This window comes from Tachypleus tridentatus, chromosome 8 (assembly GCF_004210375.1).
Source record: "Tachypleus tridentatus isolate NWPU-2018 chromosome 8, ASM421037v1, whole genome shotgun sequence".
NCBI lineage: Eukaryota > Metazoa > Arthropoda > Merostomata > Xiphosura > Limulidae > Tachypleus > Tachypleus tridentatus.
Genome location: NC_134832.1, coordinates 33,851,362 through 33,902,118, shown reverse-complemented (window position 1 = coordinate 33,902,118; position 50,757 = coordinate 33,851,362). Strand labels below are relative to the sequence as shown.

The window sequence follows — 50,757 nt, the reverse complement described above, 5'->3', positions numbered from 1 at the left end:
AACAGGTATTATACACTGTGGATGACTGTGAAAATCGTATCTTAAAAGCAAAGTGGAATCCAATTAAGAGATAGGATTTGCTTCTCCGATAAATTACACATGAAAACTGGATAGTAACTACTCATCGGAAACTTTATTATAGTTTTTTTATACTTCATATATTACGTAAGAAAATGTTTATTAATCTGTGTTTAGTTTTCATCTGTAGGTTCTTTGCAGTTTATATATGGTGAATACGTTGCTAAAACTGGATAGGAAACCTTATGTAATAGCAATGATAGCCAGAATTCAGCATAACATAGACTATACGATATCCTGGAAATTACATTGTTTGGTTGTAAACCATTATTGAGAGTATGGTTTAAAAGTAGTTTGCAGATATCAATAGAGGATTAGGGTGGTAAATTATACAATATCCAAGTTCGTGTTTGCTTAGGACACATAGGTAGATCAGGACTTAATGATTGTGCTAGTCAGGAAAAGTGACTGAAGTGATCTCTATCATGTTCTTTAAGCCAGTTTCGGACATTACAACTACGAGAGAACGTTTTTCCATTAGGATGGAAATGTATCACTATGGAAAGATCATGATAAATAAACGCTTAAATACACCATGGATAATATTTACATTTCTAAAAGAATCAAGTTATACAAGGGTTTCCATTATAGAGCAACACAACCAGAATGAAGTGCCTATTATAATTATTTCTTTTTTATGTTATTGTTAGTACAGGAAAAAAGAGAAGACACACGATTTACTAATTTACATTAAACCATTGTAGTCATGGTTACCCACAGTTTACCTTTTAAACCCACTAAAACATACTTTCTTGTCTGCATAACATGTTCTTGGCTGCCATAAAAGGCCCGGCATGTCCAGGTGGTTAAGGTACTCGACTCGTAATTTGAGGGTCGCGGGTTCGAATCCTCGTCACACCAAACATGCTTGCTCTTTCAGCCGTGAGGGCATTATAATGTTATGATCAATCCCACTATTCGTTGATAAAAGTGTAGCCTAAGAGTTGGTGGTGGGTGGTGATGACTAGCTGCCTTCCCTCTAGTCTTACGCTGCTAAATTAGAGATGGTTGGCGTAGATAACCCTCGTGCAGCTATGCGCGAAGTTAAGAACATACAAACAAACAAAGCTGCCATAAAACACGTTTATAACGTTACACGCGTGATACAACTGGAGACTGCCCAACCATGACCACTACTGAAGGATTCGATCAACAGGGACAACACAACCTCCAGCCCTGTCCAATGGGTCTTTCCTTTCTTTACTAGCCGTTGGTAGTGACATGTTTTTTAGCGATAGTATTAATGTTCAGTTAACATTATTAACAGATTATGTAAATAGTTAATAAAAAATTACTTTTGATAACGTAAATTCTACCAGATAACCTATTGTCTTGCAGGCTAACTATATTGTAACCATGTCCACAGGCATAAGAATATGAGACAACTGCTTCAGATCCCACTAAATGTATATAAGTTTCGTGCATACCTTCCCACTTTGGTTCAGTGGTAAGTTTAAATGTTTCTCTCACTAAAATTTGAAGTTTAACTGCTTTACAGGACGCAATATAAATGGTCCAGCATAACGTTTTTCACTAAAAACTAACAGGAGCATGTTTCATGCAATGCCAAAAAAAGACTTTTTATCATTGATAACAATTAATGATAATGTAATTGTTTTTTCGATCCAGGTTCTATACTTATTGAGTAAACTTTCTATTTGCTTTTTGAAGTTATATTCCAAAACAGATGCAGAAAACGAACAAAGCTTTTATACTCTGTACTTATGCAAATGAATAATATATTTACAAAAGTAATAGCACATCATCTATCATTATAATGATGAGATAGAATTTTAAAACCAAACTTAAAACAACTGAGAAATAAATTAATGAAATTTTCCAACAATATTATGTGGCTGTGGAAAATTTCTGTTTATTTTATGTAATGTATAAAGATACATAGTGGGCTATCTACGCTATACTGCAGGTATCCAACCCTTTTTTCTAGAGTTATAGGCCCTTACATTTACCGTTTAGTCCCGATGGGGGACAACTATAGAGACACGACTATTTGAAAGAGGGAAGTAGAGCTTGATTTTTTACAATGTTACTGATTTTTAATACTCCTGTAATTAATAAGTCGTATAACCACCGTTATCTAATGGACGGTGAAAATTTTAAAGCATGTAAGCGCTAATTGTACATGACCAAGTTAAAATGTTGTGTTGTATTTTATTTATGGAAAAGAACACCATTTCCAGGTTTTCGAAAAAAAAAGTTAACTTGAACAGTGTATTTGTATTTGAACGTGTTTTTATAATGAAATGTTAAAATTTAGAAACAGTGTATGAGAATGTATTGTATACCACAATTAAATTAAAAAAAAATTAAAGATGGAGTTGAAAAGGTGGGTCAGACAACGAGAAAACTCACCTCTGAATATCTTCTATTATTCTGTTATGGATCAAAATCACATTTAAGTATAATCTAAAGTTAAAAACACATCATTATCCATACACCATTTAAAGATTTTCATTACTTTTATTTGTCTCCTTAGGGCGTTAAAATCTTTTTTGAGTTGTACAAACCGTCCAGTGGCAAAGCTACTTCTATGTTACTTCCCTTAAAAATGCAGTCTTTATAGAGGTTTTTTCCAATAAAGTGAATAGTCTCTCTCTACTTCAGCCATGTTTCTGTTCATCTTACCCTGAGAAAAACGTTTTGGAAATATCTCTAACGGGGTAAATGTTCCCTTTACCAAATAATAACTGTACAAATCTTTTCATTACTGTAACATCGCCTCTGAAGAGGACACACGAATGCGTTGAAGCTAATTTCTCTATTGTCAAGACTCCTGACAGTTTGTTACATTTGTCGTTTTTACTTCCTTTTGTTCTCTAGAAGCTCCATTTCCCTATACAATATTTGCTAAGCCTGTGCAAAGCTACATATTTTTCCAAAACATTTCTCTTTACTAACACGTCCGTAGTCGTAAAAGATGTTTAGTTTTGTCCTGATCATCTCATCTTGCCAGGCAGATATTTTTGTGTATTAATAATTTCTTTAACTTTTGAAAAATATCGAAAGACCTTCAGAACCTTTCACTTTCTCTTTCATGACATCCCCTGCCAGTACAGCGGTAAGTCAAGTCTACAGATTTACAACGCTAAACTCGGGGGTTCGATTCCATTCGGTGGACTCAGCAGAAAGCCCAATGTGGCATTGCTACTTTGAGGTATTATTATGTCTTTTCAGGGGTAGGTAATCGTTATATAACAATAGTGAGCTTCAGTTGCGCGAATGACGAAGCATTTACTAATCGTGCAATCACTTTCAGTAGGTTTACGTTTATTAATGTATGAATTTCAAAGATAGATGGTAATCACTTTAACTTTTTGATTTTAATGTTAATATTAAAGTTACATAAAAATGTAAAAGAAACATATTTTTATTCAAATGATATTTTGTAAAATATATTAAGTATTATTTAATAAATTATACTTTATGATCGGTCTATTTCTTATTTTCATATTGTAACAGCGTGTTTTATTTTTCAAACGGTAAGATTTGACAGTAATCCGGAGTTCGATTATTTTCACCACAGAAGGAAAAGAGCAGAACTGCAAAGCGAAAGAGCGTAGTGTGTGTACGGTTGTAATTCGTCCAATGCGAAACATAAGTTCGAATGTATTTCTTTTAGTTTGCAGTTTTGACTTTTTTAAACTCAGGTACGTGATATTGTTAAGCTTTAAAGCAAAACTATCGCATTTTATTATACTTCTGTTAGTGTAGTAATAGTTCCAGATTTTAGTTTTAGTTACTTATTTACTGAATTTGACATGTATAAGTTATAACTGTTGTATAGCTTTAGGCTTAGCTGGTAACTATATCCCCATCTGGTCGACCGCATATGTAATTTGGCCTTAGTAATAATAATACTATAATATGAAAGTAACATTTTGCATCATCAGTGCAAGTAGTTTCACAGTTAAATATTGTTAAAATTTAAGTTAAACTAATAGTGATATTGATGATTTTCTAAGATTTGAGTTAAAGGTTGAGTTTAAATATTTGCCTTTTTTATATCATTTTTGGGTGTTGGATATGCAACGACAATATTGAATATCAAATTTCAAGTTGGAGAAGAACCAGTTAATCCATTGTTCATATGTTAATTGTTGAAATTGCTAATTTAAAGGCAGTGCACAGGCACTTGCAATTTAATATTTGAATTACAATATTAAATAGTAGAAGTATATTTCTAATTATTAATAGGTAGTTTCTCATTAAATTTACTCTCAGCACTAGTGATTAACTTGAAGAAAAAATTCACATTATTTCTTATATATAGACTATTTTAATATAATTTGAGCAATTATTCTGTTGGTCTAAGTATTGATTGCAATTGTTACAAAATGAGAATGTAACAGACTAAAATAGATTTAAAAACAGAAAAGCTATTTAACTTGATTACAACTTTAATTTAAACTTCCAGTTAACTATTGTTTTGAGATGGATGTTCTATTTATTGAGCTAACAGTAACAGGGTTTCTAGCCATGAACGTATGTCCATCCCCATCTATGTTAGAGCTTTCCTTACACCAATTCCTTGTTTCCAAGGTATGTGGGGGTGCTGGCTAAGGTTTTCTTGGCTGTTGTTATATGATTATCCAGCCATATTGGTGGAGACTGATATATGGTGTTAGTGCAGATAAGGTAGTCTTAACTACTGAAACAAAATTAAACATAGATGTGATTATTTGCTGGTTACATTTATAAAAAAAAAAAAATCACAAATGGCCATTTTGTTCAGAAAATTAATAAAAATTCATAAAGTTTGAAAATTACTTTTGCATTAGTGCTTCTAGAAATATTAAACAAAATAAACAACACATACATACATTAACTTTTATACTGTAACAGTAATTTTCATTAGTTGATAGTAGAAACTTATATTTAAACATCATTATTTACTTCCCCTAAACAAAGTTAGCCTAAAACTATATTATGACTGGTCCATCTGTTGTTCTGCACTTTAGCTTGGAAAAACTTAAAGCTAGCTCATGACATTAAATTACTTATCAAGCTTTTTCTTAAATTCATTTACATTTATTGCCTCTTCAACATCTAAAGGCTGCATATTCCAAAGGCCAACCACCATATTAGACAAATAAAACTGTCTTAATTGAATATGACTATTAAAAGTTGTATTTATCCTTTAGTTCTACTTTTCTCACTGTTAAATATGACAAAAGATGATGCATCAACTCCATAAATTCCATCAATTATATCCCCCATCTCTACCCCAAACTGTTCTTTCTTCAAGATAAAACAATTTGAGAGATTTAAGTTTCTCCTCTTATGACAACTCCTTTATTCTATGCACCTTTCTTGTAACCCTTCTCTGAACATTTTCCAAAAGTTTGATGTCCTTAAGGTAAGGAGTCCAAGACTGAATGCAATATTCGAAATGTGGCCTTAGCAATGACCTGTACAATGGAATTCAGCCTAACAACTTTGCCACTTTGTTGAACAAAAATCTGCTTTTGGCTTCGAAACACAGTCTGATTACACTTGTAAGCAATGGAGATCAAGACAGGAAAAAAAAATACAAGATACTGATGTAGTATGTTTTGTAATAGTAATAGTAAAGAATATTAATAATACATTTAAATAATAATTTAAGCAATGAAAAAAAGCATCAGAATTATATTCATTGCCTTCTAGCTCTATTTACTGTCATAAGTCTACATGTGGAGAGCTTTTCACAGAGAAGTGATAGTTTTGCTTTATTGCATATCAGGCCATTCCTTTTCTCATCCACAACATAAGAAACAGCATTTAACAACCACTTGTTGTTAGTTCTACTGTAGGTTGGGGACAAAAGAAGACTTGTACAGCTTCAGCCAAAGTGGTAAAATAGCTTTTGTTTCTCTCCAAGTCCTCTAGTTTTTGTGGACTACTTAAAAGAATGGGCTTGCTCAGGTAACTGTGTTTTGAAGCACAGCACTGCAATTCCTTCCATCAGTTTCTACCCTAGTTGAACTTTCTTCTGATATTTTGTCATATATTGAACATGGGGTATTTATTGTTGGAAATTATATTAGTTCTGTCATTTGATTTATTTGAGACAAGTTCGTCAGCTGCTTCGTGTTCTGCATCACTGCATGTTGTACTCGTTTGTTTTAGACACGTCAATGACATTTGTGTGTAGCAAGTTTCTCTTTGTCAGTGTTGATAAAGTACTTATCCATGTATTTTGGATCCAGAAGGTTTGAAATGCAGTAGAAGAGTTCTGACTCAGTTTCACTAGATTTTCAAGGCCTGCAACATTGATTCTTTTTACTTCTCTTCCAAAAGACTTTGCAGTATGTAGTAATTATTGTGTTTCACCTTGTCTGTATGTGATGCTCTGTTCTCATGGAAGACATTCTGATCTCAGCTTGTATCCAGTGCAGGTGAGACAAGATCAGTGAAGAGAACCTGAAGGTTCCAACAGCTTTTTTTCTCCAATATCCAGTATGTTGAACACTATGTATGAAGGTTGAAACATTGTTCGCTCTTCTACATAAAAATTTTCTCAACCCATACCAGCCATTTTTACAAATATATTTCTGTCTACAAGTGGGTTTTCTTGTCGTCACAAATTATTGTGTTGAACACTATACTGTGATGACACTTTTTTTTAACTACACTGTACTGAAGTAAGCTTGGCAAACTTGAGGCAAGATTTATCTTTGTAATAATTCATGTATTATACCTGGTAATCAAGTGAATGTAAATACTTTAAATTTTCCATTTTGCAAATTCTTTGTCAAAGACTAATGAAATAGTCTCTGCCTTAAGAAAACTGCAAGACTCGTTATTTTGTAGTACTGCCTTCTGAAACTTGTAATTCAAGTCTATCCATTATGTTTAAACTGTCTAAAGTCAGTATTGTCATTGCATCAGAATTCCAGATATCAGTTGTGAAGTTTAGTGCTGAGACATGATCATTTTTAAACATCTTGGCTCGGCATGACCAGGCAGTTAAGGCACTTGACTTGTAATCCGAGGGTCACAGGTTTGAATCCCTCTCACACCAAACATTCTTGACCTTTCAGCTGTGAGGTCATTATAATGTTACAGTCAATCCCACTATTCATTAGTTAAAGAGTAGCCCAAGAGTTGGTAGAGGGTAGGGACAGCTAGCACAGATAGCCCTCATGTAGCTTTGCACGAAATTAAAAAAACAAACAAAACAAACTTAAACATCTTTATGCCTCATAAAATAAACCTTATACTAGGCAGTGTGTTACAAGACTCCAGACATTCTCTGAAATGCTTAATCAACCAGAGCTATAAATTCCATTAAAGTTTTGGTAATTTCTTTTGCCCTTGCATCTCCACAATCTAATTTTTTTTAATATTTTAGTGCTTGAAGCAACAATAAGTGATTTAGTTCGAGTTCTTTGTCCTTTGGTCCTGTCTCTTTCTTTCCTTTAATCATATTTAGGAAATAATTGTATTCAGCATATGAGGATCAATTAAGTTGGTTGTGATATCAGTAATTAACTAATCAAAATTAGCATTTCAAATTAGTAATGTTTCTTATTATTCCAGCTATTCTGTTATTGAAGTTGTGATTAAATTGATTAATGTCACGAAAATAATAAACTAATTGAAATGTTGTCTGTTGGGAAGCATACAGCTACATGTTGGGTTTTTTGTGCTTTGCTCACTTTAGATATCAAAACTTGGTTTATAGCTGTATAATTTTCTTTTCAACTATCTTGTTAAATTAATTAGTTGAATATATTTGATTAAAGAGCTTGATTAATTGATTAGCAATTTTCATTAATTGTACACTTATCTGAAGATATAACGTTATGGTGAAGTATTCATATTATATTAAATAGAAAATTTATACTTTATCTGCTTGTTGAATACTATGCTTGCTTAATACATTATTAGTTTTTAAGCCATATTAGAATTTGTTAAATAGTATTGTGTGTGTGTATATATTTATATCAGTGGTTCTTAAACTTTTCCTTTTTTTTTTTTTACTGCTGACACGATAACTCACCTGATTTTCACAACTCTATAGCTACCACATACAATATATATTTGTTGTTTTTTATGTTTTTAATTATTGATTTGGTAAAACACTTGCAACCATCCTAGCAAGTTGCTGTGACACAGTTTGGAAACTTCTGATATATACAGATAATATTATGCATGAGTATTGTTTAAGTTTTGTATTTTACAGCTTTTTATTTGGTGTAAGTGTTTACTGGAGGGTATCTATGGTAACAGCAGCCAGAGTAATTTTAGTTCCAATTGCATTTATTAAGCTAAAGTAACTCAAATTATTTATAGTTTGTAGGTTGAAGAAGAAATTGAGAAGCTATCCTAAAAAGAGTAGAAATGATAGAAAAAGAGAATTGTAAACTGTGAGAAATGGCAGCAGTATTTAAAAAGGAACTCAAGCTTTCATATGCTTTAAATACAGTAGGTAGTAATGACTTACAGGAAGTTAGAATCAGTGCTGTTAGGGCAGAAATAGTGAATTTAATTGTAATGAGCGAGTTATTATGAGTAACAGATTGCAGCCTTTAACTTTTGCTGATGAACTATGGAAGAGAATGAAACCAAGTACAAGAAATTAGGATCATGATGAGTAACTTAAGTGATGTTATAATTAAAGATGTTACTTTGGCTAGAATGTTTGGAAACAGGATTATAAGTTATTTCATAGGAAAGTTTTTTTAAAAAGAAGGGGATGAATGGCTTTAGGTATAAGATACCAGCTACATTCTTTTGAAGTTGAGTATATTAAAGATAATAGCAAGGAAATGAAATATATTTGGGTTTCTGTTAGTAGATATAGGGGGGTGCAAAGTTTTTAGTTGGAACTTGTTACAGGCTACCAGATGAAACTGATGAAATTAAGGAGAAACATTTTGGTAAGATTAATATTTTGTCTGCTGAGGAGCTCATAATTATGAGGAAATTTAATTTGGATATATAGATGGGAAAGTGATAGTCAAAACATGAAGTAGGTAGGCTTTTAGGAATCATTCAGGATGGTTTTAAATAGGTTAGGAAAACTATCAAGATAATATTTTAGATTAATAAACTTCTAAAAAAAATGGTTGAGAGAATGGAGATTGTGAAACCAACATTTAAATGATCACTAGTTGTACAAGGAAACATTTTCAGCCAAACATTTTTGAAGAGTGGTTGGCTTTTGGAATGCATTGCCTTTAGGTGTGGTGACTGCAGTAATTGTAAGGGAGTTTAAGGGAAGGTTAAATATATAAATAAGGGCAGGCTCTGATGAGTTAGTTTAGTTTAGTGGATAGGACAGCTAGATGGAACAAAATTTTGTTATCAGGTTTGGAAGGACTGGTTGGTTCATTAATTATTGTTAAGATTGGTAGTGTCTGTCACTTAGTGGAATGTGCTGTTAATGTCTTTCAATCTGAGGAATCTCTAAAGTTGCTGATATTTTGTCAGTACTGGGTAGTGTTGCCTTTTGTGGATCATTGCTTCATAAGATTGTTTACCTTTTCATCTATAGGGTGATATGGATTTGCTGTGTTATTTATGGTTAGAGAGAGGTTTTATAAATCCTTTGAAAGTGTACTTTAGAAATGTGTTCACACACACACACAGTATACATCTGTGGTATCACATTCAGCTACTTATTCAGGTTTTAATTCTCCTTTCAAACAACTCTTGAATTTTTTAAATATTTAAATGATTTTCTGTCTTCTTTCTCTTTTTGTAGTGCATTATAAACCTGAAGAACTGCTTAAAAGTGTAAAAGATTTTTTCAGATGTTTAGCAATATAATATATAGAATTTATTTGGGCTAAAAGCTAAAATGAATGAAACATAGACTCCAAGGACATAATGGAATACTGTAGAGGATGTGCTTCAAGCATTTTTTGGGCTGTTGGTAAGGGTGAATTACATGCTAGTTTGTCATGTCAAAATACAAAATCTGTAGTTTCAATGAAATTAGGAACTCAAATTACTAATATTGACAAGTTAGAATATGAAATGAGAACTTCCCATCTTTTAATTTTTTGAGACACTGTCTATGATTTATGAATACCAATCAAAAGCTCAGAATGCCCTCTGCATGGTTCTCCAAGTTTTTGCAAGTTATTTGCATGGGAAATCCTTTCTTTTCACTCTGGATTTGAAGAAGATAAACTGACACTTTTAGACCCAAATACAGCTTAGTTACAAAGTCTGAAAAATTATGGTGGAATTCTATGGTACTGATGAAGTAATTTATGATTTTTTGATTACCTTAAATGTATATATATATTAAACAAAAAAAAATTTTGATTTGCATCTCCATGTATGACATTTGATAAGGCTGAGCAGCCTATAGCAAACAAGTACAAAGTTTGTAGCTGGAGGAGATATTGTTTGGTATACTTTTATGTTCTATATTTCAAGAAACGTTTAAGCCTTTATATGTAAATTGTAATAATGTGTATACATTTATTGTTTATTGTAAATGAAATATGACTTTTACAAAATACTAGTCCACTAAACCACGACCAGGACAGGTCATTTTGTAAAGGCCAGTTTTATATTGTTGGACGTACTCAGCATCATTGCAACTACTTTAATGTTAACTAGGTATGATTGCAAGGTCAGTATAATAAAAAATAAATATATATAAATATATAATATTATGATATGTAGTCTATTTTGTAAAAATGTAAACATTTTTTTTGTTATAATTTGTAGTAATTCTAGAATAATAAAAAAAAAAAAGCATAATTTATATTTTGCCTAATGTTTTGTGATGGTTAGGAGGTTGGTCAAATCGACAGACCCCATATAGTGAGAGTAGAGAAAATAATAGACAAAATATAAAGCTTTACTAAAAACAAACATTTGAAATGTATTTAGAAGGTTGTATATTACACAGATGAGATTTTTAGGACAGAGAATAGTTAATTACCTTACACTTGGACTAGTAATGAAACACTATTTTAGTAAACAAATCTGTAGTAAAAAATTCTAGTAATAAATCTGATTTTTATGTACAAATGACTTTTAATCATTACTAAAAGTATACTAAGTTTTTTGAAGCATTGCTAGTATAAATGCTAAACTTGTACAACTGTGTATACAAACTTGTGTATTTTTATAATGACTCTCATTAAAGGGTTAATGAAATTGTCTTTGTTATTGGATTGTTTTGTAAAATGTGAAGATTATCCATGATGATTCTATTAATCTGTGCTCAGCTAATGGAATGGTAAGGTATTACAGTTTAAATATTATTTGAAAGTTTAGATAAGATGGATGCAGTTTTTCTCATCACACTATCAATTACATAAGTAAGATAACATTCAAAGAAATAAATTACTTATTCATGAATCTTACCAAATAAATTATTGATATCACTGCAAATATGATTGAAACAAAGGAAATGTGAATAGGGGATAGAGAACTTGGGTGATATTAATTGTAGAGTAGATATGAATATGAATCAGTAGGTATGTAACAGATGGATGTCTGTAGTTAAGTGCTAACTTTAAGTAGTAATTTCAACATCAAGGAAAGATAATCAGTTGAGAAAGAAGCATGACAGGTGAAGTTCAAATACACAAAAATTGAAGGAGGACAGTTTTGACTTTATACAGTGCAGATTGTGTGAGGTAGTTCCCATAATGTCATTACATCCATGATAGAGCCGAAAACTAGAATAGTTTCAACATAATTAACAAGAAAGATAATTTTTATTATCTCCCGAGGTATGTTTTTTGTTTAGTTACTGTAAATAAAGATATGCTCAGGATTAATGTCATCAGGTCATGTCTAATTTAATGTTTTAATATTTTATGTGCATGTGTAACCCTACAATGCATTGATTGACACTAGTTTTATACAGACAGGTGAAACAGTGAATTTGTACGTGGACTAACTAATTACACATACAACTAATACTTGGCAAGCAGTAACTAATAATTTGAAAATGTAAGTTTTGAAACAACATTAAATAAAAATGGTTAAATTACTAAAACTGTGCTTTACGAGCACTGGCCCACTTGTGTTTATTCTAGAATCTGTGAGAACGTACTGATTATTTCTCATGCAGGTGAACAGGAAGTTGAAACTGCATTGAATTAATGATGACAATGGTTGATTGTACCACTTAATACAGATCATATGAAAATTTACAGGGTTAAGAATCAATATTGCAGTCTACTTTTTTATATAGTACTCAAGTGAAGAATTTTGTCGTGGATTCCGAGCTATTCCAGATTGATTAGCATGCCTAGTAAAAGCTAGATAAATATTTCTTACATAAATTTTGTTTGTTTTTTCTGATTATATGTAGTCTCTGGTGATACTAAAAGAACATAAAGGACAAACAGGTAAAAACAACTCATAATATAGTCTTGTGTGAATGTTTAATAAAGTTCGTTGTTGAATTTTTTTTTTGAGATATTTAACAAATTCCATGAAATTAGGTTGGCAGCTTAGTTATGGTAAAGCTACATGTATAAAAAATTTTATCAAATATTCAGAAGTAGCTAAAGAAAAGAATGTTTATACGAAATTTATATGTTTATTTTGTGTAGTGAAATAGAGAATTTGTACTTATAAGGGAAGTGGTAGCCATTATGAAAATTATGTTTATATCTGTATTCTGAATTTTAGACAGTCTTAGAGGTTGTCTAATCGTTGGGTAGTAATAATCAATACGAGGATTTATCAGATAGTATGTATTAATTCACTGATCGTTATAATTCAATGCAAATATAATGTTACAAGCATGTTTTTAGGTTTTTTTCCTAAATGTTTCAAAGGGGAATTGGGAAACAAACAAAACATGACAGCATGTCCTGTCTGTCCTTGTTATTAAGAGTTTTATACACATTCAGTAAGCTGTATTTGTAATGCTACAAATACTCCACCTTGTGTGAAGTTACTGACTGAGAAATTCAAGGATTGTTGTGTATTAAGTGTTTTCTTTTGTTTAATTCCTGCAATTTTTACTGGAAGAAGCTGTGAAAAAAGTAATTACTAATGCTATTATGGAGTTTATTAACATATTGTGATAAGTGTATGGGTGTGTATATAAACATATTACATTAATATGTCTAAAGATATCTTTCATTTCCTTTTTTATCTAAAAGTTTGTTTTGGTTTATATACACAAGAATTTTTCTAATTCACTATTGTGATATGGTACACACTTTTTATTTATTTTGTATATTCAAATACCATTCCATGAACCTTACAAGTTATTGTCAGGAAATGTTATTTAAACTTAAATTAAAGTTGATGACATGGTACTCAAAGTACAATAGTACATACTTTAATACAGTTCTACAAATATAATACTATTATATTAACATGTGTAATTAATATAATACATACTCAAATTGAGTGGTTTTTAATTGAAAATGTATTAGTTTGACTTTTTTTTAACATTAGTATTTGTTTTAACATCCATTAAATTTCTTAGAATTGTATTAAATAAACTTGGTAGGTAATAACAATTTTTGTATTTCAGATAATTTATAATCTAATATTTTTGTCTTATAATTTTATCATGATCTGTTCTGACTTTAAAAGACAATAAAAAAATAGTGCTTTGTTATGATAATGTATTGATATAATTTAAATATATTCAATGTATTCAGTTGTTTTTTTTCATTAGCAACCATATTTTATTGGTGAAATAATGTTTATTATATTTTGTAACTAAAATGTCTTAATATCTGTAAGTGTACTTGTATGTGTATATCGTAAATAATTGCAGGTTCATATAAAAATGTATAAACCAACAGGCATACAGGAGGACAAGTATTAACTCCTTAAATTTGAGTTTGGATGCTTGAAGAATCCAGCCAAAAACCCCAATTTACCCATCATTACCCAATAACATTCATCTCTCTCTGTCTGAAAACTCACCCAAACCATATTATTATTATTATTATTATTATTATTATTATTCACCTTTTATAAATAGATTGGAAATTTACTGAAGTATAATACTTATTAGGATATGAGAATAATTTGTCAGAACACACAAAATATTATAGATTTAAAAAGCTGATAAATTAGACATGCATATTGTTTTTCCTGGGTATGGAAGTACTGCTTCATAAATACTAACAACAGAGTGAAAATTCCAATCACAGTATAGACTTTCTGTGATTATGATGATGGTAATAATCTTATTTTAACAATATTTCTGACTTCTTTTGACCTTTGTAGTTGTAAAATGATTGGAGGAGGGATTTTACTTAATTTCTAAGGATAATTGTCTTGTGAAGTCACTGTCCACGTCTTACCTTCTTTATAGAAAACAAACTTGAGATTTTGATGAACATGTTGGATACAATTATTAAGATATTTGAACATTATTTTTATGATTCCATTCCCATTGCATTAAGAATTTTAGAGCAGAAATTGTCCAAAATACCTATAAGCTTCTGTAGTAACTAGGTTTTGGAAATGTATATATAAATTAATTCAGATTGTTTGATTATACATATGCATGTTTTAAAAGACTGCACTAACTAATCTGATTACATCTGCATAAATATTTGTGTACATTATATGTATGCTTGTATCACATGCTTCACATTCACTATAACTGTCTCGTCATTATTGGAAAACTAGATATGAAATGTATTGGTTAGGACATACATGGAAATTCTATAAATTGTTTGTCATGTTAAAAACTTTACAGGGGGTTTTGAATATGAAAAAATAAACCCAGACAATTATGCCTTGCATTGCTAAATGGACAATTCATGTAGGTTTGTGTAGATGTATAAATTGTATTATTTTGGGCATGCATGTAATTGGATTGTTGACATGTTTCTCATCCAGCTGTCAGGACTTTCATAATTTATTACTTCCATGCATGCAAGAAATGCTTCAGTCAACTTAAGTAAAAATATCCAAGTACATGATTGTTTTAAAAGATGTGTGGTGATGTTTAAAACAGCATTCTGGTTACCACTTTCTTCAGAGATACAAAAAAAGGTACAATTTGTATAGTGGAATTTATTTTTGAAAGGTTATCTGGTAGAAGACACATCAGAATATCTTTTGAATACTACTATAATACTGGAATTATTTTACATGTGCATGTGTAATTCTAGCCTTTTTTTCTATGGTACTGTATCTTGTCTTGGGTTAAATAGTACCAGTGCTTGTTGTAGTTTCAACTAATTTATTCTGTTAAACTAGTTAACATTTTTAAAATTATTTTTGGTTGGTATACTAATTGTATTTAATTAGTGTCACTCTTGACCATCACAGTCGAGATGTTCTATGTTATTGATTTATAATACAAGTCACTGGGAAATGGCTATTTTCCAAAATTTTCATTGTTACATGACAGATGTGTTACTATTTTGTACATTGAATAATACAAATATGTATTTTATTTATATATAGAATTCTATAGAATGAGGGATCATTTCTAAATCTTTGAAAGTAAATTATTCATTTTGAGTTTGTAAACTCATTTGATATCAGAAATGCAAACGTGTGCATCACTGATGTAAAAAAGCTGACATATTTTTAGTGCACACATTTCAGTTCATGAACTGATCTCTTCTTTAATTGAAATGTCCCCTGGTGGGATAGCAACAGGCTTACAGATTTCCATTGCTAAAATCAAGGTTTTGTTTCCCCTCAATGGACACAGTAGATAGACCCATGTGGCTTTGTTATAAAATAACACACACATACTTTATTGCACACAATCTTCAGTTACATATTAATGTTTTCATTGTTTAGTTTATAGATGTTTTATTTCACTAGAGGAATGTTTGACTACATTTTCTGTTTAAGTCCAGTGATAGATGATTATTTGGGTGTTGTCCAGGACTGTTTAGAACCAACCAAGTTGCTTAGTTATAATAATTTGTGAAGCTATTTGCTGATAAGAAGGAAAGGCCTTCACTGTTATATGAATTGAGCTGTGCCTGACCAGCATAACCACATAACGTGTACATAATTCATTCCAGTCAAGTTTTTTTTGTATATTGAGAAAATTCACCAAAATATGTATGTACACAAAAGCAGAGATATACAGAATTCACAGGTGTGTTCATAGTTTGACCATTTCCTGGCCCTAAGTTAAAAAATATGAAAGTATGTAGGTAAATTAATGTAGGTCATTGTTAGAAGTTTTCTTGTTAAGAACTCTACTAATTAATTAACAAAACAGCATTTGGCATTAAGTAAGATTAATAAAGTTTTTAAACCAGTGAATTAAACACTTTCAGAATGTGAAACCATTGGATCATCTCAACATTTAATAGCAGCAGAAGATCAAGTGGCACAATACACTTATGATTCTGCTCAGTTATCTAACTGGACAACCACAGTTTACGACCAGTCTTCATCTTGGACATTGCAGCAAATCCCCAATTATTACAAGATTGAGGTGGTAGGTCTGAATTACTTTAACTTTTAAAATGTTTACAGTAAGCATTCACTATTTACACATACACAATATATATCTGTTGTTGTTGTAATGTAAAAACCTTTTTTGTTAACCTTGGTCAAATGCTACTGCTACTGTACTGTGTATTTTTATGTATTTTAAGTTGAATAAACTAATTTTTTAAGGTAACTTTCAAAACTTTTAATTGTCTGGTGACATTTTAAATATATTTGTAAGGTAATTTAAATAAACTACAATTATTGAGTATTTGGCTTTATACTGTTTGTAGCAATAAAGAACTCTTAATCATATGTATGAAAAGTTTGTTTATTCTGTCCATTTGGAAATGCCAGTATTAATTTATCAGATAGTGAATTAAAAAAGTTACTTTTATGTCTTTAGTTATTGTATTACATGTATATAAAAATGTATACAGTTATGTCATTGCTAATATTCAGATTTAGTAAAGTACTTTTCACCATTCTGTTCATTCAATTCAGGGTTGTCTATTGATTAATGGATTATCACTGCTTGCAAAGGAAAGTTTACCAAGCAGCAGATTGAGTGAGAATAAAGATCAGTCATGTATTACTACTTATAAGTGATCAATAAACATGTTTACTATGATGGTATGCCAAGTGAGTTTTGATGAGTGTGTTTAAAATAATTTTCTTCAATTGGTGCTGTATTTATCAAATGTCGAAAATGTGTTATTTAAAAACAAACAAAAAAGATATATAAATAAATATGGTTTACAAGTACATGTATGTTATTATCTATGATTTTGTGATTTCAGAAAGATGCAGTTTATCTGTAATACCTAAATTTGAGGAAATCTGTGTAGTATAAACATTTAAGGGAGTCGTACTTATATTACTTGTGATTGTAAAAAACATGTAACCTGATGGTAAACAGTTTAAGATCATTTGACATCATTTCATGAGATATGATACTCTGGCTTTTGTTTCTTCAGAATTAAATTAAGTTACAAACAATCCAAATATTTAAGGTTTTTCAATTTGGAATTTGAAACAAACAAAATATAAGATAATGACAGAGTACAGTCACAGAAAAAAACAAAAAAACCCACTGTAAAAGCAGTTATTTTGAAGATAGATAATTGCATCTTGTGACATTTAATACAATGGATGCAGAACATTTTTGCTTTTTAACTTTCTTCTTTATCTTATTTGCCGAGAAGAAAATTTTGCTAATTGCATGTATGCTTAATTTCATTTTATTTTTCACTTCAGATTTTTGTTGTAGGTAGTTGTCTGTGTAGTTGTAATTTAGGACATCTTTTCTGTGTTGATATCTGTTTTAGTTTCTGAACTTTTTAAATATGTTAAAGTTTGTGAATATCTTTGTTTGTTTAAAATTTGGAAAATACTTTCTTGATTAACCTAGTGTACATTAGTTGGGAGGTCAAGATATACATGCCATGAGTAATTACAAAGAGTCATCCAGTGTGATATTGTGTATTTAAGTCAGTGGTACCCACTGTTTGCTTTACCGTACTTCACTGATTTAATGACAGTTCATTTTAGGAGAGAATAAATAACTGAGAACACATATAGGGATACTGAAAAATGTAAGTATACATTTCATGGGCTCTAGGGATTGCACAGTAATCAGAGTGTACATTCACACTTATCAGAGCCCGAGTCAGATTGATGTTGTCATTTCAAAGCCATACCTTGAGTATAAATTTGAATTTTTTTATATTTTTGTGTACAATACTTGTAATAAAAGCTTGCCATATGTTGTGCAGATTTACATAAATTTAGAAGTATATTCAGCATTGCTTCTCCAATTGGCTAACATCGTGCACATTTGTGAATTTTATTCAGAATGAGCAAGGAATTTATCAAGTAGGATGTGTGTGTGTGTGTGTGTGTGTGTGTGTAAAAGACAATCAGTCTAATTTTGAAAAGTAAGAGAGATTAAGATAAATTTAAGGTGTGGTAACTAGTATATTATAAATGGTAATATTTGTAATCCTTTGAATATTATTTAAGACTTACACATTTTACTACATGAGTTGACCAAAGCCCTGTTTACTGTATAGCTGCTTACTGATATGTTGTTACAGAGCTTGGAGATATGCTGTATGTAATTTAATTTTTGAAAATACCTTTACTACATTTTTAAAAAATAGTAATTAAATTAGGAATGTCATTTCTTTATTAACTGGTAGGTTTCATTAAAAATTTAGCATCAAATTTTGTTTGAGAAAATTAAATGTTTCATTTTTAATTAAAATAAATCTGAGGCCAACAATTCATTCAAAATAACATAGCTGTATTTTTTAATTGTAGTTAATTCATTTAGTGAAGAGTAAAACTTTTCAATGAAGCAAATAGAGTTAATTTCCCTGTGTTGTGTATTGAACAGAATAAGGTAAGGTATAGATGAGTTATCCCTCTGTTACCACTGTTTTGGTGACTGGCAGTTTTTGGTCATGCATGTCACATAGAATATTTTTATGAAATACATGTATTGTACATCAAATATGCATTACAGTGTTATTGATTTTCAATCTTCAACTGCAAAGCAAAGTGTATACCTGTTTCATTTTAGAGTTCAGTCTGCACTACAGTATAGATCTGAGGTAAATGTTGAATTATGGAGTGTTAATTTCTTTTCTGAAGTAATACATACAGCTTGAGTGTTGATTGCAAATTGTCATAAACTCTATTTACAGCTGGGAATGCCTGACACAAAAAGGTTTTTACATCAGTTCTTAAAAGCATTACTTTGTAATAATTTACTGTGTTACAAAATGGTTTATTTGTCATGAAAAAAAACTTTGTTTGTTCAGTGTTTGAATGTTTTGAAGAGATTTTACTTTAATTAAAAAATGCCTATGTATTGTGCCATGATCTTAGTATTTTGTTTTTGACAAGTTAGTGTTCCCATACATGTAATATCTAACTTATGAAATTTTACCTGTAATTTTTATGACAATTGAAACCTTTAGTTGCTAATCATTTGTAAGTTTAGATTATATAGACTATATATCATGAAAACCTGTTTAAAATAATGTTTCTATCAGGCCACAAAATAAGTGATCAAAATTGAGAAATAAAGACAATCATTTGTGTGTGTGGTTAACAGTTAACTCATTCTTTAGATTTTCATTCCATCAAAGTATGTGAAAAATTCTGTTTGACTAAAACATTTCATTCAGAAGTAAAAGATTTCTGTAACATCTGATTGATCCAGCTATTTGTAAAATTTTAGCTTCTTATGAATGGTATGTAATCCAATTGTACACATACCAGAAAGAAGAAATAAACAAATGTATGTGTTGGATAAATAATGATTAAAATTAATTTCTCCAAAATATTCATATTCAGAATGCTATATTATATAAATATTTCAAAATGTGTAATTGTATTTTATAATAAGATAGTTAAAATTATCTCTACCAGTGACAAGGATCAAATTCACAGGTGCTTGAATACTGGAAATTAATTATCCAATCTTGAACAGCTATTATTTGAAGTATGTTATGTGTTAACTTAAGCTTAAAAGGTTTTAAAAAACCATTATTTCTTTGGGTTCCAGCAAATGCAATGTTTTTTTTTATGAAGTATGTATGTGTGTGGGAGACAAGTGATCTATGACTTAGATGTACTTGCAGTCTTTATTATTATGATTTAGCCATTTGGATGTTCTAAAATCTGCTTTAGAAATTTTAATTCTAAATATAATGGTTTGAGAAACATTAAATTGCCTAGTTTTGAGAAGTTACATTAATTTGTGGTTGACACTGTTTATTAGTTAATTTCTCAGTGTGGGATGGAGGAATTTTTTTAGTTTTATTTAGATTTTTCCAAACTTTTTTTTAAAACCAGGTCATGTAATATATACTATCGACTCATCTAAGGATGAACAACATGTTTTGTGTGTTTTTAAAAGTAAATAGTTTGTTTTTTGTGCTATTACTTATGATAGTTAAAATTACTATTTTTACTTGGAAATTACCTGTAAGACTGGTTCATTTTGAACTTACAAGACCACTCCTGTTTTAAAGCAGATATAGACTGTCAGTAATAATAATTTTAGTTGTATATTGTAATTTATTTTGTTTACATATTATATATATAATGTACTGTTAAGTAGATTATTTGTTTTATGGTTTTATATATGTATTTTAACAATTATATGATTTTGTATATTTATAGGTTATAGATGGTCAACAAAATTACCTGTCAGATAAAATTATTCAGAAGTTAAAAATCTCTCTTACAAAAACAGCTTGGCTTACCCAGTGACAGTGTTGGTATTGGAGAAGTCCAGGTAAATATAAATTTTTTCCAAATGATAATTGATGAGTAAACAATATATTTACTTTAAAGATAAGTATTAAGGTTATTGTGAAGCAAGTTTTTCAGACTTTGTGATTTTATTAATTATATCAGGTTATATAAAGTTAAATTCTGTTATTTTTTCTTGTACTTGTAGCATTATTACTTTAATAAACCAATAAATTTTGAAATTATTTTTTGTTTCATGTTAGCATTAGAATGCAGTAGAATTAACTGAAACATGTGAAGCTGAAATACAAAACAATCACATTGTAAGATATAATTGTTAATTGAATTTGTGATATGATTATTTTCTACCTCTGTATATGTGCTAGCAACTGTCATTTTACAATAGATTAAGATTGGATATCTTAGAGAAAATGACTGAATGTAATTGGTGTAGAATACCTATAATTAAACATTAGGTTATTATATTTCTCAGTGGTTTGTGTTTATAATGATAAAGTTGTCAGGAATAATAGCTTGAGTGCAGATATATTTTGTCACAGTCAATCTTTGATCATTAGACAATATCAGTTTTGTATATTAGCCATATTGCATGTGAAATACAAGTGTAGACAAATTGTGTAGTAATAAGATTTAATGATGAGTGACATTTCTTGTGGTAAGGTGAGATTGGTTTTACTGTTGTGCTCACTGGATGGTTTCCCAAGCATGCTTACTAGTCAGTGTTAATTAGTTCATGCTTATGTAAGTTTTACTCACAACGTTGTGTTCAATCCATTTAGTTAGTTTGCTTGTGGCATCAGCAAGCATGTAGATACAGATGTTTATTTGTGGCAGAAATTTGGTAAGTACATGAAGATTTGGTTTGCAAATTTTGAATGATATATATTTGAGATGCTTTTGTTAAGTAGTTGATTGCTTTGTTTTCTAGATGAATAATTCTTGATTTATTGTTTAGTGTATACACCAATGTAAAATGTAACTCATTTGTCAGTTTGTACAACATGCTTGTGTAAATGTAGGAGAAACTTTTCCTGAAGACGGTAGGTGTGAAATGTTTGCCTCATAAGCTTGTGTGTTAGAGCTCATGCTTCTCAAATAGCTGGTATGATTCTCAATATCAACTAATTTATGCTGTGAAGAGATAGATGTTTTTTAAAATAAATTGGCAACAAATATAACTTATTAAAGACTTAGATAGTGTTTTAAGTTCAGAATTTAAAAACTGATGTATGTATGTCAGGCAGTAACTGGTTGTATAGTGTTGATAAGATTCAAAAATCTTTCTCTTCTATAAAGGCCTTTAGAGACAGTGTATGTGTATAGGATTATATGTTTGAAAAACATTCTGCTGTTTAGAAAGTAGATTTATAGTGTCAAAATGCTGTCTGCATGCCCTTTTCTACTTTTTATAATGGTGATATTTAGACATTAAATTCTTTAAACTTATGATGTAAAAATCTGCTAGTAATTTCTTAAGTATTTGATAAACTGCTAGATTAATTATAAGCTGTATAAATTTATTTAGTTATATGAAGGGTATGCTACATATAAATAAAACTATTAAATTACATGGAAATTACATTCATTTTATCTACAGGAAGGACGAATAGAAGCCTATGTATTATTTTCTGTAGTAGACACAATCATCTTTAACCAGTTAGTACATAACAGTGCATTTTTTGTTCTTCCTGCAACACAGATATTAAAGATGGTTTCCTTAGAGCAACTCCAGGCAGATATGGCCCCTGTGAAAGTAATGGAATTGAAAGCTAAAGAACCTCAAAAGGTGGGCATTCTAATAGTTTGATGTTAAGACTAATAGAGCTAAATGGAGAATAATGCATTTAAAGAAACTTCTAGAAAGAATGGAAAACTTGTTTTCATGCACATAAAATGGTTAATGTTAATTTGGCCTGATAAAATTAGTTAACATTACAACCAAATGTTTTTCACTCTACTTATTTTAAGCTTGTTTAAGAATCTTTCATGCAAAATTAAGTAAATGGATATCTGCTCATAGCCACTAATGTTTGAGCTTATAGAATAAAAGAAAATGACATAGTCAAAAATAACACTCAATTTCCCCTATTCAGCAGCCAAAGAGTTGGTGATGGATGGTGGTTGCTAGCTGCCTTTCCCTCTAATCTATCACTTTGAAGTTAAAGTTTAGCACAGATATTCCTGTAGCTGCTTTGTATGCAAATTCAACAAATTAAACCAAATAATATTATGAATTATCTGTCTGCTAAGAATATAGCTTATAAAACCTATTAGGGTTGATTTTTTTTTCTATCATTAAATTAAGGTACTATAGTTAAGTGTGTGACACAATACAATATGAACAAACCTACTCAAGCTTCTGCTGTGTTGTAATATTAAATGTAGCTAAGTTTGATACATTAATACACTTGGCCAAGGTTGTCACACAAAAAAAATTTTGCTAAGTTTTTGGCACATTACAATATCAACAAATTTAACACATTTCACTATTAACAAATGTAGCTAAGCTTGACACATTAAAGAATTAATAAATATAAATAAGTTTGTGAATAATTTTTACTACCCCATCATTATAAAAAAAAAAAAAAAGCAAATACTTTTCTAATAGTTTTCAAAATACAAGTTGGATAACTAGTACTTAAATCTAATCCTGATGTAACAAATGTAAATTAGCATCATGGAGTGGGTTCTGCATTTTATATTATCAGTAAGGTCACTGTTGACCTTACTTGCACTTGGAAATAACCTCTGCTCTGCTTGTAACTTGCAATAATAGTAAAAGCTTAAAATGTACAGTACTTAAGATAAATTTAAAATCTAATTTGATTTTATGTAAAGATAAATATCTATGTGTGTAATGACAGTTTAAACAGCATATATCTTTAGAAGGTTGTTCATGTTGCATACCTTAATAGTTAGTTCTCAAGTTCAGCTGCCTGAATACAATCTAACATGCTGTATGTTGCCATGGTTATCTTTGTAATATGAGAGTTCAGTATTTTACAAAATAACCTGTCATTGTATACTAATATGATGACAAATTTACATATATTATAGTTACCTAAGAAATGTGACGTACTATTGTACAGTGTGAGTGGCTTGTTTGTCTTGTCTTATTACTCAATCAATGAAGAATATTCATGAAGCCTTTTTGTATATAAAAACAAGGAACCTACATGAAATTTATTTCATGATAAGTGCATATGTATATATTGGTGTATGTTTCCCACTTAGTCACCTTTGTTTCAGTGAAATACAAAGGTAAGAGTTTACTGTATAGTTATCAACATATAAAAAAACTTTTTATAACTATTCTTGAATATTTATCTGTTTATATTTTGTTTTTTTTTGGCAATACTTTAATGACGTGTGAAAAGAGTGTATATATTCAACTATATTTCTGAAACTAATAGTAACTTTGGTAATTCATAATTTTTTTAAATTATTATTTCTTCAATCTGTGTATGTTTAAAAAGGGTAGTGTTAGCAGAAGAAGAAAGTGTTTTTTTTTATAACATTTGTTTACATATTTTTGAACTTCTAAGATGGCACGATTTATAAAACTTGTTTCGTAGTAAAGTCTGTCAGAATTAATGTATGTAATGATCATACATGATTTATCTTGTGTGTGATGATAGTTGAAATTGGATAAATTATTACAATCTGTAAAAATAGGTTTTAAAGAAAGTGTTAAGGAAAGTTTAATAAATAAGCATAAATATAAATTCTGTTTTTTTTAACAGTATTAAAGCACATGAATGTTCTTTAGATAAATAAACTTGAAATTTGCTCCTTGTCAGCCTTCTGTAGCAGTCATTTACCAAAATCACCAAGTACAAAACTCAACCCATACAAAAATATTAGTGTACTTTTTATAGATTTCATATTTTATTATATGCTTCTAATAATAATAAAAAGTACCTTGGAAATCATAGCAGATGTGTAAATTTTGTCTAAATTACATGATTGCATATTTTGTAATTGGTCAAGATAATCATTAGTTATACATCTATTATGTGAGGATATTGTTTCTATGAAAGGTACATCTTAACCTCATTTTTCAGTGTTTTTTTTTTTTTAATCTGTTTGTGAACTAGTGTTGGATGTTCTATCAGCAACACAAGTTAGATTAATTTTGTCATATGACAAATTTTGTGTTAATCTGCTGTATTTTATTGTTATCAAAAAGCAGTTGAACATAAGTTCTACTTGCAATGGTATAAATGCTCATTATGAATTATGTTACAAGGAAAAAGACATCAGAAAAGTTTAAAGCAAACCACTAATATATTACTGTCATGATTATATATATATTTCAAAATTGATTTATGTCGGTTATCTTTGTGATATGGGTTTTGCATGTGGCCTTATAGGAACATGCACATCTAGATTTAATGTTTTATTTTTATAATTAATAATGCATTTGTCTTAATACAGATATGGACAAATCATGACTTTAGTTATTTTTGTAGTCTCAAGGTTGCTGAAGTTAATTGTATCTTGAAGCTGATAATGTAATTTTTTTTAAATAAAGAAATTTTAGTTCGAGGGTTTGAGTTTTCATGTGTATAAATAAATATATATTATTATTAATTATGATCAATATAAAAGTTTTCAAATAAAGTTTTCTGTGAGGTATTCTGCACATTGTTTGTTGTTAGGTATTATTATTTTTTAAAAACAATAGAAAAAATTAGACTGATCAGTGGTTCCTGTATGATTGATAATAGGAGTTATGTGTCCATTTCTATAGTCTCTTGTGTACAGCTGTGCATGTATTACCAGTAGTTTATTTCCTGTAGGAAATGAATGCCTGTGAAAAAGAACTGTTTGTGTATATTTAGATGGGAGTTAACAATAGAATGAAGCTTTTTGATATCAAAGTTATTATTCCATAATTAAACCAGTTTCTTAGGAGATTATTTAACAGTTTCTTTCTATTTATACACTGCTAACATTAAAATAGTAAAACATACTAATTCTTTGTGATAGAATTTTGATCCAATGTCTTATTTTTACATAATTATGTTTGAATAGTATTGTCCATTGATTTTCCTAGTTGCAGTTCTTGTGTGTGTTTGTTATTTACTTGATATATATAAGTATTGTTGTTTGCTTTACACTAATATCCACTGATATACATAAATTCTTAATGATTAAACTTGCAAAAAAAGAAAACAAATTTTCTAAAATGAGAATCTTGTGTAGGAAATGTTATGTAAACCTTAAGTTAAACTTGTACAATTTAAATAAATCTTTGGCTGTTGCACCTACATTTAGCTTTGTTTGTAAGATTCTACCTTGTGCAAAAGTTTCTAAAGAAAATTAAACTTGCTGCATATTTTTACATTTTTTACTTCTAAATAGTCCACAACAGTTATCTTAGTTTCAGCTTCTAATGAAAAAACAAATTAGAAAAAACAAGAGGAATTAGATATCATCCTCTTAATTTTGGATGGTATTTTAAAACCTCAAACAAGGCCAAAGGGAAGATGAATTGCACTTAAGAGACAGGGAAAATTACAATAAAAACTAAACTGTGTGAAAAGTAAAAAGCACTTTAGTAAAAGCATTAACTAGAAGTAAAATAGAAATCAAATACAGTTTGTATTGGTTTAACCTCACAAACTACACATGTGGAGAAGGAAAAAAACACTAAACATTAAGAGTAGATATGGATGCTGTATTCTACAATGTTCCACTTATAAATCCACCATTCATATTCTGTAGCCAGTTGTTGAAAGGAAGAGTTTTTCCTAATGAAACAGAAGTATAAACATAATGCTTACTGTGGTTGAATTGTTGTGGGTGATACAGTAGTTTTCAGTGTTGAACTTCCAAGAGTGCCAAAACCAAATCTGACAATTCAAAAAGATCTGTTATCTATTGGAAGAATAGAAAGTAACATTGTTCCAAATTTTTGAAAACATTTTGACATAAATAGTATACCCAGCCTATATCTATTTGGTGAACAATTGAAATTTGCACCCAATTTTTATGAATTAACTTGGCATCTTTTAAAGAAGTAAGTGTCTAGTTATTTAGAAATTTGAATGATGATAGCATGTGTGTGGCAATATATTCATGGTTTGGATAATTATTCTCAAAACCACTGGACTGCTAACTGAAATCTCTAATATAAGGTTTGAACTATGGGTAAAAAAATGTTCCTTATTGATAATTCATTCAGTACATGTAAAAGTATGAAAGTCAACTAAGAATTAAGAGTTCTTCAGAGAGATTTTATTCGTTAATACAGCGTAATTGAAGATGAGTTATCAAGATTGTAACAGGCTGTTCTCATATGTTAATTTTTCAATTTTGATATTCTGTTTTTGTTAATTATTCTTACATTTTTCTCTGAAGATTACCATTTTTTTCATTCAATTTATAGATGTGTGTTTGACAAACTGAGGTATTATCACCATTTCAACAAGTAGTTTGATAAATATGTTTTCTGTATAGCTTGCATTTGCTGTTGAAAGACTCCAAGATGATCAGATGTGGAATTTCTTTCAAAGACACATGCCATCATGGCAGTTGCCCATCATAATTTCCTGCAGCATGTTTGCTCTCTTTGCCATAATTTTTCTTTTGGTTTGTATAGCATTTTATCATATTGAATTATTTTTTTCGTGTAGCTTGATGCATATATTAAGTTTTGATGTTTATCCATGTTAATTAGGCATTGTTTCACCTACTGGGTTATATTTTGATAGAACAAATCATCTATGTATTTCAGAAATGCTGTTGCTACGTTATCTTTGATCAATTTAATGAATGTAAAAAATATCAGTGAATGCTCACAATGCCAAATTATATGTGAAGTTAAAAATTGAGTTTTTCCAGTGAGATATAAATAAAATATAATTAATATCTTTAAAATTAATCCAAAATGGTTTCTGGAAAGAAAAATAAATTTAAGATAGGAAATAAATAAGAGGACAGGGAAAAAAATTGTCCTTTTGCCTTCTGCAGAGAAAGGTGAATATGTACAAAAAGGGAGTGCTAAATGAGTATGGGTAATGTAGAAGTCACTCAGAAGTATGAATTTCTTGCAAAGTAACATGCCATAGATGAAAGTATAGAAAGATGTACTTTTGAAATTGGATACTTTATGACAAATTTTTTTGTTGGGTATGTTTAAATCAATGTAAAAATTGAAAAAGAGAGGAAGCTTAGACAGTTCCAGTTAGAACTGTTAAAATGAGTTCTAATACCTTTGTGTTAAAAAGTTAGAGTACGTTCATCTTCACCTGTATAAAAGATTCTTAATTAAGGAAAATATAGATCAGGATGATTATAACTTTTGGCAGTATATTAGTAGTTTTGAGTAGTGTATTTTCTGCTTTTATAGGGTTAAATATTTATAGATGTATAAATGGATTTACAAACAAGTTATTTGAATGGAAACCATAGGCAACAAAGTATTTTATTTACTGCTTAATGTAAGGTAAAAGAAAAGAAAAAAATTACTAATTTTTCAATATATTTGATTTGGTTTCAGGATTGTGGCATTGAAATAACTGCTAATTTATTTTGAGAATCTTAGAGATATGTAATCTAAAATTTAAAACTGTTAAAAGAATTACATATATTTGTCCACAGGTAATGTTATTAACTATTTGTGGTCTTTACTGGAACAAAATATTAAAACAAAATGAACTTTACTTTTTCAATTTAATCTTGTTAAAAACTGTCTAAAAAATACAAAACAGGATGTTGAGTTTAGCTATATTAATGGATGTGATTTTTTTTCCTTTGTTACTGAAGTTTTTTTAACATTTTAAGTTAGTCCATTAATAAAATTATCATAACAGAACATTTTTTAAAAAATCTGAACATCCTGTAAACATAGCCATAAGATAGGTGGATACGGATCTTTCTTTAATGTTATTTTCCCAAATTTTTTGCTAGCTATCTTTCTTTTATCGACGAGATACAAAGAAGAGACTTGATATAGAAGAAGCAAGACAAGTAGTCTATCAGCCAATATTGAAGCCAAGTGTAAGTGAGGCAGATACAATTCAGCCAGAAAGTAGGGATAGCTATTTAACTGAAACTGAATCAGAATGCACACCAAGTCCACGTCGAAGTCCCCTAAGGATTAAAGCTAAAGGTTTACTGGAAAGGTATTTGCTACAAGTGTTTATTCTGCCATAATTTTTTTTTCCATTCATGTAGGTATAATTCATCTGAGTCATAGTACAAAAGGTACATTACGTGAAAAAGTTCTAAAACGAACTTTTAGTAAGTCATTTTAGGACTTACCATAATTTGTATTTATAGCCCAATGAAAATAGACTCAACTCTGCATACATGGCATTGGTGGTCCATTAGACTGACTTTGTCTGTAAAGCTATACAGAGGAAGTGTTTTGATAGGTGTACACAGAAAGAATCAATGTTTAATGATGTATTTATACTAAAGAGTAGCTTGTGAGTTTATGAACATTTTGCTTAGTCAGTCCAAGTGAAAGCCAAGAATTTGGTGTAGAATTTTAATTTTACAGTTTTTTATTTTGCATAACTTTTAGAAAGGCCTAAATTAGTGTTAAGGTGTTTTTATTATTTTATTATTATTGTTAACTAGAAGCATATGTTATCTCTACTTTTCTGTACCTTAATCCTATCACTACAGGTCACAAAGGCTTTACATATCATGTTTGTTTTACATTCAAAGTTTTATTGAACTACTATTTTATGAATGTATGTCAATAAATTTGGTATCAAACTTTAGATTATGATTCAAATTTTAGCATGATCTATTAGTTAATGTCTTAATTTGAAAGCAAATCTTAATAAATAAATCCCAATTATTGATTTATGTTGAATGCAGCATTGTTTCAAATCAGATGTTTTTGATGTCCAAATACAAAGTCTGGTTTTTATAAATTACCTAGAATGACGAGCTAAAATATGAAATAAGAAACTCTTTTCTTTTTGTTGAGCTACTTGTACTGGACAAACACTGGGGCTCCATCCATAATCTTTCGTTTTTGAAAAGACATATTTACATACACTTTGTTTGTGGTGAATACTAATTGAAAGCTCAGGATGTTGCCCTGGTGACTTTCTCAGCATAATGTTATTATTCAGGTCCCAAGCATGTTCTTTCAAAGCTTTGTCAAAGGTATGCCAACTTTAGTGAGCTCTGTTTCATGTTTTTTAGATCCAAATACAGTGTAATTACTAAGCTTGATAGATTATAGTGAAATTTCATGGTATTTGTGTGGTAACTTAAGATTTTTGGTCATTAGAAAACGTTTATAAAACTTCAAAAATTTTGTTTCATGTTCACCATATGCAAAGCCATAAGGCTTAGCAAACTAAGACAGGCAGTAAACAAGTTCAGACTTTATAACTAGAGATAATTATTTTATTTACAATTACTTGTATACTTTTTATTTTTTAAGTAAAATAACTGAAATTAAAAAAAATATTTTCAGCAACAACAATGCATACTCATATACATATTAAAACTGAAATATAAGAGTGTTTTACAAAATACTAGTATATTAAAACACAGACAAGATAGGTCAGGTTTATATTCTTATATACAGTCTTTACAACTTCTGCAATGTTAACCAGGCACTGCTGAAAGGTCATAATAATAATGTCTATACACACCTTAATGTATAATGTTATGATATGTAACCTATTTAGACTAAACATTTGTGTTTTTGTGTTATAATCGGTAGTAATTTTAGTTTCTAAAAGGAAAAATTTATATTTCTTAATATTTTATGGTGGTTATGAAGTCCAAATTGAACCAACTTGTACAAAGACACAGTAGTGAAAATGAAAGATCAAACAAAGTGTTTTTCTTTTAAACAATATTTGATAATTATTTGCAGATTATAAAGATTTTGCATGTGAAATTTGAAAATGTTTTGAATAAGTATTTTCAATCTTAAAATCAAAATTACCTTGCATGTTGGAACATTCTGAAAAAAATTGAGAAAATCTTAAATTAAAAATTCTTAATACTTAACTTAAAAACCTAATATTTTGAGTTAGTCTTGTATTGCTTACGAATAACTTGCAAAATTTTGTAACGGGATGTGCACAGTATCAGAACTCGTAGTATAAGTACCTTTGTGGTTACCAGGTGGGTCAATTCCACCCAACCCATAATGGAAGTGTTAACACGAACTGTAATAGAATCATCAAAGTATAAGGAATGAAAAGCTGAAAAATGTGGAATAAAATCAAAATTATTTTTCCAGAATGACTACACTGAAACAGGCAATTACAGTTTTTTTCATAACTATAGGTCTTAACCATCTTGAATTTGCTGAAATAGAATTTTATTATTTTTCAAACTCTCAATACTGTGACAAGCAATAAATTACTGAGTAGGAGAGTGGTGAACACATTGTCAAGTTACATTATGCAATGACGCTGTATTCCTCATGGAGTGATCATAAAAAAAAATTTTCATTTTTTGTAAATAAAAAAATAGATTATTGTATTAAAATATAAAGGACATGAAATTTTTAACTTATCTGATGTGATGTATACATAAATATTAAGTTGAACAATTGTGAAACCTTAATATTTTCATTTAAAGAAAGATGGTATTTCAATCTTTTTCTGTTTGTCATTTCTTACACACACACACACACACACACACACACACACACACACACACACACACACACACATACATACATACATACATACAAAATACAAGTCATGAAAAGACAAAAATTAAAAATTAAACAAAAGAATTCGAAAAGAAAACTACAGGAAAAAAGTGTTCATATATACCAGATGGTTGGATTGTATGGTTTCCAGATTGTAGACTAAATTTCCTTTCTGGTCATTCTCTTTTGTGAATGTCTGTTGGAGCACTAGTAGGTCCAAGAATGGTGAAATACTTGCCTACAAGTGTATATTGGTTCTACAGTTTAATTATGGTTACGGTATTCTTTTATTTGATTGCCAAGTACACAGCCTATTTGTCTAATGTATAATCTGTTGTACCTTTTGCAAATTATATGGAAATGATGCATTCATTAGTAAACATAAAGGTGTATTCTTTCCTTGTATATGTGTAGTGCTAACTAAGCCTTTCTTAGCTTATTTCTTGAAAAACATCTTGTTGCTTATCACACTGCAACATTATAATTCAAATAATTATGAAATGATAAAACAAGCATTTATGTGAGCTTTAATTTGTATTGTGGTTTGTTATTGGTTAAGATCACTATATTATGACTCCTTCAAGCTGAGGAATAGGCAGTTACATCATGTGTAACTAAAGTTGAGAAACAGTCATTATTTAAAATCAATAAATCGTTACTTTTGTAGAAGATAGGAGTTTCAAATTAAGATTTTAGTGCTGAAATGTATTGATTTTCTTCTTTTTAGGGGCTATATGCTGATTGACAGCATAGGCATAAGTTACCATAACTTTCTAACTGGATTAAAAGTTCAAATTAGGAAGACAGTTAACCCTGTGAACTCCAGTGATTCAAAGTGGGCAAATCATTACCCTTTTATATATATAATAGAGTTACTTCCAAAATTCAATTACATAAATTTATTATTAATCTGTGTTAGTATAAGTGTCATCAGAAGATAGTTCATAATTCAAATGTTAATATTATCTGAGTTTTAGTTTCAACAGAAAATATTTTAAAAATCTGTGTTCTCTCTTCTGTCACGTGACACACCTGACCTCTGAATACTTCCTCTTAGACTTCAGTAGAAATTCTGTAGTGCCTAACTAATCAGAAATGCAAACTCTCCTAATATAAAGTGTAAAATGTGAATCTCCAGTTTTCTCATTTTGCTGAAATACAAATAAATTTGCAAACTTACCAAAGAAGCTACATAAACAGTTTCTAAAAAGTGATAACATTTGTCCCAGTGGTGGTTAACTGAATGGTACTTTAGAAGAGGGTATGGGGAAAGTGAGAGAATGAACTGGCTAGAATACTTAAGTTTGAATTCAACTGAACTTAATTTTAGCATGTTTCACTGATATAAAACTTGCATTAGGTAGCACCAAATATGAGCATGCACACACCTTTTTGTTAACAAATGTTTTCTGATAATTTATTAGCCTTAATTTAGTCTTGTGTATATGCCACATGATTGGCCATCTGACAACTCAGATGTGCCATTAATATTATTTGATAATAGTTGTTTATAGTTTGAGTAGAAAAATTTGTTTATCCCATAACAATTTTCAGCATTGTATTTTTTCTAAAAGGATTTTATTTTACATCTGCTGTCATTTTCATTCAAAATTAACCTGTTTTTAAACATTCTATAATTTGAACAAACTAAAACTTGGTATGTATTATACATGTATGTATATGCAGTGGGTTTTTTAGTAGGTCATGCAGTAATAACTTGTTAATGTAATATATCTCCAGAGTGAGGGAAGGTAGAGCATAGAGAATACGTTTATTCTCACCATATTTGTAGCTCAAATCCTTCCAGTAACAGTTTTTTTATAGATTCATTCATAACAGCAAAAAATGAAAAACACAGAATTATGTGAAGCAAAGCATGTGGCATATACATTGTTGACATTGAGCTATACACATGCACTTGCTGTCATGCTATTTGAGTGCAGCATGACATGTACAGTTTTACTAACACGTGATAATGATGTTACTCCATAAAATAGGATATTTTTTAGAAGTACAAGGTTAAACACTTATGATGATTATAAATATAGAAGACTCATTTGATTGTATCATATTATTGCCACATTTTTAGTTTTATGATTGGTTATGTGGTGCTTGACTGCACACAAATGTTATATTTATTTCAGAGCCCAGTTTTTTTACTTGAACATTTGTACTGGTATTTGTGTATGGAATTTTTCTGAATTTTTTCAGGAGGGGCTCTAATGCATCATTAACTCTTGATCTGAATCATTCTATGGAAAATATCAATTATGGAACAACTCCTAAGGAATGGTTAGCTTTATTGTACTTTATATATCTTATAATTAGTTAAAAACATTATTGTTCCATATACTTGTGGTGTGTGTGTCTATGTATATATAGTGTATACCTTTCTCTTAGTTTTATGTCTTAACTGGCTTCAAAATATGAAAAACAAATATATATAATAATGCCATACTGGATAAACAGTAACTTGCACTTAACAAAAGCAGCTTTCACTGTCATTGAAATTTCTGATGTCATATGTTACAGATGTGGATATGTATATGGCTTTTATATGTGCTGTATTTATTTTTTTCCCAATACTTACATCAGTTTTTGTGTGTATGTATGTATAGCTCCAAAAAAACAATCTTGGTATTTTCATCCCAAGACTGGAAGATACAATTAACTGTTTTACTAATTGTCTTGTTTAGTTTGAGCTTAACATGTTTATGACATTAGTGATTTCTCTAATTATGCAATAGGATTGTAAAGCCTCACTGTGAACTGTTTTTAGGTACTGTTATTTTATAGCTTTGTGTTTTATGATAGAATGACTATTGACAACTTTTTTTGAGTACATCACTGGTGGTACACGCAAATGCAAACGAATTTGGCAGGGGTTTAATTTAGAGAGAGAGAAGTCTGAAGAATTCTCTCCCAAACAGGCTGTTTTCACAGTTTTGAGAAAACCTTTAAAAAATACTTAATTTTTTTTGCTCCATTTAGTCACTATGAAAATTTTACTTCCAATTCATTTCTATTATTATTATATTAGTTTTCACAATTTTTTTTTATTTATGAAAAGTCCCAAATTTTTTATGTGCTTCAGTTACCACAAAAAATTTAATGTCAGTTTCTGGAAGTAATTTTAAAACAAAAATAAGTGATTTTATTATGCAAATTTCTTTTACTCTAGTTGACCTTTCAACCTGTAATTTATGCTCCATAAATTGTACAAGATGGAAGGAATGGCTTTATTATAGCCATCTGTAAAAAGTAAATACTTTCATACAGGACTTATGGATGATGCCATGGGTGGCATACAACGTCCAACAGAAAACATGCAAATATATTACCAATGGCACACAATGTTGTGAATATGTCAAGAGATATTTCTTTTAATGGGAACTTCAGTATTCATCTTGTTAAACCTGGAAAATATGTACTATGAATAAATTTTTCATGTATGTACAAAAGACTTGTGTAATTATAAGATTTTAAATGTATTAATTTTGTGTTTCTCTAGCTCAGTAGAAGAATACCTTCTATCAGCAGGCAACAGAATGACCAAAAAACAGCTTAGAAACTGTCTTAAGGATGTGAAAGCTCTTCACCGTGAATTTTGGGTAATGTTGCATTAGCATGGTTTGTGAATTTTTGCTTTGAAAATCAAAGGTATTTTGGTGTTGTTTAAATAACATAACTAAGAAATCTCTTTTAGTCATTTAATGTATCTTGATTTTAATGTTCAAAATAATTTTTAAATTTCTGGGACTTTTTATTCAGAATTTGATCAGTTGATAATAGAAATAATCGAAGTAGTATTTGCATTTGTTACTGTTTTTGGTTATTTCAACTATCCAAGTAAGTTAATTATTGCAGTTGTGATTTCTCATTGTTATTTTTGGTTTTCAGTTTACTTTATTCATGATTCCTGAAAATAATAAAAATTCCATTTTCTGATTATTGCAATTACTTCAGTAATCAAATTATTACGTAATTACTACTTATTCTGGTGTTATTGCATACTCTTGTATGCTGTGGGCTGTTATCTAGATAACAATGCAAGTTTAACCTGATATATATCTTGCTTACAAGAGGCTAAAAATAAATCAGTATTACTTATGGTGTAGATTGCTTTAATAAACAAAGTTGCAGCAAGTTAATATTCGTTATTCCTTGTTTGGTTAAACAATTGTGATTGTAGAATACCTTGCTCATTTAACAATGTTCATAAAAAAAATTACTGTTCATAGACAAAACAATTTGATAGTATGCAACAACATTAACTCATACCTATTTACATTAATAGAACTCCTTTGTAATTAAGACTTGCTCTATCTAGTGTAAGAAGTACTGATAAAGGAAGACAAAAAACTAGCTGTTGTAATATGCTAATTAAATACTGTTTAGTTCAGAAAGCTTTAAATTATTTCATTTATTAAATTTTAAGCATGCACGTGTTTTTGTACAGTTTATTTCAGTCTCTAATGTAACATGTAGAGTGAATAATTGTCTTTCTAAACTTTTATCTGTATTGCAGATTTCATGCCTAATTTATGCATAGTGGGTCATTGACCCTCCTGCTTGTTAAACCATATGCAGTATAATTCTGAATTTATTGAGTGTACTATCATGAAGTTTGGCAAGCTTTTAGTTAAATGTAAAGGTTGTATACGAAATAGCAACTCTTTTTATGAAATATTTTAAGTTTTGTCTGAATTTATGAAGTCTTCAAGTCAGTTGAGTGATTTTCATGTTAAAAATAAAAAACTTTTACCATATAGTTTTCGTATTTCATTTGCATAACGTTTAGAAACTTCTAAATGGATATCATAAGGTATTATTTGGTAAAACTAAATTTTCTTGATCCTGATGCAAACTGTAATGAATTTATGAATGAACAGTTAAATGAAAAAAGTTGAGAGTATGAAAAAAAATACTTTTTCTACTTCTTAGAATTCATAATTTGTTGCCAAATTTCAGTTTAATTATCCTTCACAATTTCAGCTATTTTTTCTTTTTCTTTTAATTGTTGGACTTCCTTTTGGGGAAGATATTTATTACTCCATGAAAATCACTTGTATCATATTTCCTCTTCACAGATAAAGTAAACAAACCAGTCAAGCTGTTTATAGCTTGAGCTTGCAAGCTTTACTTCTGAAGCTTGTAACATTTACTGCCAAATATAAACAAATGGTCTTTATTTCTGTGTGCTATAATATGCACTTTCCAGTGGTGGTGTATTTAATTGGCTTGAAGTGCATCAGAAGATGGGGAGGGGCTTCTCTAGAGGCTGATATCTCAGCAAATCAGGAAGACTAGAGATTCAGATATTTTCTTTATTATAATGTGTGTAGTTTGTGTTTGTAACTGGTTGCCAGTCTCAGCAACCTGTTTTGGTGTTAAACAATTTTCAAAGAGAGAAATTGAAATATAGAAGTCATGCAGAAGAGTGGAAATAAAGAATATTTTTTCATATATTTCTAATTGAAAGTAAACCTTCTTTTTGTTAAAATATGAATTATAAACTGTGTTTTGATTAAAAAGGATTATTTTGGTACACATGAAATTTAAGTAAATCTTAAACATATAGTTGAAAGACTGTTGGTTTGAAGGTTTTAATACATTCTAATGAAATGTTTTATGACTAAATGTTTTGGTATTATAGATAAATATATTTTAATTTTGAATATTAAACTGTTTTTCTTGTTTTTTGTTAAGCTATCAGTTTTAATAATTATTATATTTGCATAACAAATGATGCCATGATATCATGTAAGTGGTAGATACTGTTCTAGAATTGCTATTTTAGTATATGAATCATTTTGTTTTCTAAGTTTATTATTACCTTTTGTTTTCAAGTTAAGGCAGGAGTTAAAGTTTAGTTGTTTAAGTTTAGTGAGAAGATTTATATGACAAATTTATCACAACTTTCCAGTTACTGGATTTTGTTAATTATATTTGAAACTTACATTCAAAAATGTAAGTACAAAGGTGTTTTTTTTTCTGTTAGTTTAAACTAATACTTGAGTCTTTACAAATGTAGATTAACATTAGATTTAGAAGAACCCACCACTTTACTTTTGTAAATAAAAACTAGTTTTTTATCATTCAGGATATCCCTATGAATTACCCAGAAAAAGTGGAAATACCTGGAGCAGGAACAAAAAACCGCTACAAAACAATCATGCCCAGTAAGTTGGCCAGTTTAAATCTTAAAACGTGAAGGTTTATAAAGATTTGAGTGTTAAGAACTTAACACCTGCCTTGCGTGGTCAGATGTTAAGTTTAAGTCACTCGACTCACAGTATGACAGATGTGGGTTTGAATATCCGTTGCACCAAACATTCTTGCCCCTTTCAGCCATTAGGGCATTAATGTGATGATCAATTCCACTATTTGTTAATAAGAGTGGCCCAAGAATTGGTGGTTGGTAGTAATGATTAGCTGCATTCTCTTACATTGCTAAATTAGGGATGGCTAGCACAAAGATCCCTTATGTAGCTGTGCATGATATTTGAAACAAACAAACAAACAGAAACTTATTATTTTAGCCAAATGTGAGTTAACTATGCCTCTTTCTTCTTTAAATATGGGATTTTAGTAGATATTAAATAAGTATATTAATTTAGGTTTAATATTATAGTCTCTCTTATATTTGTAAGTCATATAAAATGTTATAAAATATGTAACTTTCCAAACATATAAGCACTGAAATATCAGTTAAAACCTTCAGTATATTCTTTTGTCACTTGATAGAAGGAAAAAAAAAAATCATAGATTCAAATATTTTTTTTCTCAGAAACATTACTAATTTTTTGGGGTTCTTAAAGTTCTTGCTTGAAAGTTAGTATTATGTGTAATGAATAGAAATTATTAATTTCTCACATAATATTAGGCTATAGGTTATAAAAGTGAATGGATACCTGTTGCAATGTGTTTAAAATGATGTATGGGCTTACTGAAACTTCAGATGTGGATATTGTTTCATTTTCCATCAGAAGTTTTTTGTATATTATTGTTTTGATTTAAGTAAATGTTGGATTACAGTTTAATTTAACTTTAATACAATATTAAATTAATGGGTACTTTCAAGATGAATATATACTCTGAGCATATAACAGTTAAGAGTATTGATTGATTCTGTTTTCTTTTAAGCAGGAAACACCACCTTTTGAAAGCATTCAGGTGATAGGGTTTTTATCAAGATTTAATTACCATAAGTGTTTTTCTAACATCATGATTGATTGATTGATTAGTCACATATAGTTGTATAAGTGTAGTTTTACTAACAGGTTTTAATTCAGAAGTGTATAGATACACATTTTTTTGTTACCAGTCTTAAGAAATACCATACAGAATAGTAAAATCTTTACTTTTACTGTGAAACTTACACATGAATCTTTGTTGGTGATTTTTTTGTTGTACATTATAATGAAAATAAAATTGAATTGTATCATGTTTAAATTTTATTTTTTTTGTTTATATACTTACACAAGTTCTAAGAAAATAGTATAGCCTTTCTAACGTATTTAAAAAGATTTTAAGAAGTGCTTCTGTGTTAAGTCCTTTCGTAATTGTTACTGGTTAAATGTTCAGCTTCAGTATCTCACATGTATATTAAAATAAAGAAACATTTACCTGTAGATGAAAAGAGTCGTGTCCAATTAACCGAAGAGAGTGATCAGTTATCTGGGTACATCAATGCTAATTACATAAGGGTAAGTAAATGGGTTTAATGAACATTTATAAAAGGTTAGTTATGTTTCTTTTATTCTGATTTGCTAGTTATGTTTATTTTGTTCTTCAAACCTTGATAGATATGAATATGTAAACATAATGAACTTGCTCTTCAAACTTATAGATAACATCAGTATGTGGTGTCTGTATATTAATCAATCAAACTAATGAGTCTGTATTTGAATTTATTGTTGAATGATTGAAGTAATTATAGGAGTAATGTGTTGTATCCATATGTCTTAGTAACATCTGTGTTGTAATGTTTGAGTAACTTGTAAAATTTTGTTTTGTAGAAGTTGTAAATAAATTAGAGGATAGTGAAATTCTAGGGGAAAAAATACAACAATTCTCATACTAGGGGATATTGTTAGGGGTATTGTAGAAATTTTACCAAACTAAGTGTAATCAAGAGAAAGAACTATAGAAAAACATTTTATGTGACAGCAGAGGTGCCACGGAGATGAAGGGAAAGTGGGTTAGGGTCGCCTGTGAGCTATATTTGAATATCACTACGGTAGAAAGTGAAATAATAAAAATTCTTTAGTTTCAGTTCAACTTGGAAAATATAGATAGATGATTAAATAACGTTATATTCTTGAAAGTAACTAGAAAATTTAATATCATTGTTGCTCATCAAAAATCTACTTTTTCAAGTATCTTGTATGGTGAATCAATATTATTTGCATATGTATCTTTCAGAAATAACTGTTAGCCAAACATTTTAAAGAAAGTGTTTACTATTTCAAATAATTTATTTCTTATTGTGATGCCTAAACAAAAAAAATAAATTCAAAGTTGAGAGAGAAACAAAGAAAAGGCGATGAGGGTTTTGAGTAAAATAAGATTGAAACCAACCAGTTCTGGTGAAGATTGTAACTATATTTGTTTTGTCTTTGTTCTTGACTGAGCTTCATAGACTACTTTTATTAATATCAAAACATTATTTGTGATTGGTGGTGCTTTTTTTTCCTAAACAGTGTTGTAGCTAGCAATAGGACTAATAGGATTTCAGGTAGAATCTATAAAAATATTGAATTCAAGAAAAGGAATATTATTGTATCAGGGTATAGGTCACTTATAAGGTCACATTTAAAATGCTGTGTACAGTTATGGGCTCCCTTCCTCAAGAAGGGCATTGAATTCTTGGAGAAGGTTCAGAGAAGAGCCATTAGGATGATGTCTGTGATGGTAGGATAGGCCCATGAGGAGAGACTGAAATATCTAAACTTGCTTTCTGTAGATAGAAGAAAGGTCAGAGGAGATTTGATTGGGCGTGTTTAAGACATTGATAATGTAGATCCATCAAACGTTTTTTGTGTTTAGCAGCAAAAAACAATAGGACAGTACAACATAAATTCAAACTTTGGCAGTGTAGGAGTTGTCTGCAGTTTAGAGAGTATTACTTTTCAAAGCAGGATGGTTGATTTTTGGAATGAACTGCCTTAAAGGATGGTGAAGGGAAAAATTAACTAAGTTCAAGAAAAGGTTGGGTTAATACATGATTAGTAAAGGGTGGTTACAGTTGCTTAATGGAAGGGATATCCTTGATGGGCTAATAAGTTCCTTTTTATTCCTTTAAAATTTTATGATTTATGAACTTATTAATATATTTTCATTGTAGGGTTATGATGGTGAACCAAAGGCTTTCATTGGTACTCAGGGACCTATGGCTCACACTGTTAATGACTTTTGGAAGATGGTTTGGCAAGAGAAGTCTCCTATCATTGTAATGATTACCAAGTTACGCGAGAACAACAAGGTGAGTAATGTTATTAGGTTATAATTTTCTAAGTGTTAGAAGTTATACATTCGAAATCTAATATAATTTTTTACTAATATTTTCCAAAAGAGAAGTAATATACTGTACATATAGGTTTGTTGTTTTTGAAGCTATAATAAAATGTAGCTGGAAAGTTTTGTAACTTTGTAATTGAAATTATCTTCAACTTTGACAGTTTCAAGATGAACCAGTTTTCAAATTGCAAGTTAAATGAAAGCAGTTAGTCTTTAAGTAAGTGTTTAATAAATTGAAAGAGTTTGGATCTGGTAAGTCATAGTGATGTTTAAAGTTAATTATGGCTCATAACATAACTGTGTTCAGCTTTAATGAGTTCTTGTGAACCAGTATGATTTTATTTATAACTTTTAACAAGTAAATTGTAAATAAAAAACATTATTTTATGTCCAAATCCAGGTTAAGTGTGAATCATACATTCCTGAAAGCAGTGGTGTTTATGGAGAAGTTCATGTTTCTGTTGTCAAAGTAATACCTAGGGATGGCTATACTATAAGGGAACTGTTCCTTAGGGTAAAGTATACATTTCATTTCAAATGGAGGATTGTTTATTAGGATTAATAGTTATTTGTATTTGCAATTATGTTTGAATTATTGCCTGAAACAAATAATTTTTGATTGTGTTGTTCTGGAAGAACAAAATCATTCTAAAGATATAAAGAACAGTAAATGTATTAAAAGTAATTGTGGGTTTTTTGAAACACTACACAAAAGATAGGATTTATACGAGACAAGATGTGAATGTTATGATTACTGTCTTTTTTTTAAAATACATATTACTTTTTATATATATATATATATATATGTACATTTCATAGTAATGTTTACCAAAATACATGAAACGTATACATATTGTCAGTAATTAAGAGCATTACTGTCTTATTCATAAAAGATTGTATGGTTTCTTTAGTGATGTTTATTGATAACTGTGTAATGATACACTTGAATTAAGTAGCACATTAATTAGTATGCACTATATTATGCTAAAGAATTCTGTAATATTCTATTTCCTACATTTCTGACAGTGTGGAGATGAAGTTCACCAAGTCCTTCATTTTTGGTATACAGCTTGGCCTGATCATAAAACTCCCAGCACAGCAAAACAACTAGTGGCTTTGGCTTTGGAAGTGGAAGCTTTAAGATTTAACAATAATGGAGATGTCAAAGGACCCACCATTGTACATTGCAGGTATGGAAATTTGTAAGATTCCCTATTTGTTAATCCCACATAAATTTATAACAGTTGTATTAACTCTTTTGCCCCTGTTTGCCCTTGAAGGTTAAAGTGCACGTTTAGAACACTTTTTATTACTTCACATTTTTACTATTAATGTAAATGAGATTTGCATCAAAACAGTTTATAATTTAAATTTAAATGTTTTATTTTTTTTAATTTAAAAGGAAATGTAAAGAACATAATGTAAAGTATCGGATTTAGTGTATCATGTAACACATCCAGTTGTCTTATTGCTCAGTTTCTATTTTATTATGCCCACCATACAACATGTACAAGTATCTAAAGAATTAGAAACTTCTATTTTAGATATAGACAAGCTAATTACAAAATAAGAACCTCCCAACTCTAATTTGCTGAGATATCAATATATTTAGCAAATTTACTAATGGCTCCATCCTTCAAATCAATCATTTCAAAGTCTTTAACTTGTACCACCTACAGCTAAGTAGCTCAAGTTTATAACCATTAGAAAGATAATTTTTCACTCTACATAATTTTGACAGTTATTTGTAAGTGACTTAAATGCAAAAGAGAATTTTGCCAAAACTGCAGATGTGTGATCAATAAGTTGTTCCTCTGGAGAGGAATGGGATGTTTTTTCAACCCACATATACTTTACTTAGAGGTCCTACTAAATTACAGGGATTTTGAGGATACTAATACTTTAATTTGATTTATTTTTTTAAGTTAATGTTTGAAGTTGAAAATTATCTCTACACATCCCACCTTCAAGTCTAGACAAGACGTAGGGATAGTACATATGCATGAATGCAGAATTTTGTGACACAGGTACATACTCAAAATAAATGTTTTTTAAAGATATTTTTTATTTACTTTCTATGCTGTAAGAAATATAACTAAAATTTATTAAACATTTATGAGTAAATAGTAATATGTATATGCATATTTGTGCACATGTAATGTATGGTAGCTGAAAATTGTATAATTTTTGTAGGCTAATACATAGTTAGGCCTACTGTATTTGTGTTATTCTAATTGTCCAAACTGAGGTAAATTTAAAACCATGTTCAAAACTTGACAAGTTTAAAATAAGAGGGTAGTAAATGATAAGTGTGTGCACAAATAACACTTTCACACAAACTTAACGGACAGTAAATAGATGAGCAGTACTGAAACACCTGTAATGAAAATGGATTGGTCAGACTACAATGTTTATTGGACCAGTGCAACTTTGTATCATGTGATAAATGTTTTCACACATTCTAATTGCAATTTTATTATCCTGGGAAATTTCTTTTGTAAGTATTGTAGGACATAAACTGCTTAGTCCAGTATTGTGTTCTTTGAGCAAGGGCATCTATAAATGACACTTTTCTGTTGTGCACATGCCTTCATGCTTTCTAGAGTATCATATTACAGTATGTTCTTCAAAGATGGGCAGACGGTCAGTGATTTCAGCTTTATTTACAATGCATTTAACTTTAGATGTTGAAAGTAAAATAAACACAGAAAACTTATGGGATGTGTTTAACAGTTAACTCTCAGGGTATGTACTTTGAAACCTCATGATTAATAATGAGGGAAAAGAAACACAGCTGATCATTTTATTTTCAACTTGACATTTTTTTCTTTTCATTATATTTGAGTTTTCTAAAGGTTGAAGAATGAAGTAATAACAAAAAAAAAAGTTTCACTGAAGAAAAGGTATTCATTTAAGATGTTCTAGAGGTTATTCAAGTGAAATATGAGATTTTTGAGACAAAGAAACATATTTTTAATCTCAAAATGAAAATTATTTTGCTCTGGTACAAGTTAAAAAAGAATACAAAATTTCATAAGCAAAAGCTGTGTAATGTTTATTAAAAGTCTGCCAGATTTTGTGAAGATACATTTAATATATTAAAAGTTCCTAGTATGTAAACTGTAATGAGTACAAATGATTATGAGTTAGGCAGTGTCCAGAGATTAGTTTCTCACAATGGGCATAGTAAAATCAACCAAGTTCATGACCTCAAATTGACCTTTATATTTTCCATAATATAATTGTTTAGTCTGTCTTCAAAAAAGCTTTCAGTAGTCATTAAGTCATTCTTTGTCGACAGAAAAAGCAAATTTTTTATTGTATTTTTGCAAAACATTTTCCCATGAAGCTATTGAGATGAAGTATTGACTTGCTGCAAGTTCAAAGTTATTTTCATGTTAATATTAAAAATATTTTTATCTGAAAAAAGCTGATTTTATTTACATAATTTCCAAAAAAAAACCTTGTAAATAAATTTTAATTTTTTTCAGTAAAACTATTCTCTGTCCTAATTCTATATGAGGTAGGCTAATTTGAAGGACCTTGTAACTACGAGAGGTTTGATGTAAATCTAACATGAAAATATATTTGATTAACCTAAATAGCTTTAAATTCAGGATAGTATGCATCTGTTTATACTTAAATATTGTTTTATTGCCCTTTGGATGATGTGTAGCTAATATCCCTGCCATAAAAATTTATAAATCACATTGCAATTGTTCAGTTCATGTGACCCAATCAAATTATGTAATACACAGACTACTCACTAATACCTCATTAGTGTACCTTATGAAAGTTTTTTTGTTTTATGTAATTTAACCTTATCTAATTTAGAAAGATTCTAATTTTAATATTTTTGTTATTTTTCTAATAAGAGAACACACATGAAAATAAAGTACATACCATATTTCTTTCTACTTTTTATTCTGTAAATTGTCATAGAAACTTAACCAAACTTTTTATACTATAGTACTACTACACCAAATAATATTTTGTCTAATTAAATAATTCACCAAAGAATGTAGAATAATAACATTCAAAAACCACACATTATTCCATGACTATATTTTTTTCTGCCCTTTTAATCATGTCACCAGGGCCATGAACAGCAGCTCCCATAAAACTTTATGGGCCACCAAAGTAGTTGTGGGCCATATAAAATGTCACAAGCAAAATGCTTGCATCATATGATACAAACTACACTTGAATGGATAAAAACTTGTATGGTACTAAGATATGAATTATTAGTTACCTTATTATGACAAGTTTATTCGTATATCGTTATGATAAAGTAGTTTAATTAAATTTTGAATGTAAATCACAAAATGTTTGTAATATGCATAAAAAAGTACTTGTAGTGCAACCAAGTAAGCCATTATTGTATCAGTTTTAGATATGTAATTTAGTGTGTGCTTCTCCAGTGGCACAGCGGTATGTCTACACACTTGTAACGATAGAAACTGGGTTTCAAAACCTATGGTGGGTCAAGCACAGATAGCCCATTGTGTAGCTTTTTGCTTAACTTCAAAGAAACAAATAGTTTAGTTTAGTAATATGAAAACCTTGAAGAGAAAAGAATGAAGGTGTATTAACATGTACTGTAAACTTAAGCATAAAAGTACTTGACAGTTCTGGCAATGAGGGAAAGTATGTCTAGGTAAAAGATGAATAATAAACCAAAACTGTTAACAATTATCTGATAAACTACTTAAGTAAACATTTTAACTAATTTCTGCATATTGTTAAAGAGCATGACCTATGTAACATGTTTCTGTGGGGTTGACATTTAAATTTATCCTTTTAGTCAATAGTTATTGAGAATTACATAACTGTGTTAAATCAGATGGTGTGCAGTAGCATTAGGATGTGTTCCAAGAAAGTCAGCTTTATTTGTGGTTTAGAAAAAAATGTTTATTTGAAGTCCTTTCATTGAATTTGTTGATAAGAGTTTGGGTTTTTTGTTAAAGGTTGTTTTCCCTCGTGCTAAAGTGTCATTCTATTTTATGATGATAAATATGTATTGATTTTATATATTTCAGTGCTGGGATTGGGAGGACAGGATGTTTCATTGCCACTAGCATAGGGATTCAGCAATTGATGGAAGAGAATATGGCTGATGTGCTAGGGATTGTTTGTGCTCTACGTTTAGACAGGTTTGTACAGGTTTTCTTACTATAAGCACAAGTTTGTGAAATATTGGCTCAAGCATAACTCTTAGTTAACTAGTTTTTCTAGTAACATTTCTAACTTCTTAAAGTTTGGCAGCAGGAATACTGCCACCTCTAATCATGGATTAACTAAACTAAACTTACACAGGTCATTGTATCTTAAACACACAGCAGGATAACTAAAGGCCCTTTTGAATAAAAGTTTGATATTTTTGAGCAATTTATGACTTATAATACTGTATAACATAGCAATTTACTAGTGTGTTATGCATGATCCATGTAATTCTTGATCTATTAGAAAGGTGTTTCTCAAAGTAGGAACTGCAGCCCCATAGGGGCTGCCAAAAGAAAAACCTGAAAAAAGATGTTGAATTCATTTTAATTATAATTAAACAGTAATCTGATGATTTGTTTTAATGTGAATTAATTAAATGACACAATATACTTGTAACTGTTTTCCAGTCATTGTGCTAAGGTGGGGCAGGACTTTGTAAAACATTTTTATAGGTTGGGGGTCTCAAACTTTTTTATTCAAATCAAGATAGTCTCAGACTAAAAGAGTTGGGGAACCACCATGCTTGAGCAATGTTGAAATAAAACAGTGCAAAAAAAAATTGTCTAATGCAGTGTTTGCCAGACTTATTTTCAAGATACTAGCTATTTGTCTATTAAAATTCTGCATACTATAAACTGATCTGACATGCATCTTTTTGCTTGGACACCTTATGTTCCACATGCATACATTTATTTTGACACCAGTGATTATATTGGCTCAACTGTAAGACGTATGTTCTGTTAACAATTAAAAAGATAATTAAACTTTTATATATGAACTCCTGTTAAAATAAAAATAAAAACTAACAGGACTTTGTTTCTTTAAGAAATATTAAGTTTGAATTGTTCAGTTGTACTAAAAAGTTTGAACTTAGAATTAGTTACAGATAAATAGGGTAATTAAAGTCCTAATGGGAAAAGTGTGCATGCATTTCAGAACATAATTCAATAATAACAAGCTCAAGTGGTGATGGTTTTAACCTTATGTTCAGTTGCTATATGAGAACATTACATTGTTTTGACTTGTAGTAATATAGAAAATAATTTTTCACATAAATATTTTGCTGAACTGCACGAAATATTTTACTGCCCTGTCAAATAAAACCTGGGAAAGGAGATCTGTAACAGGTTAATACTTATCAGGAGCACTATTTTATATTTCACCTTAAAGTTTAGACATGTTGTTGAGACCCATTAATTCGTCATCATCTTTTGAAAAAATTATGCACATTACAGGCATTTCCACATGAAAGGTGAAAAATTCCTTCAGTATTAGTGTCTGAATTCATTTGATGGTAAAAGAATGTAGCCTTAGTTCTCTGAAATCATCCACTGTTTCATTATCCACATCAAGACTTTTCTAATGTTGATAAAACTTTATTTTTTCTCACCTGTATGAATAAAAGTTTAATCTTCTATTTTTACATACTACATACTTTATCTTTCACATTAAATATGAAGCTCTTATAAAGCCAAGAATTAAATTCATTTAGGCATGTGAATATTTTGCTCTCATAAGCACTTAATTTGTTTCTAATAAAAACTTGTATCCAGTTAACACCTTCAGTATGAAGCAACAAATAGATAATTTTTGCCCATTTTTTTGCACAGCACTTTGAGAAGTTGGGAATTTGTAGAATATGCTTTTATAAACTAAGAAAAATATCAACAACAACTGGCATTTTTATCAAAGCTTTTAGGAGTTCTTTTGTTACCAGTAACTTCATGGGTAAAACAACATATCTATCTTATGTTGGGAGCAATTTATCTTAAGCAAGAAATATGGCCCATTTGGTGTAGTTATTTCATTCATTACCCAGATCAACATGATTGTTCCAGTTCAGTAAAATTATGAATTTTAACATATATTGTTAAAGGTTAAAATATTTCCATTTTTGTATTCTTTCAATAAAAAGCTTTTTCACATTTTCAGAATTTGTTTTGTTATAATTATACAGTGTCATTAGAAAATGGTATGTAGTCTATTACTTTTGTTTCAGATTCACTTATCCTCATTAAAATTAGGCCCTTAACGAAGGTTCGAGTAACTATTCTCTGACATTGTTAGTTTTTTTTTCCCACATGAACTATTTGAAGATTGGTTTGTTTTTTGTCATTTTTGTATGAAGTTTCTAAAACTTTAGTCATACCAAAATATTTTAACCTTTTTGTTTGTGTTGAATTTTTAAGTTTATTTTAGAAATGCTTAACACATCTTCTCTAGATAGTTAAGATGGTCTTAATGACTAGTTCAATAAAATATTGAGAGTTGAACACTGTGGTTTTTGTTTGTACCTTTCATCACTGCACCACATAAAACCAACTTGAATATAACTGTGGTTATACTTTTATATCAGACCCTTTTTCCTTTTACTGCTGCTGTTAAAATAGTTTTTTACCTGAGATGGTGGATGAGCTGTTTTCCTTGCTATGTGTGAGAGGTTTGTTACTGTTGCATATTTCCCCTCGATCCAAAACGTTATCTTTCGATTCATTTTTATTCCTTCTGTCATTGGTAGTCTTTATTTTCAGCTCTATAATCCATGTCCTTGCTTTTCATAGGCCATAAATACTTTCCATTAACTTCTGTCCAAATAAGAAAATATTTTTAACAATACAACTAAATGTTAAATACAGTAATATATTTTAAAAGTTGTATTGTTATAAAATCAACTTTACCATAATTAACAACCATAACTTGTATCATGTCTGAAATATTTTATGCAACTTGCAATGGATTTCAGAAGAGTACTGTTGTGTGTTTTTGATGTTTTGGACAGCTTTACGATAGTTGTCAGAAAATTTGTTTAAGTAGAGACATCTTGCATGTATCACAGACTGGGGTGTGTGTCCAAGTGTTTGCCTGTTTTCTGTTTGAGAAGCTGTGCACACAGTTAAAGCTCAACATTCACTTTTGAAATGATACGAGAACATGCATGAAAAATGTTGATTCTGAATATTGTTTCACAAACAGGATATTCTACACCAAATTGTTATGAATTATCACACTATTATTTACATTTCAAAATGTGACATAACTTAAAGAATAAATATAAATTTACCATATGTTATTGTTGATCGATTCTTAACATGACTGAACTGCTTCAACAATTACTCTTCGTGGTGGATGGTATAGTTAACTTGGAGCTTTGGCTGTAAGTGAAATACGATTAATTTTTTTAAAGTCTTTGAAATAATTTAAACTGATGGACCAACTTAAATATTTCCCATCACTGGGGATGAGTACTTTTACTAGTGGTTGTTTGAACTCAGGTGTGACTTAGTCTTAATTGGTTTTGTGGTAAATGCTGTGTAAATTATTTTCATAAGCTTTATATTGGAGAAAATGCTGCAATTAAAGTTTTGGTGTGTTGGTATTCAGTTTTCTTTTTTGTCTTCTAGAGGAGGAATGGTTCAAACAGCTGAACAGTATGAATTTGTCCACCAGGCACTTTGCATGTTTGTTAGCAGCATTCCTAATGAAGCTGGAGATTGAATTTTGTTCACTCTGTATTCAGCCAATTAGACACATGCCTGAAACTAATGAGTCCACATCATTCTGAGCAAGAGCTTTGATAAAACCATTTCTATCACTGGGGCAGATCTGTAGCTGTGAAGGCAACAATGTAAGAACTCTACAGAACTGAATGTTTCAGCTGAAATGCTGAGTGAAACATTCTACATGCATTGTTGTAATAATGTTAGTGGATGTGCTTTATTAACTTGGAAACTGGTACTTTTTTTTTTAATTTGTCTGCCTGTCATACGAGTATTTTTACTTTCTTTAGAAATATATTGCTTGTAAAAAAACCTTTTGATAATTGCACATTGTAATGTGATTTACTTGACTAAAGATTTTATTGTACTGTGTTGTTAAGGACATGAGATAGTTTTTATTAGGACTGCACTTGCATCACCATTAAGTATTCATTTACTCACTGTAAATTGTGGGAAAGCATTAATGCGGGAAACAAGTTAATATGGTTTTATAGAAAATTACTTTATATACGATTTGCTTTTTTTCTTACTGTTAACTTTCTCTTATAAGGCCAAAATAAACCTACGTATCAGGTTTGACCTGTGTTGTACAACGCGTTGGTCACTGTATACACGTGTAAGAAACATGGTGTTTTACTCATATCTGGTAGCTTGTATTGTAGAATTATGTTTCTTCTTGTGACATTGTTATTGTTGTAAAGTAAAATAGTGTGTACTTATGTTTACAAAATCATGACACAAGGTCATAGGATAACTTGCACTTACATGTTGTCAAGTAGTTGAAGCCTAGCAAAATAATTTTTTCTACCCAACTAGTAAAAGGAAGGTAGTTTATATTTAATGCTAGTCTTACTGAATCTCTAAAAACGTTTAATCAGATGAAATACAATTGTTACCAAATGATCTGATCTAGTAGGTACAACTCTGTACACTGAGTGTTGTCAGTTTTGAACAGTTATGTGCCATGTGTAGAGATACAAAGAACGAGAACTTTTTGTCTACTAACTGCAGTTACTGTTCAAGCATGAAAATTTGGACACTTAAAATTAAACAAAATCATTTGGTTTAATTTGTTTTACAATTTTAAAAGAAATCACAAGTGTTTAAGTTTTAAAGCTTCCTAAGAAACAT

At 29.7% G+C, this 50,757-nt stretch overlaps 1 protein-coding gene across 2 annotated transcripts; it reads left to right on the top strand.

The window, feature by feature from the left end:
* The first annotated feature begins 3,609 nt into the window (after positions 1-3,609).
* LOC143222133 (tyrosine-protein phosphatase non-receptor type 5-like) lies at positions 3,610-50,000 on the top strand. 2 transcript variants are annotated; one of them, XM_076448150.1, is made up of 16 exons: positions 3,629-3,746; positions 12,374-12,410; positions 16,293-16,456; positions 20,644-20,758; positions 22,436-22,522; positions 27,202-27,333; positions 28,654-28,868; positions 33,596-33,676; positions 34,896-34,995; positions 37,488-37,566; positions 39,020-39,093; positions 40,734-40,871; positions 41,307-41,420; positions 41,933-42,096; positions 45,946-46,059; positions 49,531-50,000. In XM_076448150.1, the coding sequence occupies exons 5-16, from the start codon at positions 22,445-22,447 to the stop codon at positions 49,622-49,624; spliced, it is 1,383 nt and encodes a 460-aa protein (XP_076304265.1). In that variant the 5' UTR covers positions 3,629-3,746; positions 12,374-12,410; positions 16,293-16,456; positions 20,644-20,758; positions 22,436-22,444; the 3' UTR covers positions 49,625-50,000. The 2 variants fall into 2 exon arrangements, with proteins under 2 accessions (XP_076304264.1, XP_076304265.1); XM_076448149.1 differs by lacking the exon at positions 12,374-12,410 and having other exon boundaries at positions 3,610-3,746.
* The last annotated feature ends 757 nt before the right edge of the window (positions 50,001-50,757 follow it).

Bases quoted from the DNA above. Each gene is read 5' to 3' on its own strand.
- LOC143222133 (XM_076448149.1), top strand. From the start codon at position 22,445: ATGGTTTCCTTAGAGCAACTCCAGGCAGATATGGCCCCTGTGAAAGTA. The intron at 28,869-33,595 runs GTATTTGCTACA...GAATTTTTTCAG, and splicing joins GCTAAAGGTTTACTGGAAAG to GAGGGGCTCTAATGCATCAT. The intron at 33,677-34,895 runs GTTAGCTTTATT...GTGTTTCTCTAG, and splicing joins GGAACAACTCCTAAGGAATG to CTCAGTAGAAGAATACCTTC.